The sequence below is a fragment of the Chionomys nivalis genome, chromosome 20 (genome assembly GCF_950005125.1).
Source record: "Chionomys nivalis chromosome 20, mChiNiv1.1, whole genome shotgun sequence".
In the NCBI taxonomy this organism is placed as follows: Eukaryota; Metazoa; Chordata; class Mammalia; order Rodentia; family Cricetidae; genus Chionomys; species Chionomys nivalis.
In genome coordinates this window covers 4,927,875-4,978,377 of record NC_080105.1, presented here as the reverse complement: position 1 = coordinate 4,978,377, position 50,503 = coordinate 4,927,875, and the positions used below count along the sequence as shown (strand labels likewise).

Genomic DNA, 50,503 nt, shown 5'->3' with positions numbered 1-50,503 from the left:
TCACAGGTCCATTATCCAGTCTGAGAGACAAGGTTTACATAAATGATTGACAAGACTGGGAAGAAGGGGGAGTAGGGAGCGCGAGCCCTTTAAGCTGGGAAGCAAGAGATGGAAGTGTATTTTCGCAGTTTGGATTTGCCTCAGTTTTTTTACCCCCCTTTTATGCTTTTTATATTTTGCACTGGATTCGTTTATTAATAAATGGCAAAAGAAATCATTTTCATCTTACACTCAGTGTCGGGCATCCGTTTCTGCCATACCAACCCGCTGTGGTAGGCGAGCACCCGGGCGAACACTTCACTTTTTCCCCATCCCCCTCCTGAGATGCTTTCCTTCATTTGGGGAGTTTTCTGAACCCCTCTCTGGCCTGCCAATTCAGGCAGCTGAGCTCACCTTGAGACCTGCTCGGGGCTTGGAAGTTTGCAGCGATAGTTATGAAACCACAGACGGCAAGCAGTAAAAGCCATATCCCACGGCTTATAGGCATCTCCAGCAAGACCCCGGTAACACTGCTCTCCTCTCAGGCCAGTTCTACCTGGCGCTCTTGAGCACCAAGGTAGAGACCAGGCTGGTTGATTGCCCGAACCTCCAGAAAGTGGTCGCCCATGTTCCTAAAGTGCTGAGTCAGCTCAGCTTCTGTACCTGGATCTGCCCGGCTGCCTTGGTGCTGTGCTTGCTGCTCCACCTGCTGGTCAAACATCATCACTACATCCGCGCGACTCATCGGAGGCATCAGAACTGGTAAGACACTTGGGAACTTCTAAATGGTAAACTAGGCTATTTAATTAATTAAAATAAATAAATATCAAAATAAATAAATCTCAAATAAAATTTTAGAAAAGTAAAAATGGGAAAGGATAATTTTAAAACCTTTCTATATAAAGACCCTGTTCACTGCCTCTACGGATGGAATGTAGGTAGAAAAAAAATCAACGAGGAAATAACAACTTAGCTGGGATCAATGTAATGTCGGCAGTAATTATTATCAGTCTGATAATTCACATTTTATCCTTAAAATGGTTTGATAACTGTGCTGATTATGAGAAATTGACTGAGACGATACGAATCCTAGAAAAACTAAAACTTACTATTCATAAGATACAAGCCTTAGAGAAGGTTACTGCTGATGATATGCAAGTCCTACAAAAAACACTAAAGAAGGTAATTCAATTTGACTAATAAGTCAAATGAGGAGAGTGGAGTTTACCAGGCATCCCTCAGGAGAGAACCGATGTTGCCAGATCCCTACCACCTCCGCACAGCAATGACCTAACCCCGAATGTCCTACCCGGGCATACTGTAGGCGCTTAATGAGTGTTGGCTTAATTGACCTGGCGAGGATCCAGCAGGGTGACTGCACTTTCCTGAAGCTCACGGAGGGAGGAGCCACGTGATAAAGCTGGAGTCTCCAGAGATGGTGTCCTGAGGCAGTCACTGCACTGTCGTGGGAGCTGGAGCCGCAGCAGCCAGAGCTGGTTCGGGTGACGAGAACTGAGCGGACAAGTCACTCTGTCTGAGGCACTGAGGAACTTGGACCGGGTCTACAGAGAACAAAACAGGTGGGGGTCTGGTGAGCAGAACCCCGCCTGGCCACGCCCTCAGGCCAGCGGGATGAGGCTGGAGCCCCATCCCCATGCCCCTCTATGCTCACCTAACCGAAAAGGGACTGGGGCCACCCACCCAACACAAAACCTCTAACTCAGGACTGGCTCGGGGGATAAAGGTGCTAACTGCCAAGCCTATCTGCATGACTTCAGTCCACAGGCTGCAAGATGGCCTCCGTCCCCCACGTGCTCAGGACGCAGGACTTTATTTTTATTTTTTGTTTTCTTTTTTGTTTTTTGAGACAGGGTTTCTCTGTTGTAGCCCTGGCTGTCCTGGAACTCACTCTGTAGACCAGGCTGGCCCCGAACTCAGAGATCTGCCTGCCTATGCCCCCTGAGTGCTGGGATTAAAGGCGTGCACCACCACCCCTGGCTAGAAATGACTTTTCAAAAGGACCCCCATCAGAGGGGTTCACAAGGCCCACCCCCAGCTGAGGGGTTATTCACGGATACTCGCTTGTCTGTGTGAGGTGGACATCAGTGGGTGGCTGTGGGGAACTGAATAGGAACGGCCACCATTAGGAGGTGTGGCTTTGTTGGAGGAAGGGGAATGTGTCACTGTGGAGGCAGGATCGGGGGTCTCATATGCTCACGCTATACCCAGTTTAGCACACCATTTCCTTCAAGATGAAGGACTCTCAGCTCTTTCTCTAACACCATGTCTGTCTGCATGCTGCCGTTATGATAATGGACCTCTCAGCTATTAAATGTTTTCCTTTATAAGAGTTGCTATGGTCATGGTGTCTCTTCCCAGCAAAGAGACCCTGCCCAAAACAGTTGCCTGTGCCCCAGTGGGCAGCACCATACTCACGTGCATGTGAGGAACAGTAGACTCAGTGAGCTGCTGAAAAGGGGGGAGGAGGCTGGAGGCTCAGCAGTTAAGAGCACTGGCTGCTCTTCCAGAGGGTTCGGTAACCAGCACCCACATGGTAGCTCACAACCATCTGTAACTCTAGTTCTAGGAGATCTGATGACCTTTTCTGTCTTTCACAGACACAGACGGATATGCAGGCAAAACACACACACACACACATAAAAATAAAATTTTTGAAGGGTCAAACACTCACACACACACACAAACCCTTTATATAAATCCTAGTCCAGTAAACTTTTTTTCAGCCCTGAACCTTGGGACTGTCCTGCAGTGGCATTCTGGTAGCTGGCTGGGAACGTTCCATCAACCCTTGGCTCCTCCGCCCTCTTATACTTGTGGTGACCCAGTGACCCTTAGAGCTCAGTGAGTCCTTGAAATTTAGCAAGTTAACAAAATCCCTCCCTCTCCAAGGTCACAGCAGCAATAAGGATCGCTGAGGGGGACACTCTGGCCTGTAGGCTGTGGAGCTCTGGGGTTCCAACTCTTGTGGGCTGTCAACCGAGCGAGGAGGGTATGCTCTGCCGGTTAGGCTGTCTCTGAGTTACTTCTGCTCCTGTGAGAAACCCCGGTGAACACACCGGTTCACCACGCTGAACTTGGTGGTGTCTGTTCTTTGCTCCTTTACTTTGTCTGTCCTCTGTCCCACAGGGGTGAGGAGATGTTTGTCCACATCATTCCCAGAATAGTGCCACGCAGCAAACACTGAGTGCTCTCCCTTAGCCCACAGCACGTGGAGAGGAACTGGCCTACAACTCCAACTAAACCTGTCCCTGAGACTTCAAGCCTCCTGAAAACCATCTGTCTTCCAACCCAGGTGCCCAGAGAGGGGCACTCTTGCACTTCTCTGGGTGGACCCTGAGGTGATAAAAAAACCTAACAGGCTCTCAAACTGCTGTGCCTCCCAGGCCCATGACATTTGAGTGCAGAGCCAGGAAAACGTGCCCCCTGGACTCTCCTAAGGGAGACCCCTAGCCACGACCTCGGGCTATATAGCTCACAGAAGGCTCAGGACATCTTCAGAACATGGAACCTGTGTCCTGAAAAGATCCCCAGGCCCCCTCACTCCATGTAAGGAACTGAAGGGCACACGTGTTCTAGCAGATGCCAGGTGGATGTCATGTTCCTCATCAAAACAAGCCTCCAGAGCTAAGCAATCAGAGGACATGTCACCAGCTCTAGACGCCCCTCTCCCTAACATGTGATGGCGGCCTACTTTCCATTCCCAGTGTTGCCCTGAAAGGGGGGGGGGCTTGCAGAGTGTGTGATACCCATCACAGCTGATCTGAAAGTGGGGAGCCTTGCAGAGTGTGTGGTATCCACAGCTGCTCTGAAAGTGAGGAACCTTACAGAATGTGTGGTACTCACCACAGCTGCTCTGAAAGTGGGGAACCTTCCAGAGTGTGCAGCATCTGTAAAGCCAAGGCACAAACCTAATTCTTTTCCCTTTTTCCTGTTTTAGTGTGTGTTTAGGGGCTGCATGCACACCTATGTGTGTCTTTGTGTGTGTACTTGGGCAACTGCAGGTGCACCTGTGTGTGTTTGTATCCATGTGTGTGCACACACATGTGAAGAGGCCTGAGATCATACCTTAGGGTTTTCATTTCTGTGAGGAGACATCATGGCCACGGCAACTCTTATAAAGAAAACATTTCGTTGTGGTGGCTTACAGTTCAGAGGTCCAGTCCATTATCATCAATTTGGGGAGCGTGGGGGCATGCAGGCAGACATGGTGCTAACTACATCTTCATCTGAAGGCAACAGGAAGTGGACTGAAACACTGGGTGGGACCTTGAACTTAGGGAACCTCAAAGCCAACCCTGACAGTGACGCAATTTCTTCCTCCAACAAGGCCACACGCATTCCAAGAAAGTCACCCCACTCCTCCCAATAGTGCTTATGGGGGCAAATTACATTCAAACTACCACAGGCTGGTTCTGGGAATTGCTCTCCGATCCCCCTCGGTCAACCCAGCGCTCACTGCCTTGAGTCTTCTTCCCGGCCACATGGATCCGGGTCACCTGTCTCTAAACTCTGGCCCTCATGCTTGTGCAGCAACCACTCCAACCACTGCCCTGATGCATGTGGTCCCTCCAGAGGCCGGAAACGGGCGTCAGGTCTCCCAGAGCTTGAGCTAAATTAAAGGCAGCTCGGAGCTGGGAGCTGGGAGCTGGGGACAGAACTCAGAAGCCCTGGAAGAGCAGTCACCTTTAGTTTCTGAGCCATCTCTCCAGCCATGATCTGGCTTTTTTGGTGCTGGTTTTTTTTTTCCCAATGTCTCTGGGTAGCCCTTGCTGTCCTGGAACTCACTATGTAGACTCCAACTCACAGAGATCCCCCTGCCTCTGCCTCCTGAGTGCTGATATTCTAGAGGTAAGCCACCATGCCCAGCCTCTGATCTGCTCCCTCCCGTGTCAGTCTGAAGCCTCAACAGTGAAGACTGCTGACAGACCACTCCTCAGTATACCCAGACTCACAAAGTCTGCCTCCGTGTTGTGTCTCGAGAACAGGTGGTCAAAGCCAGTGCCAGAGTGAGCACAGCCCTGGCCTGACTCCACAAAAGCCTGTGGTCTATCCCTCAGAAAGGGCTTCCAAAGCTCTCCCAGCAGCCCCTACCAAGTCCTCCTCCTGTCCCAATGGCAGCTGCAGTTCTTGCCAGAGATGCACCTACCCAGAGTGGAATTATCTCCTCCCCAGAAGAGCAGCCAAGCATCTCCCGAGTGTCCTGGACATCCCCGTGTCCCCATTTCTGTCCAGGGAGACCCAGGTAAGACCTACCCTGACACCTGAAGACTCACTCCCGTGAGAACCGGAGTCTCTTTCCTCTCTGAGTGTAATTTATTCACTAGCTTTCTCCTCTTCACCCTGAATTTCCTATTCCACACCACCAACCAAGGACGGAGAGCTCATCCTAGGCCTAGCTCTTCAGACAGCGGAGACTATACATGGAGCCATAACCCCTGTTCCTACTTCTTTATAAAAAGGAAACTGTCGCTCTCTTTGCCCCATCTACTGCGAGAATGAAGACCATTCTCAGCAATCAGACGGTCGACATTCCAGAAAATGTGGACATCACTCTGAAGGGGCGCACAGTCATTGTGAAGGGCCCCAGAGGAACCCTCCGGAGGGACTTCAATCACATCAACGTAGAGCTGAGCCTTCTTGGGAAGAAGAAGAAGAGGCTCCGGGTTGACAAATGGTGGGGCAACAGGAAGGAACTGGCCACCGTCAGAACCATCTGCAGCCACGTTCAAAACATGATCAAGGGTGTTACACTGGGCTTCCGCTACAAGATGAGGTCTGTGTATGCTCACTTCCCCATCAACGTCGTTATTCAGGAGAATGGGTCTTTGGTTGAAATCTGAAATTTCTTGGGTGAAAAATACATCCGCAGGGTTCGGATGAGGACAGGCGTTGCTTGTTCTGTCTCTCAAGCCCAGAAGGATGAATTAATCCTTGAAGAAAATGATATTGAACTTGTTTCAAACTCGGCGGCTCTGATACAGCAGGCCACAACAGTTAAGAACAAGGATATCAGGAAGTTCTTGGATGGTATCTATGTGTCTGAAAAGGGAACAGTGCAGCAGGCTGATGAGTAGACCTAAGGTACCAGTCCCAGAAACAAGCTCAGAATTTTAATACGATTTGGGGTGTCTTTTGGGACAATAAAAGACTTGTATTGAAATAAAAAAAAAAAAAAGGAAACTGTCAGTCTGATGAAGGCTCAGGGGCAATGGCATTTGTTGCCAGGCCTGACCACCTGAGTTCCATTCCTAGGACCCACGTGGTGGAAGAGAACCAACTCCCACTTGTCATCCCCTGATCTCCATCTTTTGGCCTTGGCATGTGAACCCCCACACACAAACAAGCAATAAAAAAATGAAAGCTGTAAAAGATCTTTGTCTAGGAACAGTCTCAAGACCCTCAGCCCTCAGGTAGAGTTGGGAGACTGACCATTGTATGTTCGAAGCGGCGTCAGTTCAGACACTGCCTTCAAAGGCAGCCTGGTGCAGATCGGTCCTCTCCACAGGCAGAGCCGACTCCCAGCGGCTCATCAGCCCCCTTTCCCCAAAGAATGCTGGACTCTGAGAACGCCCGCCCGCCCGCCGGGGGTGAGGGGATGGCTCGGGCATCACCCCAGCGTCTTCCTGCACTCTCCGGCACCCACCAGTGTCCTCTCAAGGAAGGGTGCCCAATCCCAGCTGGATGGGCTCTGCCCGGTAGAGGCCCAACTCCCGGCGGGCGTGGCTTAGCGGTGGGCGTGGCTCTGTGAAATCACTACATGTGTCTCTCTAGGCAGCAGGCCTGAAATTTAGGAGAGGTGTGTAACAAAAGAGATTTTTCTGAGGGGTTAAGATTCTGTTTGGGGCGCGGTTTGGGCGTGGCCTTAGTTGGTGGGCTTTGTGTGGGCGTGGTCATCTATCTGAATTTGGGCTTAGCCCAGGCTGGGTGGTCAGCTTGGTGCTCCAGACAGGGACTGTTCTTCCTCAGTGGCGCTTCCAGGTGGTGTGACCCAAGACAGGTGGGCAACCTTCTGGTGGAAGAGGGCAGAGTTTCCCTTGTATCCTGAGAGGGGGGACGCCCAGCACCCTACAACACACACAAGATGTCCCACAGCAGAGACGCAACCCCAAGAGGTCCACAGAGCCAAGGTTGAGAAGTCCTACCTCAGGCATACTGTAGGCGCTTAATGGGTGTTAACCGAGTGAATGAATACCTGGTGAGGTTCCAGCAGGGTGGCGGGCCATCCTGGAGATCCATCTGGGTGGGGCTGAAGGGTAGACAGCAGGAGGGACTTCCCCGTATGCCTGCAGATCCTGCTGCGGGCTGCCGGCGTTCCTGAAGCCCACGGAGGAAGGCAGCCACTTGGTGATGCTGAAGTGTCCCGAGAAGGTCACCATGCTGCCGCTGCGGTGGGAGCCAGAGCCCAAAGTGCTGCCTCAAACCTGAGTTGAGGCTCCTTAGAAGGGCGAGGGCGGAGTGGGCGGGGCCTCGCGCCAGTGGGCGTGGCCAGACCACACCCTCCTGTTGGTGGCATGCGCCTGCCTGTGTCAAGAGCCTGTACTGATACTTAATATTTTTCAAATTTTAAAAAGATTTGTTTTTATTTTATGTGTATGAGTTTTGCCTGCATGTATATTGTGCACCATGTATGTACCTGGTGCCTGCAGAGATCCCCTGGAACTGGAGTTAGAGACTTGTGAACCGCAATGTGGGTGCTGAGAACCAAACCTGGGGCCTCTGTGAGCAGCGGGTTCTCTCAGCTGCTGAGCCATCTCCGCAACCTCGTTGACGTTATTCATTCTAAGTGATGAGAGGGTACAGACCAAGAGGAAAGTAACCTGTTGCCCGCCACGTGGGTGTGACAAGCACAGCCAGCACACAAATGCACACACACGCTCACGCACACAAACACACACAGTGAATGAAATTTTAATAAAATTTTAATTCCATTTGATTAGTTCTAAGTGATGAGTTGGTCAAACAACATTTGGTTAACAAATGGACTTACTGGGGTGCTTGGACCAGGTGGCTCTCAGCGGGGCCACAGAGAACTCCACACTCACGCTTGGGGTGGAGAATCTGATTACAAGCTCGGTGCTGGTGTCCCTGACAGCCTTGTGAGGGAGGGCCAACAGCCCAGAAAGGGCGAAGGCAGTTCAGCCCCACGGAATGTTCCCCACAGCGCTCCTGCCATGTCCCTGACAGTGACAGAGTTCTTATTTTTTCACTGTGTGTGCGTGCATGGGAGTGTGTACACCGACCAGAGGACAACCTGTGGGAGTCGGTTCTCTCCTGCCACCGTGTGGGTCTGGGGTTTGAACTCAGCGGTGAGGCTTGGTGGCAAGCGCTTTACCTACCGAGCCCTTTTGCTGGCCCCTCTGAGCCCTGCCTTGCAAATCTGTTGGTTGAATATCCAGCTGTCCATCACTGACATAAATCCGGACAGAATCCTCTCCAAAGGTGAAAAAGTTTGTCTTCGCTCCCGGTTGCCATGGTGAAGGGTGTCATGGCTCTTTACCTCACTGTAAGCAGGGAGCAGACAGTCTGACAGCTCAAGGGACTGTTTTTTATTTTTTAAATTTTTCTCAAACTCACAGAGATTCACCTGCCTTTGCCTCTCAAGTGCTGGGATTAAAGACTTACACCACCACACAGCACAAAATTTATTTTTATTAATTTCACTTATGTGTGTCAGGAGGTATGTGGATGTGGTACTTACAGAGACCAGAAGAGGGCGTCATATTCCCCATGAGCTGGAGTTACTGGTGGCTGTAACTCCATATATGTGTTCTTCTATATATGTGTTGCTTTTATTGGTTAATGAATAAAGCTTTTTTGGCCAATGGCTTAGCAGAGCAGAACCTGATGGAAATCCAAACAGAGACTGAGAGAGAATAGGCAGAGTCAGTGGGACTAGCTGCCGAAGGAGTAACACGCCTCACAGGCAATACACAGATTAATAAAAATGGGTTAATTTAAGATGTAAGAACTAGGTAGGAATACTCCTGAGCCATTGGCCAAACAGTGTTGTAATTAGTACAGTTTCTGTGTGATTTTGGGGACAGAAAGCAGAGTCACTGTCTACAGCTGTGGGCCTCCTGCAAGGGCAGCAAGTGCTCTGAGGCTGAGCTATCCCTCCAACCCTCCCAAGGGGTTCTCAGGGTAGTGACTTCCTACTGCTGTTGTCCTGCTTAGCTTTCTATTGTTACGGTAAAATACCATGACCAAAACTTCACCTCACAGACTCCTACTCAAGGTAGAAACCTGGAGGCCCGAGCTGACGCAGAGGCCATGAAGGGTGCTATTTACTGGCTTGCTCCCCATAACTTGGCTCAGCCAGGACCATGTGCCTAGGGATGGGACCACCCACAGTGGGCTGGGCCCTCTCCATCAATCTGTAATGAAGAAAATGCCCCAAGGGTTGCCCACAAGTCGATCTCATGGAGGTACTTTCTCCATCTGTCCCTCTTCCTGAATGGTTCTAGCTTGTGAAAAAGGTAACCAGACAATAACACCTGTCTACTGCCTGCCACAGACTGTTGACTCTGCCCCAGCTGTGCAGGCAGCAAGGCTATGAGTGTGCAGTTTATCTGTGATGTCCCTCTTCTCCCCTTGTGGCTCCAGTAGGGCTCAACACTGACTGCTCTCTCTAATCCACTGGACCCCCCCCCAAGCTCCTTGAATCCTTCTATCTGTGTTCAAAGCCACTACAATCTGGTGCCTAGACTACCTCCTGCCTGTCTGAGGACATCAGGTCCCGCATCATTTCCCAGGCTCCTGGAACCCTGTCTGTGTCTTCAGAAAGTTACCTCCCAATGCTGATACTGAGGTGATGAGGCTTGGGGACAGCCAAGGTGTCACAGGTGGAAGTGTTGATAGTTATAGTTTTACTTAGTTATGATAAAAGATAAACTAGATATAAATATTGTAACTGTAATTCTTGCTTGATAACTGTTTTGTTATATGTAATTTTACTATGTTAAAGTGAAAGCCTTTCTTTTTTGTTTAAACAGAAAAAGGGGAAATGATGTAGGTGGGCCTTCTGTCTATGTCTTACTTTCATTGGTTAATAAAGAGACTGCCTTGGCCCTTTGATAGGACAGAAAATTAGGTAGGCGGAGTAGACAGAACAGAATGCTGAGAAGAAGGCAATGAGGCAGACGCTATATAGCTCTCCTCTCCAAGATGAATGCAGGTTAAGATCCTCCCCGGTAAGCCACCACCTCGTGGTGCTACACAGATTATTAGAAATTGGTTAATCAAGATGTGAGTATTAGCCAGTAAGAGGCTAGAGCTAATGGGCCAAGCAGTGTTTAAAAGAATACAGTTTCCGTGTAATTATTTTGGGTAAAGCTAGCTGGCAGCAGGGAGCCGGGTGGCAAGAACACAGCCTGCCGTTCCTACAACAGTTGGATCCCAAAGGCAGGCAAATAATGGGGTACAGACCCCCGAAGTCTAGGAACCAGAAGCAAGCTTTATTCCAGTCACCACAGGGCAAAAACCTTCCAGTTCACAGGGGCCACAGGGCAGAGTTCGAGCTTCTGACACTGACCATGGGAGTTGGTTTTGAGTCTCAGGAGCAGGTTTTGAGTCTCTTCTTATAGTAAAATCAAGACCAGGTGTGGGTCAAAGACATTTTACAACCTTGAGGTCAGGCTTAAAGTCACATTACTGTTATGCCCAAATCCTCAAAGTACCCCCAAAAACCAACAAGGAGACCGAGTCCCATATGTAAAAACAAAGAGCCTTTATTTTAATCCAGTTTGCAAACTCAGTCTCTCCGCACATCCAATGTACTGGAATAACCAGAGAGCCCCGAACTCAATTAGAATTGGGTTTTTATAGTAGTAAAGGTGGGGTGAGGGGTTTCTGAAGTTTAGGACCCATGATTTGCTGGCATTTGTCTAGGGGTATCCTGGTGAGTGTGTGCTGGCAGGTGACCCTGTCTACAGCGGTTGGAATGTTAGGCATTTCCTTTGGACTGTCTGTTCTTGGGTGGTGCTCAGGTAATCTCAGCTTGTAGTTCCTCCTGTAAACAGGTATTGCTTCAGGGTAAACTACTGAGACTCAGGCCTCTATTAAACTTATCGATGGCTGAGTCCTACTCTGGCAGGTGATAATGGTTGGAAGTAAAGAACTTCCTTTGGGTGACCTGCCCACACTTAGCTTATCATGGATGGCTCCCACAGCTACATTTTAAGATTTACAACTTTTGATTGTAGGATGCTAATTTGTTTGTGGAAACCTGTGGCTGACCCTGCTTCTTTTCGCCGTCCCTGGCAGAATGCAAGGCAGAGAGTAGTGTACCATAGGAGGACCGTTAAAAGTTAAGGGAGAGACACGTGAGTGGCCACGGCCGATGGTCCTGGGGGCCAGGGTGGGGCTTCCTGGGAGGCCTAGGGGTGGGGCGGGGCTTCCTGAAGAGCCAGGAAGGCAGCTCAGCTAGTGCAGGCACTTGCTGCAAAAGTCTGACTGAGTTTGACCAGAGGGACCCACATGACAGAGAATGGGAACTGACTCCCAGAAGCTGTCCCGTGACCTTCGAGTGCACTTGTGGTGCACATGACTACATGTATACTCCGGCACGAATAAAATCAAAAGTGAGCACTGTGTGACAAAACTTCTCCTGGGGAATGCAGCACACTCACTCCAGTCACCCACCGTGGACGGAACCAAACGCCAAACACCCCGAACTACAGAAACCACCAGAGTCCGACATGGTGAACCAAAGAGTTTTACTGGGGCACTTACAGGAGCAGAAATGACTCACAGACAGCTACATCACCAAAGCCCACACAGCAGGGCTGACAGCTCACGGGCTGGGAACCTGGAGCACACTGCACAGCCTGCAGGCTAGAGAGTGTCCCCCGCTGGTCTCAGAGGAGCTCCTTACCCCAGCAGGGAGGGGCCTAGTGAATCTGCTCAGTTTCAGGGACTTCCTGAAGCTGTTTGGAGGGAGTTGTTTGCCTTCCTGCCTAAGGAGCTTCTTTGCAAGGTGGAATGTTACTATCTTGGAAGACACTGTGAACAGAAACAAATTCTCAGAGAGAATCATACCTGAAGAGAGAGGGCATCCTTTCATAGTGGCAGAGAGAGGGTCCTGCCCTGAGTTCCAGGCCACTGTCTGGAGCTTATTGGAATAGAGATGAAGAACTCCACTCAGTGTGTTGAAGAAATAAATCTAGCTGCACCAGTTGTCGGGGACTTATTAGTGGATTGGATAGACAGCATGCAGCTCAGAGGGTGCAGTGCTTGCAGCTCAGAGGGTGCAGTGCTTGCAGCTCAGAGGGTGCAGTGCTTGCAGCTCAGAGGGTGCAGTGCTTGCAGCTCAGAGGGTGCAGTGCTTGCAGCTCAGTGGGTGCAGTGCTTGCAGCTCAGATGGTGCAGTGCTTGCAGCTCAGAGGATACAGTGCTGGTATCCTAGCATACACAAAGCCCTGGTGCGACCTTTAGCATTCCATAAATGGACCTGGGCTTGGTGGTGCCTGTCATTCTAATGTGGAGGCAGGAGGATCACAGTCATCTGTAGCTGCATGGTGAGTTTTAAGTCCAGCCTGTGGTGTTTGAGATCTTGTCTCAAAATGCAGGCATGGTGTTTGCTGGCAGGGCCTACACAGGAAGTGTCAGAGGTCGGATCACCTCAGTGACCTCTCTGGGGGCATCAGATAAGTTTCTGTGTGGCACTGTGGGATGTCTCTTACACAAACCACAGAAATACATGTCTGTAGTGGCATTGCAATTGTATTTAATAAATAAAGACCGCCTGAAGATCTGAGAGTAAAGCAGTCCCTCTAGTCAGCCTTACAGACCAGGTTATGGTGACACACACCTTTAATCCCAGCCCTACAGAGGAATAAGATGGGGGAGATAGTTCTCAGACACAGTCTCATTCTGAGAAATCTGGAGGCAGGATCGCCATTTCAGACTGAGGGAGAGGCAAGAGCCAGTGGTTGGCTGTTTTGCTTTTTTGATCTTCAGGTTGAAACTCAATTTCTGACCCTGAGTTTTTATTAATTGTGTTTCACATGCATTTTAAGACACTTGAAGGCCACACCCTGGGAGCCATACCAAAGATACTGGGTAGCCATTCACTTTTCCTACTAAAATCTCAAATAGAGCCCAAGTTGGGTTTTAAAATGCTGGGCCTGGAGAGGTGGCTCAGCGGTTAAGAGCACTGGCTGCTCTTGCAGAGGACTTGGGTTCGACTCCTGGCACCCGCATAGTGGCTGACAACCACCTATTACTGCCACTCCAGAGAATCTGACGCCCTCTTCTGGCCTCCATGGACACTGCATGCACGTGATGTACATACATGCAGGCAAAGCACCCATACACATACACTTAAAAACAAACAAACAAACAAACAAAACATAACTTGCTGTGGTGGTGCACACCTTTTTTTTTCTTTTTTTCTTTAAAAGTTTTTCAATTTTACATACTATTCCTAGTTTCCCCTCCCTCCCCTTCTCCCGCCCCCACCTCCCCTACTAATCCCCCAACCACTTCTCAGAAGTTGTAAGGCCTCCCATGGGGAGTCAACAAAGTCTGGTATACCAAGTTGAGGCAGGACCAAGCCCCTCCCCTCTGTGTCAAGGCTAAGCAAGGTATCCTGCCGTAGGGAATGGGCTCCAAAAAGCCAGTTCAGGCACCCAGGATAAGGCCTGGTCCCACTGCTGGATCCCCCAGCAGATCAAGCCACACAACTGTCTCCCACATTCAGAGGACTTATTTCGGTCCTATGCGGGATCCCCAGCTGTCAGTGCAGAGTCCATGAACTCCCGCTAGCTGGGGTCGGCTGTGTCTGCGGTTTTCCCAGTCAAGATCTTGAAGCTCCTTGCTCATATGATTCCTCCTCCCTCTCTTAAGTTCCAGGAGCTCAGCCCAGTGCTGAATCCAGTGGGTCACTGCATCTGTTTCCATCAGTTACAGGATGGATATAGGTTCTATGATAACAATTAGGGTACTCACTAATCTGATTATAGGGGCGCCAGATCAGGCACCCTCTCCGCTATTGCTAGATGTCTTAGCTGGGGTCATCTTTGTCGACTCCTGAGAATTTCCCTAGCACCTGGGCTTAGAAATATTTTCTAACACGAGTTCTCTGTCGACACAATCCCAATCAAGCCAAATCAAAACAAGCCGAATTAAAAGATATCCAGGTTTAATAGAACTCCTGCGTTCTTGGGAGGCCCCGAGGGGAACCGAGAAGACCACGGCAGGAAAAGAGGGAAGACCACACGTTGCCTTTGCGAGGAGCAGTTTAAATAGACTGGGGGAGTGGTCCTGACCTCCTCAGATGAGGGGTCAAGGTTTGGCGGGCTCCCTTGACATGGTGTCAAGGTGCAAGGGGCGCAGGGGCGGGGCCCCCAAAGATGGAGCCAGAGTTCGGGATTTACACTTGTTTTCTCCCTAACCCTTAATGGCTCCCTCTATCAAGGTATCTCTTTCATTGCTCTCCCATTCCATCACTCCCGAACTTGCCCTCATGTTCCACCGCACGTCTCCTCCCTTTGATTCCCCTTCCCAGTTGACTCATGAGATCTTAACTGTTTTCCTTTCCTGGGGCCCTCCGTGTGTGTCTCTCTTAGGGTCTTTTGTTTTTCCTTAGACAAGGTTTGGAGCTTTGGAGCCTGTGCTGGAACTCCCTCTATAGACCAGGCTGGCCTCAAACTCACAGAGATTTGCCTGTCTCTGCCTCCCGAGTGCTCAGATTAAAAGGAATGGCCACCATCAACCAGAAGGGTCCCGCTTTTTACCTAGCTTCTCTGGGGTTGTGAATTGTAACCTGGTTATCCTTTGCTGTATGACTAACATCCATTTCTGAGTGAGTACATGCCATGCTTGTTTTTCTGGGTCTGGGTTGCCTCACTCAGGATAGTTTTTTTCTAGTTCCATCCATTTGCCTGCAAATTTCAAGATGTCATTGTTTTTTACAGCTAAGTAGTACTCTACTGTGTAAATGGACCACATTTTCTTTATCCATTCTTCAGTTGAGGGGCATCTAGGTTGTTTCCAGGTTCTGGCTATTACAAATAAGACTGCTATGAACATAGTTGAGAAAATGTCTTTGTGGTATGATTGAGCATTCTTTGGATATGTGCCCAAGAATGGGATACTTGTGTCTTCAGGTAGATTGATTCCCAATTATCTGAGAAACCACCACACTGATTTCCAAAGTGGCTGTACAAGCTTGCACTCCCACCAGCAATGGATGAGTATTCCCCTTGCTCCACATCCTCTCCAGCATAAGCTGTCATCCACGTTTTTTATCTTAGCCATTCTGAAAGCGTAAGGTGTACCTGAGAGTCATTTTGATTTGCATTTCCTTGATGACTAAGGATGTTGAGCATTGTCTTAAATGTCTTTTGGCCATTTGAGATTCTTATGTCGAGAATTTTCTGTTCAGATTTGTGTCCCATTTTTTAATTGGACTATTTGGGTTTTTTGTTTGTTTGTTTGTTTGGGTTGTATTTTTCTGTTTTTTTTTTTTTTTTTTTTTTTTTTTTTTTTTTTTTTTTGGTTTTGAAGACAGGATTTCTTTGTGTAACAGTTCTGGCTGTCCTGGAACTCACTCTGTAGACCAGGCTAGCCTCGGACTCACTGACATCCACCCGCCTCTGCCTCCCGAGTGCTGGAATTATAGGCGTGCACCACCTCCCCTGGTTTGAGTTTGTTATATATTTTGTAGCTCAACACTGTCAGATGTAGCTGGTGAAGATCTTCTCGTTCTGTTGGCTGCTGCTTTGTCTTATTGGCCGTGTCCTTTGCCTTACAGAAGTTTCTCAGTTTCAGGAGGTCCCATTCAATTGCTGCTCTCAGTGTCTGTCCTACTGGTGTTGTATTTAGAAAGTGGTCTCCTGTGTGTTCAAGGCCTCTTCCGACTTTCTCATCTATCAGGTTCAGTGTAACTGAACTTATGTTGTGATCTTTGACCCATTTGGATTTGCATTTTGTGCACGGGGATAGATATGGGTCTATTTTCATTCTTCTACATGTTGATATCCAGTTATGCCAGGTGGTGCACACCTTTAATCCCACCACTTAGGAGGCAGATCTCCAAGTACAAGGCTAGCCTGTTCTACAGAATGAGTTCCAGGACAACCAGAGCACAGAAACCCTATCTTGGAACATATATAGGTGCCAACTGGACTCAGTAAGTAGCCTAGGTTGGCCTCCAATCTGGTCCTTGTACCTCACCCTCCCAGTGGCCACCATGAAGAAAAGGACAGAGAGGGAAAGCAAGGAAAGAGATATCTTGGTTGAGGGAGCCACTATGGGGCTAGCAAGAAACCTGGCACTAGAGAAATTCCCAGGAATCCACGAGAATAAACCCAGTTAAGACCCTAAGCAACTGTGGAGATACCTGAAATTGCCTTGCCCTATAGTCAGATGGACTTTCATCCAGCAACTGATGGACACAGATTCAGAGATCTACAGCGGAGCACTGGGCTGAGCTCATAGAGTCCAGTCAAAGAGAGGAAGGAGAAATAATAGGAGCAAATGGGTCAAGACCATGATGGGGATGCCCAATTAAACAGCTACTTGAGCTAATGGGAGCTCACTGCCTCTGGTCTGACAGCAGGGGAACCAGCATAGATCCAAACTAGGCCTCTGCATGTGGGTGAGGTGTACGGCTGGGGCAGACTGCAGGGCCACCAACAGCGAGACCAGGATTTATCCCTAGTGCTTGAACTGTCTTTTGGGATCCCATTCTCTTTGATGGATACCTTGCTCAACCTAGATATAGTGGGGACGGTCTTGGTCCTGCCTCAAAGCAATGTGCTAGACTTTGGTGACTTCCTATGAGAAGCCTTACCCTTTCTGAGGAGTGGATGGGGTGGGGTACAGGGGAAGGTGGAGGGAGCAGGAGGAGGGGAGGGAGTGGGAACTGGAATTGGTATGTAAGATGAGAAAACAAACTTTTAAAAAAAAATTAAAGAAAAAAGTCTCTGTGGTCATTGTGTCTCTTCACAGCAATAAAACCCCTGAGAAGCTATCGAGCTCAGCAACTTTTATTTTTAATTGTATTATGTGTACATGATTGCAGTTGCTTGTGAAGGTCAGAAGAGAGTGTCAGGTCCCCTGGAGCTGGAGTTACAGATGTCTGTGAGCCACCATGAGGGTGCTGAGGACCAAAGCCAGGTCCTCTGCAAGAGCAGCCAGTGGTCTTAACCTCAGAGCCACCCCTAAGCCCTCAGAACAGAATTTTTTCCTGTTTGGTTTTTCAAGACAGGGTTTCACTCTGTAGCCCTGGTTGGTTCTCGAACTCAGAGATCTCTCTACCTCTGCTCCCCAAGGGCTGGGACTGAAGGTGTGCACTACTACCTCTTAGCTCAACAGAGCAGACTTAAGCTAAGCACCTCCCTGTGCTGTCCTTGGGAGAAGGCGCAGCACTCGCTGTCTATCACCTGAGTTGCACTAGCAGCAAGCAATTTCTTTTTTCTATAAAATAAAATCCAGGGGACTGGAGAGATGGCTCAGAGGTTAAGAGCATTGCCTCCTCTTCCAAAGGTCCTGAGTTCAATTCCCAGCAACCACATGGTGGCTCACAACCATCTGTAATGGGGTCTGGTGCCCTCTTCTGGCCTGCAGGCATACACACAGACAGAATATTGTATACATAATAAATAAAAAAGTAAATATTTAAAATAAAATAAAATCCAAAAATAAGAACTTCCACAATAGGCAGGAGCCTGAACTGTGTAAAAGTGAAGAGAACTAGCCCAGGATCAGCTAGCCTGCAGCATGGACCGTGCATCTTCTCTGTCCACGGTGGCAGCAAGGTGCAGCCAGGGTGGAACCTCCAACAGCAGCATCACAGCCTTCCCCTCAGCGTGCTTCTTCCCAGCAGCAGGTAAGCCAAGATACTTCCTCTCTGCTTGTCCCCAAGTATGACAGGCCTGGAGATGCAGTGGAACGTTCTAGAGTAACTTCTGTTCCACACACACACTCATTTCCACCCACCTGGGGTGCTCACCACCTGTCCAGCAGAAAGGATCAAAGTTTACCCACCCCTGGAGAGGGAGATGTAGAATGCGAACACATGCGTGTGCATACACACACTCTAAGGTGAGAGCTGAGGCTGTCAGACAATATACACAAACACAAGCACACACACACACTCTGAAATGAGAGTTGGGGCTGTCAGACAACACACACACAAGCACACACACACACTCTGAAGTGAAAGTTGGGCTGTCAGATAACACAAGCACACACACACACATACACTGAAGTGAGAGCTGGGGCTGTCAGATAGAACACAAGCACACACACACACATACACTGAAGTGAGAGCTGGAGCTGTCAGAACACACACACACAAGCATACAGACACACATGCACACACACTCTCTGAAATGAGAGTTGGTTGTCAGATAGAACACATACACACACACAAGCACACACACACACATGCTGAAGTGAGAGTTGGGGCTGTCAGATAGAACCCATACACACACTCACACACACATACACTGAAGTGAGAGCTGGGGCTGTCAGAACACACACACACACTCACACACACACTAAAATGAGAGCTGGGGCTGTCAGACACTGCTGCAGGGCACATCCTCAGTCCTGAGGTTGCAGCTGCCACTGCCCCCATCCAGGAAGACAAACAGGGCACTGCAGCAGCTGCACCCCAGATCCTGGCACCCCAGGCCAATCAGCCACCACTCAAAGTGTGCTCCTTCTGCCGGGCATCTAAACTCCTGGCCAGGGTAGCCCTGACCTCACAGGAAGCTCCAGACACAAAAGGACAAGGTCCGCTGGGGACTGTCCCCAAATGCAGGTGAAACAATGAGGCAGGAGAGGGAGACAGCACCGCAGGCTGCATGAGACAGCAACATGACAGGCTGGGCCCGCACTCCCAGCATGGAGACAGTGCAGCAGCTGTGCTCTGTGAGCAACCTGAAGGTGACTGTAAACACACTGCATATTGAACTGGCTTTGAACTCCTGACCTCATGGCAGGATTCTACAATCCTGCTCTGCTAGCTCATGGTACCCAAAACATTTTCTAAGGAAGGCAATGAGCAGAAATGGCCAGCCCCTTGTCTAAGGACACTAAACCATAAAGTCAGTGTTATATTATACTAAGACCGAGTTCCACGTGCAACTCAGGCTGGCCAGGCACACATCTATCACAATATCCCTCTTTCCTTCCCTCTTCCCCCGCCCCATCCCCTACACCTCCAAAGCCTCCTGCAGGCTAGGCCAGCACCCAGACATCTCAGGCCCTTGTGGCTCTAAACCCTTGCTACCGACTGATTCTCCTTTTGCCAGCTCCACAGTGACATTAAGAATTTGTGCTGGGGCTGGGCGGTGGTGGCGCACGCCTTTAATCCCAGCACTCAGGAAGCAGAGGCAGGCAGATCTCTGTGAGTTCGAGGCCAGCCTGGTCTAGAAGAGCTAGTTCCAGGACAGGAACCAGAAAGCTACAGAGAAACCCTGTCTCGAAAATCAAAAAAAAAGAAAAAAAAAAAAAAGAATTTGTGCTGGGGCTGGGGAGATGACTCAGCGGTTAAGAGTATTGAGCTGCTCTTCCAGAGGACCAGGGTTCAATTCCCAGCACCCACATGGCAGTTCATAACAATAACTCCAGTTCCAGGGACTCTGACACCCTCATATGACATATATGAAGACAAAAACACAGTGCACATGAAATAAAAATAATCGAAAAGAATTTGTGCTGGAGCCAGGCAGTGGCGCACGCCTTTAATAACAGCACTCCAGAGGCAGAGGCAGGCGGATCTCTGTGAGTTTGAGGCCAGTCTGGTCTACAGAGCGGGTTCCAGAACAGCCAGGACAACACAGGGAAATCCTGTCTCAAAAAAAGCAAAAGAAAAACAAACAAAAAAAAGTATTTGAGCTGGGAACCTGGTTTCTTGGCCACAACCAGCCATCAGGTAGCATCTGAGTGAAACAGAAGGCCGCCATTTCGAAGCAGCAGCCAGCTGCATGGAGAATCTGGGGGCATGGCACCGGGAGGCATGGCCCTCAGATGCCTCAATCTATGTCCAAGTGAAAGGGGCGGCCGCAGTTCCACAGCTTCCAGGTGAGTATGGTTCCTAGGCTACAAGCCTTGCTGTGGCTTGCTTTAAGTGGGTGTGACTTATGGTGGGCGTGGTCTCTGCCTGGGCAGGGCTGTCAGCTGGGCGATCTGGAGGACTGATCTTCCTCAGTGGCGGTTCCAGGTGGTGTGACCCAAGACAGGTGGGCAACCTTCTGGTGGAAGAGGGCAGAGTTTCCCTTGTATCCTGAGAGGGGGGACGCCCAGCACCCTACAACACACACGCGATGTCCCACAGCAGAGACGCAACCCCAAGCGGTCCACAGAGCCAAGGTTGAGAAGTCCTACCTCAGGCATACTGTAGGCGCTTAATGGGTGTTAACCGAGTGAATGAATACCTGGTGAGGTTCCAGCAGGGTGGCGGGCCATCCTGGAGATCCATCTGGGTGGGGCTGAAGGGTAGACAGCAGGAGGGACTTCCCCATATGCCTGCAGATCCTGCTGTGGGCTTTCCTGAAGCTCTTGGAGGAAGGCAGCCACTTGCTGATGGAGAAGGGTGAGGACCGGAGAGGCAGGCCACAACCTCAGGCTGCCTGGATGCTTAGAGGGCACGGGGCTAGACACAGCACAGGACTGCGGAGGGGTAAGGCATTCCTAGGAACACTATAGGCGTACTCGCACGTGCACACACACACACACTCACACACGAGCACACACACACACGCACATGCACACACACTCCGCTCCCAGTCAGTCTGAGCTTTGCAGCCTTGCTTGACCCTGGATGCTCTCCCAAGAGCATATTTGGGCCCTGGAGTGTGGACACCCACAGGGGAAGGATTGTCGCCACTAAACACACTCAGAGGCCTCTAACCGAATACAAATGTATGCCAGTTTCCAGTCTCCAGGCTGATCTCCAACTAGCAATCCTCCTGCCCCATCCTCCCGAGGTTGTGGTGGTAGGCCACCACTAACACGTCTGGCCTGAAAGTAGAACGTTCTAGAGGCCCTTCTGCCCCTCGGCTGGTTTGCCCCGCACACACAATGGGAGCTCACCACCTATCCAGGAGCACCTAGGCGCAGCATCACTCACACACTTCAGCACACACACACACACCAAGCCTCTAAAGCCAGAGCTGGGGACCCAGCTGGGGACCCCATGGCTCATGCTTCACGATCATGTCCTCAGCACTCAGCCTCGGGCCTGGATGTCCTGCGGCCTCAGCTCTCGTTCCCCCTCAGCCAGGAAAACTAGCAGAGCGCGGTGCAGCAGATACACCCCCAAGCGCCGCCGCTTCGTGGGTGGCCAGTAGGCAGCCTCTCCATAGTAGTGGCCCTGTTTCTGGTTGGTCAGTGTCTGGATACCTGGACAGATCAGAGGCAAAGTCATGGCGTGGCCTCCACCCACCCCTCCTCCACAACAAGCGGCACAGACTATATTTCGACAGGCGTGTTCTAGGTATGCAGGTGGCGCTCAGTAACTACCCACCATGGGAATGAACATGAACAGTGAGGGAATTCAGAGCTCACTTTCCCTGAGACCTCAGCCCTAAAAGCCCGACCCTTACCTAGGGCGTCCAACAGGCAGGCCTCCCGCGTGTACGCCTCCATGGCCACCGTGTGCTGGAAGCAGTGTAGGGAAAGGACACCGCGGCCGCTAGCCCAGATGTCTAAGATCCGGCGTACCTTGGGACAGGCCTGGGGGGTGGAATCAGGAGTCGGGTCCTAAGCCTTCTGCCCTCCGACTGTCTGAAGGCTGGCAGGCCTGACCACTCCTGCCCCTTGTCCTCACATTTTTCCCTGGGCGTTCACGGTAGCCGAGGGCTTCCCAGAGGTGGGCATCCGGCCGGGCACGGGTCCCCTTGCCCACGTAGAAGATGGCTCCCACGAAACATTGCAGACACTCGGCCAGTGTGAGGGAGGAGGCTCGGGCAGGCAGTCCCTGCGTCTGCCTGGGAACAGAGTGGTGCAGACGGTGAAGGAGCCAGCTGCCAACCCTGACGCTGCCAACCCTGATGACCCACACGATGGAGGAGAAAAATCAGTTCCCAGAAGTTACCTTTAGACCTCCACATGTGCACATACAGACACACGCACAGAAAATAAAACGTGTAAAAAAAGGGTGGTGGGGGAGGAAGGACGTCTCAGAGAGAGAAGATGACCGCTGTCCCCAGAGCCCTGGGCCCATTTGAACCCACATCCAGGGGCCCCTATTTTATAAGCCATGAAATGGGTACTCACAGCCGGAACTGACTCGATTAACAGAGAAGGCTAGTCCCTTCCCTAGGGACACACAGCAAATCATAAATAAATAAATCCCCGCCAACTTGTGTGGGGGGGGAGGGGGGGTGGGTGTGGGTGTGTGTGTGTGTGTGTGTACAGAATCTCCCTGGAACAACCCAGGCCTCGTGCTCACAGTTGTGTGCCCCACCCCCCCCACACCCCTCACGGAGGCAGAAGCCACCAGCAAGGAACAATCTAACCCTTCCCCACCTCTGTCAGGGCGGACCCTGTGGAGCCAAGATCCCTCTAATCCCAAGCCCCAGCTTTACTGTCCCCATCATACCTGGGGTCAAGAAGAAGATATGTAAAGCTGGACTTGGTGACGCCTCCCCGCCACCTCTTCCTGGGATCCGGCCCTTGAAAGTGCTGAGCCAGGGCGGCCTCATCCGCCTGGCAGTCGGGAACGTGGCCTGTTCTCAGCACCTCCGCCAGTTCTGGGCTGTGCCCTGGAACAGCTGGGAAGGGGAAACCGAGCCAGAGCTGAGAAGGACCGCCGGTGAGGACGGTGGGGCTAACAGGCAGGTCTCGGGATTCCACACCGCCACGGGACTACCAGCTCACCCGGGCTAGCCTGGGCTTCCTGCAGCCGCCGCAAGTAGTGTCCACGGGTGAAAGGGGTAACCGGGCCAGGACTGTGGCCCAGTGCCCGCAAGGCCTGGAGCAGCTGCAGGTCGGACATGGGGGGCACTGAGCCGTGTGGATGCAAGGCCCCCGAGTCCCCGTCACCGGGCAGGGATGGGACATTGGTGGCCCCTGTGGTCAACGTCAGGGCCTGCAGCTGGCAGCTCAGTACCCCATTCCCAGCTGCCTCAGCCCCACCAGACTGCCACAGGCTGGCTGCGGGCCCCAGTGTCCCCGCAGGGCGCTGGGGCTGCAGAGAGTCCTCCGATGCAGTGACAAAGGAGGCATCGCTGCTGCAGTCCTCACTCCCAGTGGCCTCGGGACTCCCGGGCTCCACCGCCACCTCACGAGCAGCTGCCAGCTCAGCTCTGCGCATGAGCTGCTCTGAGACCGGTGACAAACACGGAGGTATAAAGATGCCAGGAGACCTCACAAAGACACGTCCTCGACCCATGGTGGATTCAAGGCCAGCCAGGGCTACAGGTAACTTCTCTAAATACAGATAAACATATATAAATATATAGATAGATGACAACTGAGCAGACAGATAAACATATAAACAGATGATATAGACAAGATAGATGACAGATAAAAGTTAGGTGATAAGATGATTGAGAGATGATGGATAGTGATTGACAGATGGCAAATGGGCAGATGGAACTGACCCCCAGAAGTGAGGCAGCGCGGTGACAGGTTCCTTGCACCCCCTGAGCTCTGCTCACCAGCTGGCTCCAGGGTCTCCTTCCGTGTCCGGGTGGGCGTGTCCAGCTCCCTCAGCAGGCATGCGCAGTCATGGTGTCCCTGCTGCAGAGCCCAGTCCAGTGGCCTCAGCCCGTCCTGCATAGGCACGGTCAGCTCAGCAGGGGGCGCCCACGGCCCGCCCTCCTCGACCCCCCACCCCGCCCCGCGCGCGCTGCGTGGGATCCTGACCTGGTCTCGCAGCGTCGGGTCGCCCCCTCGGCTCAGCAGCAGCTCCAGGGCGCCACGACAGCCCCACACGGCGGCCACGTGCACGGGTGTCAGGGCCTCAGTGGACCTGGGACCCCGGGAGAGGAGGAGTTTCCTTTTCCCGGCCTTGAACTCTGCTCCCTCTGCCTCAGCCCCCTGTGCCCACTACCAATGGGGGTGAGGGGAAAGTTGATACTCTAACTCACGGTCATCCTCCTGCCTCACCCTCCAGAGTGCCAGAATGACCTCGTCCCGACCTCGGGAGCAGACACCTCCTAGACCACAAGCCTGGGACCCGGGAGCCTGATGCCCAGCGCCGCCGGGTCCCCAAGTCACACCCACCGCACCACGGTGACCCGGACGGCGTCTCACCGAGCATTGGGGTCGGCGCCCCGGCGCAGCAGGATCCGGAGGCAATGCAGGGCGCGCGGACGGCGAGCTCGGGCCGCCAGGTGCACCGCCGCCACGCCATCCTCCAGCACCAGGCTGGGGTCCGCCCCGAGGTGCAGCAGCTCCTCCACAGCCCTGGGGGGACGGTGACAGCGGACATCAGCCCTTTGGCCGCCCGGGGAGCAGAAGGCAAGGGAGGACCAGCGTCCCGCGCTCACCGCGGATCTTCCTCGCGCAGTGCGACCAACAGTTGCTGGGCAGCATCGGCCATGTCCCAGAGGTGTCATGGCCCTCGGATTCAAATTCGCGCGGCGACCTCTGCGCATGCGCAGCCCCGCCCCCGGCTCCCCAGCCCTTCCTCTGGGAACGCCCTGGTTGGACCAGCGTCGCCCCGAGCCGCTGACGGAGACAGGGTGTGTCCTGGACCATCAAACCGCAGGGACTGGAGAGCGGGGCGGGGCGCTCAGCTGGGGTCCCATTCCGGGATTTGGAAAGCTGAGCCAGGAACATTACCGCGAATTCCAGGGGAGCTTGGGATAAAGAGCAGAACCTCTCTTTGCCTTTAACAAAACAAACTGCTGGGTATCCTAGACTTAGCCCAAGCTGTCCAGGAACTCAGGGCCATCCTTCTGCCTCAGTCTGCGAGTGCTGGGATCTGCCTCCTGAGGAACAGCGTCGTGCACTTTTAATCCAGCAGAGCTGGCTGTCACCGTCGCTTTGTGAGGAAGGTCTTCGCCAGGGCCTGGAGATAGCTCAGCGGATAAGGGTGCTTGCTGCCAAGCTTCAGGACCTGAGTTTGATCCCAACCACAGGACGCAGACATTGGAAAGAGAACAGACTAACATACACATGTGTGCCTTGGCTGTGAGCCTGCACAAGCGTACATGCACGCGCACACAAATTAATTAAATAAAATTTTCTAAAGAGCTGCATTTTCCTTATTTGCAAATGGAAGACAGGACTCAACACTAAGTGGCTAATAAATGAAGAGGCCAGAAAACATTTAATCAAGCTGACCTACTTTTGAAATTAAGTGTGTGGGTGTTTTGCCTGCATGCCTGTCTGTGTACCATGTGTGCCTGGTGTCCATGGAGACCAGAAGTGGCATCGGATCGCCCGGAACGTAAGCTGTGAGCCCAAACGTGGAAATCGAACCCAGGTTCTCTGCACGCACAACCAGTGCTCTGAACGGCTGAATCATCACCAGGTCCGGTCTATTTCTATTCATAATCCTTTTGAATCAAGGCTTCTCGATGTGGCCCCTGCTGACCTAAAACTGGCCATCCTCCCGCCTCTGTCTCCCACATCAAAGTGAGCCCGACTCCCACCCACTGCCATTTTGGTTTCTATCAACTGAGAAGGTGGAGTGGATGAACCTCTGTGGCCTGACCTGGGAAGGCGGGAGGGACTCCAGGTTTGCCTTCCTCTTCTGGGGCGCCCACCAAATGTCCCCATCCTAGACCCCTGGGTGGTGATCGCTCATGGTGAGGCCACACAGGTCCAAACAGTACTGCAGAACAGTTGGGGTGGTGGGGTAATAGATGTCACCCCAACCCGCTTCCCACTTGGAGCTGGGACCCTTGGGTGTCCAGGAGGACCTTCCTGTGGGGGCCACGCCGGTCTTGCGTGCAAAAGATCACCCCTGTCTGTGGAGGAAAGGACGTCTGGGGTGGGTTCTGTAAGGTGAAGAGGAGGTTGCAAAGTACAGTTAACACCAGTCAGAGGGAGAGAACAGCCCAAGTCACAATGGCATCAGGACACCGAGATGGATCCGGCCGAGCCAGAAGCCATGCCAGACTGTTCAGTTCAGCTCCTGTTTTCTGTTTCGGTGAACCTAAAATGACCAGAAGACAGGCTCAGAAGCCTCAGATTTTTATTCTGGTGACAAACTGGTCCCAGGAAGAATTTACAGCAGACACAGTAGGAGTGGGTGTGGGTGCACCGGGCTCCTGAACGGTGGAGAAATGCCACGGGTCACACGGTGGCTTCGCCCTCACCAGCCTCCTCATCCTCCAGCAGGCTATAGCTCGCATGGGTCTGGCAAGGCCTCTGAAGTGGATGGGCCAGCAGCTTGGCCATGCAATTGTGTAGCTCGAGGGCCGGCCCAGCCAGTGCCACCTCATACTTGTAGCTGGTGCCCTTGGTGTCCAGGCTGCCCATGAAGGAGAATACATCCTGCAGGGGCCAAGGAGAGGCTGTTCAGGGTTGGCATTAGCCCTCAGAGGCCCTCCCTGCCCCTGGAGGCCGTCCTAGAAGAAGGGGCATCTAGAGTGGGTCCTGAGGGGTGAAGAGGAGTTGGTCAGGCCAGAAACTACTAATGCAGTCAGCAAACATTGGCTGGCACCCACCAAGCAGCCACGACCTGGGCACCCTAGAAGCCCAAAGTGCTGGCGAGAGGGGTCTTGGTGAGTAAAATATCTGCCAGGTAAGTGCTCCCACACACACACACACACAGTTACGTGGACAGCTGAACGCAGCAGGACATGACCTTCATCCCAGTGCTCTCCCTTGCAAGGCGGCTGCCTTGGCAACCAGAGACTCTGATCCAAACCAGAGGGGAAGGCGTGGGAGGGCCCACAGCAGCACCTGCCACCCGCATTTCCTAGTCCCTCAAACAAGGCCTCACTCTGTAGTCCAGAGTTTTCTCTGAGATAAACATTCTACCCTGCAGGGAAGCTCCTTAGGCAGGAAGGCAAACAACTCCAAACAGCTTCAGGAAGTCCCTGAAACTGAGCAGATTCACTAGGGCCCTCCCTGCTGGGGTAAGGAGCTCCTCAGCTGCCTGGAGAGGTTTAGACCAGAGTTATGTGGACAGGATACTCTCCAGCCTGCAGGCTGTGCAGTGTGCTCCAGGCTCCCAGTCTGTGAGTTGTCAGTCCTGCTGTGTGGGCTTTGGTGATGTAGCTGTCATTTCTGCTCCTGTAGGTGACCCCTCACCCTATTCCTGTAAGCAACCCCAGTAAGTTCACTGGTTCATCAAGCTGGACGTCGTGGTGTCCATTGTACTTTGGTGTGCTGTGGGCTCCTCTCAGGGGTGAGTGCTGTGTCTGTCCAGGAAATGTCTTGTCACACAACATCCCTATCATGTCACAACCCCTGCCTCAGCCTTTCAGGTGCCTCACGCACAGGTGTGCATGGGTGTGTGGGTACATGTGTGAGAATGTGCAGGCATATAGAGGTCGGGATATAACCCCTGGGAGTCAGTGCTCCCACCATGCTGGTCCCAGGACTGAGTGCGAGTCCTCGTGCTTGCCTGCAGGCGCCTTACCTACCCCACCTTGCAGTCTGTAAACTGAAACTCACAGGTATTAGAAACCGCTCACAGGGCAAGTCCGAGCATAAGAACGGTAAGGCCTGGAGAAGTTGGGAGGGGAGGGCGCTGCGGGCAGACAGTGCAGCAGGGTAGAGTCAGGAGGAGGTGCGAGGAATGGTGTGGCTGGCTGCTAAGGCCACAGCCTCCCAAGTCAGTCACCACCAACTCAAAGTGGAATGTAGGGAGCAGCTGTTAAATGACTGCCGGGGCAGGTCCAGGTCAGACTCCACTGTGATGTCTCTCTCACCTTCCACCTCCTCTCGTCTTCCTTCTCCTCGGTGCCATTGTGGATGCAGACGATGTCGAAGAAGAAGTAGGGACACTGGAGCATCTTCTGCAGTGAATGAGACCAGGATGGGGTGCACTCCAGCCTGTGGTCCCAGGAGGTCCCCTTTGGTGTCTAACCACTGCCCTCCCTTCCCTCCAGGCTTACCTTCATGGGCTCAGTCAGGGAGAACTGGGGCTGGCAGGGAGGGCGGCTGTAGACCAGGATGGTGCGCACGACGTAGGGGGGCGGGATGGTTTGCACATTCTCTGTGACTGGCAGCTCAGTCTTCTGCTGGCTACAGAGGGAGAGGGGGGAGAGCTGGGTCCTCAGCCGCCTACAAGCCGTGGCCGGAACCCCACCTATCACAGCTGAATCCCACAGCCACGATCCTAGCAGTCCTGCATGTTAAAGCCAGGGCCAGAGAGACAGCGCCGGGGCTAGAGGCACCTGCAGTCAGGGCCACACGTGGAAGCAGAGAAGGATTCTCACAAGTTCCCCCGACCCACACAGCTACCGTGGAACATGTGCTTGCACACAAAATAAATACATAATGAAACCCGTATGACTTCTTTAAAAGCCTTAATAAATTCAAGCCCCACCGCTGGACACAGGATCTTGTCCCAGGCTGCCCCTCACCCCCCACATACACACACACACACACACATACACACACACACACACACTGGGCAACCTCAACTCTGCGCCTGGCTGGGGAAGGAACCAAGGCATCCCCACTCTGGGTGACCACTCACATGAGACTGAAGAGACCGTCTAGATCTGAAGAAACGCTAAGGACGAGGTGCCAGCTCGGAGGCAGGGGCCTTTTCTGACCTGGATCCTGGGAGATGACGGGAACCTCTGGTGCCAGGCAGTGTGACCCCTGGAGTAGCTGTGTGACCCCTGGGGTAGGCAGTGTGACCCCTGGGGTAGCTGTGTGACCCCTGGGGTAGCTGTGTGACCCCTGGGGTAGCTGTGTGACCCCTGGGGTAGCTGTGTGACCCCTGGAGTAGGCAGTGTGACCCCTGGGGTAGGCAGTGTGACCCCTGGGGTAGCTGTGTGACCCCTGGGGTAGCTGTGTGACCCCTGGGGTAGCTGTGTGACCCCTGGAGTAGGCAGTGTGACCCCTGGGGTAGCTGTGTGACCCCTGGGGTAGCTGTGTGACCCCTGGGGTAGCTGTGTGACCCCTACGTAGGCTGTGTGACCCCTGGGGTAGCTGTGTGACCCCTGGAGTAGGCAGTGTGACCCCTGGGGTAGCTGTGTGACCCCTGGGGTAGCTGTGTGACCCCTGGAGTAGGCAGTGTGACCCCTGGAGTAGCTGTGTGACCCCTACGGAGGCTGTGTGACCCCTGGGGTAGGCAGTGTGACCCCTGGGGTAGGCGTATATTCCCACCAGCACAGCACCTCTCTAAGCCCGCTGCCTCTCACTCATCATAAAGTGGGTGGTAGCCTTAACCCCCTGCACACCCTCCAGGGCTCCCCTCTCCTGCCACATCTACTGCATCCTCAATTCTGGGGGAGCCACCAGGTGAATGACAGGGTTGTGACTTTCTAGGTAACTGAATGCCAGCCCTGCTGCAGTGGATGTCCCCTGGAGTCAGGCTCGCTGACACCCACCCCTCCACCACTCTGGGCGGCCTGGGTTTTCAGTGGCTGTGGGTCTGGATCACTGTGGATTAACAGCCAGCTTTCTGTCAATGCTTTTTTTTGAGGGAAGGGGTTCATTTTGTGGTTTTGAAACAGAGTCTAGATATTTGTTGGTAAGGCTGGCCTCTAACTAGGAATCCTCCTGCCTCAGCTTCTGAGTGCTAGGTTGACTCTCCTGCACCCCAACACCTGGCTGCATGTTGGGTCTTGTATGTAACTTCTATAATATCATACATGGAATATTCATTCTATTTGTGATTTCACTGAGCAAAACCCCTGAGCTTTGCTGGGGCTGGGATTCAGGTGCAGTGCCTGCAGCTCAGTGGGTGAAGTGCCTGTAGCAGCTCAGCAGTCATGTGGCTGAGGGTTCCTCTCCAGCACACTGTCATCCCAGCGCTCGGGAGGTGGAAGCAGGCGAATCAGGAGCTGAAGGCCATCCTTAGCTACACGGTGAATTCAATGCTAAGCTGGGCTACATGAGAAAGTCTCAAAAATATATTGATAAATTTGATGTGAAGTAGTGGCACACACCTTTAAGCCCAGCATTCAAGAGGCAGATACAGGTGGATCTCTTGAGTTTGAGGTCAACCTGATCTACAGAGTGAGTTCCAGGACAGCCGGGACTACATAATGAGACCCTGTCTTAATAAACAAATATGTAAAAATAAAGAATTAGGGGCATGGTTCTGAATCATTGTCGTTCTACTCTCAGGATGCTGAGGCAGGAGATCACGGATTCAGCCTGGGCTACACAGCAAGGCCCTGTGTCCAAGCCCAGCAACTATAGAAAAGTACTGACTTCAGAGTCTGGAATGCTTTGGGTTCTGGTGCTCAACCTAGGCTGTGTGTTGGGGGAGCCCACAACACCACTGAGCTCCCACGGCGGCGGCAGCGCTATCTGGGGGCCGGGACTATGACAAGGATACTGAACGTGGAGCAGGATGCCGTCTCCAGGTCGTACAGGCAGCTGCAGAGCTCGCGGGGGTCAGAGGTCAGTCCAGACAGCTGCGGGGAAGGCAGAGCCTCAGCACTGGGGCTCCCGGACCCGAGGTCTCCCAGAGTCCTGGTCAGCCCCGAGCCTCACCCAAGTGGGGTCGTCATTCACCACGACCAGTGCAAACTCGTGGCTCTTGTCAATCTTGTGCTTCGTACGCACGAACATCTCCACCATCTTCTGAGACACGTTCAGGGCGTTTGTCCGGGAGCTGGGAGAGGCGGGGTGACAGCGGCAGGGTTAGTCTTGGTTGTCAACTCAACTGCATCTGGAATTAACTAAAACCCAAGGGGCTGGGCATGGCTGAGAGGAATTCTGTCCTTTTTTCTCTTTTTTCTTTTCTTGGTTTTTCAGGACAGGGTTCCTCTGTGTAACAGCCCTGGCTGTCCTGGAGCTTACTATGTAGACCAGGCTGGCCTCGATATCTCAGAAATTCACCTGCTTCTGCCTCCCAGGTGCTGGGATTGTAGGTGTGCACCACCGCTGCCTGGCTGAGGCACTCTTTTCTTAATTAAATCATTTGAAGTGGGAAAACCCGCTTCTAACAGATCTCCCACTTCTCATACACAGCTTCCGAAGTGGAAAGGGCCACCTTCAACCTGCGCCATGCCCTCTGCTGCTGGCAGCCTATGTAAATGACAGGGACGAAGGGACACTTGGCTTTGCCTGCTTGCTCTGGCTCTCACTAGCAAGTCCATTCCTTCACTGTCATTAGGGCCTGCTTCTTCAGGACTGCAGCATATACCGGAGACCAGCTGAGACACCCAGCCTCATGCACTGAACAACTTTTCCCTTAGCAGACTGCCATTGTTGGAGTAGCTGGGCCACAGCCTGAGTCACTCTAATAATCGCCTTTATAAATGTATTTATCTATATATATAATTGCGTATGTATACACATTCATTCATCAGCTTTGTTCTTCTAGAGCACCCAGACCAATATACCAAGTTAGCCTCTAACTCACCATAGAGTGCAGGCTAGCCTCAAACTCACCATAGAGTGCAGGCTAGCCTCAAGTCTGCTGTGGAACCCAAACTGGCACCCAAATTACTGACTGCCCAAACCTCCTGATTCCTCCATCTCCACCTCCCAGTGCTGAGGTGGCAGGGCTGTGCCACCAGCTCCTGTGGTCTTGTTCTTATCCCATACAGAGCCCTGAGGCCTCTCCAGATGTGACACCTACTACACCTGCCAGGGGCACACAGAACTCACCTGACAGTGGCCTGCCCCATCAACCTGAGCCCCCACCACACACACACGCCAGGATCACTAGGCTCCTAAGAGTGTCACACATATGGACAGAAGCCTAGAAGGCCACAAGCCCTGAAACTGTGTCATGGACACCTAGATCCTACTGGGTAACAAGGTCCCTATGCATTCTGAGCTGCCCATATTCAAGCCCAGTGCCACGTACCCATGAAAGGACTCCAGCTTTGGCACAGACATCTCCTCTGAAAGATCCAAACAGATGATCTGAAACACAAACAGAAGACAGAGTATAGGATGAAACCAGACAGAGCTAAGACAGCTAGGGTGGGACCCAGACATAGTGCTCAAGAGAGGCTGGGGGCGTGGCTCAGGGTGGAGCCCCTGCCTAGAATCCCCAGTGAGGGGTGGGGGCGTGGGTCAGGGATGGAGCTCCCGCCTAGAGTCCCCTAGTGAAGGGCTGTGGGCGTGGCTCAGGGGTGGAGCCCCCGCCTACAATCTCCCAGTGAGGGGCTGGGGGCGTGGCTCAGGGGTGGAGCCCCTGCCTGGAGTCCCCTAGTGAAGGGCTGTGGGCGTGGCTCAGGGGTGGAGCCCCCGCCTACAATCTCCCAGTGAGGGCCTGGGGGTGTGGCTCAGGGATGGAGCTCCTGCTTAGGACCCCCCAGTGAGGGGGCTGGGGACATATGTGGAGGTCCAGGTGCCACACATAAAAATATGTTTAGATCACCAAGTGTGTGGTGCTCCTGGAACCCACAGGAAAATGAGGCAGCAATTTAGAGACTCTCACAAGGCAGGAGTGGCCTGTCTGAGGACCCCATCCCTTCATCTCCGACCAAGACATACCACCTTCTCTGGACAGTTGACCCGTGGTGTTCGAATCTGGACCTCAGGTGCTGGTGCTGGTACCTGCCAGGGCTTGGGCCCGGCTCCTGGGACACTGGCTGCTCCATCATCTGCACTGGCCGCCTCACCCTCGCCCTCGCTGCGGCTGCCCACGTTGGTCTGGGCTCCCAGAGCCCGGTCCTCGGCCCCCTCAGGGTTGGAGCGAGTATGAGGCCTGGGCTCGGGTGTCGGCTCCTCCCCTTCCTCCTCCTCCTCTTCTTCCTCCTCCTCAGTGGGGCTGTTGGCCTCAGCCACCTCCATGGCTCCCGGGTGCTTGGATGGAGAGGGGATAGCGGAAGCCAGGGTCCTGCTTTAAGAGTTTTTGAAAGCAACTGGTTACTAAAGCCAGAAGCTGAGCTATGAGCCCCTTGCTGCGTGGGAATCTCATTGCAGAACGGCTCCCTCATGAGTGAGGCCAAGACAGATTCAATGCAATGCCCATTAAAATCCCAGCAAAATTCTTCACAGACCTCGAAAGAACAGTACTCAACTTCATATGGAAAAGCAAAAATCCCAGGATAGCCAAAACAATCTTGTACAATAAAAGAACTTCTGGAGGCATCACAATACCTGGCTTCAAACTCTACTACAGAGCTACAGTACTGAAAACTGCCTGGTATTGGCATAAAAACAGACAGGAGGATCAATGGAACCAAATAGAAGACCCGGATATCAATCCACACATCTTCGAACACCTGATTTTTGACAAGGAAGCAAAAACATATCAAATGGAAAAAAAGAAAGCATATTTAACAAGTGGTACTGGCATAACTGAATATCAACATGTAGAAGAATGAAAATAGATCCATATCTATCACCATGCACAAAACTAGAGTCTAAATGGATCAAAGACCTCAACATAAAGCCAGCCGCACTGAACCTTGTAGAAGAGAAAGTGGGAAGTACACTCGAATGCACTGGCACAGGAGACCACTTCCTAAATAGGACCCCAGCAGCACAGACACGGAGAGAAACAATTAATAGATGGGACCTCCTGAAACTGAAAAGCTTCTGTAAAGCAAAGGACACGGCCAATAAGACAAAACGACAGCCTACAGAATAGGAAAAGATCTTCATTAACCCCACATCAGACACAGGTCTGTTCTCCAAAATATACAAAGAACTCAAGAAATTGGACACCAAAAGAACACATAATCCATTAAAAAAAAATGGAGTACAGACCTAAACAGAGAACTCTCAACAGAGGAATCTAAAATGGCTGAAAGACACTTAAGGAAATGTTCAACATCCTTAGTCATCAGAGAAATGCAAATCAAAACAACTCTGAAATTCCATCTCACACCTGTAAGAATGGTCAAGATCCAAAACACAGATGACAGCTCATGCTGGAGAGGTTGTGGGGAAAAGGGAACACTTCTGCATTGCTGGTGGGAATGCAAGCTGGTACAGGCTCTTTGGATGTCAGTGTGGTGATTTCTTTTTTTTTTTTTTTTTTTTTTTTTTTTTGGTTTTTCGAGACAGGGTTTCTCTGTGGCTTCGGAGCCTGTCCTGGAACTAGCTCTGTAGACCAGGATGGTCTCGAACTCACAGAGATCCGCCTGCCTCTGCCTCCCAAGTGCTGGTATTAAAGGTGTGCGCCACCATCGCCCGGCTAGTGTGGTGATTTCTCAGAGAATTAGGAAACAACCTTCCCCAAGACCCAGTAATACCACTTTTGTGTATATATCCAAAGGATGCTCAATTATGCCACAAGGACATGTGCTCAACTATGTTCATAGCAGCTTTGTTTGTCACACCCAGAACCTGGAAAGAACCTAAATGTCCCTTGATCGAAGAATGGATAAGGAAAATGTGGTACATTTACACAATGGAGTACTACACAGCAGAAAAAAATAACAACAGCTTGAATTTTGCAGGAAAATGGATGGAGCTAGAAAACATTATTTTGAGTGAGGTAACCCAGACACAGAAAGACAACTATCACATGTAGTCATTCATAGGTGGTTTTTAAATATAAAGCAAAGAAAGCCATCCTACAAACCACAATCCCAGAGAACTTAGACAACAATGAGGACGCTAAGAGAGACTTACATAGATCTAATCTACATGGGAAGTAGAAAGTATAAAAAGACAAGATCTCCTGAGTAAATTGGGAGCATGGGGACCTTGGGGGAGGGTCAAAAGAGGGAGGGGAGAGACAGGGAGGAAAGCAGAGAAAAATGTAGAGCTCAATAAATAAAAGAGTGAGGCCAGGAACCACCCACAGGAGAAGTAAATAACAGCTTTTTCATTTGCCTTCTTTTTTGTTTGTGACACAGTTTCGTGTAGCCCAGGCTGGCCGCTAACTCACATACATAACATACATGGCTTAGAGTGACCTGGTAACCCTGGCCCTCGGCATCCACCTTCTGCATGTTGAGATTGCAGCACCCGGTTTATGTGGTGCCCAGGGCCTCATGCGTGCTGGGTAAGCACTCCACCCAGAGCCACAGCACTCCATCAAATGAACTGTGCCCCAATCTTAGCTTTACACCTCTTGTAACAGGGCAAACACTGTCTCTGCCCTTCACTGGGCCAATAAACACAGCTGCCTGGTCACCGGCAATACTCAGAGATGGGTATTTGACTCAGTAAGGCCTTCAGTGGCTCCCACACTTGAGAGTTCCAAGAGACAGAAAAGGAAAAGAGACCTAATGGGTTTGCCAAGCTGAGAACATACAGTTGAAGGCTTTTCATGCCCCCTTTTCCCCCTGGGGCGGCGCCTACGCGAAGAGACGCCTGGCTGACCGCCTAAGCCACGTCTGGGCGCCTGGATCCAGCTGTGCCTGAAGCCTTTCCTGGGCGCCCCACTTGCCTTGCTGGCTTTGGCGAGCTTGTGTCTGGGTTTCTGTCGCCCGAGGCTACAGCGCGTGAGTGACTGGATCGTGCACGAGAGCTTGGCGCGGACTCGGGTGGTCAGGTCTGTGGGAGGCAGACGCCCATCCAAGTCGCCTACCGCGCAATAGATGCACGTTTCTTGCGATGTCTCCGACTCGGGACTCCACAGACCCCAGCTCCTCAAGCAGAACGAACCTAGAGCTGCAGCAAGCCGGATCGAAGTTTGATCACAGCGACACAAAGCTCGCGCGCGGTCACACAGCCAGGTTTCACTCTGCAGCCTAGGTACCGCAGCCAGTCAGTCACAGGGTTCTAGATAGCCGCCATCTTCCTGACCGGAAGTTTGTGCGGAGTTGCGGTGACGCCTTCTGGGAAATGTAGTTCCAGGAACCTCAGGACCTGGACGCTGATAGGCTGAGGCGATCCCGGAGATATAAATTAGAATATAACCGGCAGGAGTGGGACTGAGATAGGGTACTATTGGGAATGGGTGTGGTCCAGAGTTGACTTAAGCAAGATTGGGGGGAGCTTGTAGTTCTGGATTCAGCAGACAACAGTTGTCAAAGATGCTGCTGTGATAGGGCAGGAAACTGACCTGGGTGGGGCTGATTGATGATTGACAGGATAGGGTTTGGCTTGGGTTTGCCAAAGGCTCTCTCAACTATTTATTTCTGCTTGTTTGTTTGTTTATTTATCTATATCTATCCACCTATTTATTGATCGATTTTTTTTTTTGAGGCAGGGCTTCTCTGTCTTAGCTGTTCTGGAACTCTCTTTGTAGACCAGGCTGATCTTGAACTCCCAAGTGCTTTCTGGCCCCTAAGTGCTGGTATTAAAGGCGAGTGCCACCACCGCCCGGCTTATTTTTGTTCTTATTTTACATATGTTGACACTCATCCAATACTATCGCGATGGGGGCTGATAGTGCACACCTGTCATTCCAGCACCCCAGAGGTCAGAAGATGAAGATCGGGTGCTCAAGTTATCGCGCACTATACGAGACTCTTCTAAAAACCAAAATGGAAAGAAAAAGTAAAAAGAAAAGCCAGCAGACACACTGTGGACAGGCTCAATGTCCCACCGGAGCCTTCTGACGCAGACAAGTAGGGCTCTGTGGGAAGAGCAGACCTTCTTGTTGAAGAGAAACATTGTAGCGTGGTGAACAGAGGCAGGCACCCCAATCCCGAAGACCTGACTATCCCGGGGACCTGCATGGTGGAAGGAGAAGAGCATGCAGCTTACCCACCACAAACACAAATGAAAAAAGCAAAGGAATGAAAGACATAATTTTATTTCAATGCTGGAGCCCACTCCTACAGGGTTTTTGTTTTAGAAACACATAAAAATAATAATAAGCCGGGCGGTGGTGGCGCACGCCTTTAATCCCAGCACTCGGGAGGCAGAGGCAGGCGGATCTCTGTGAGTTCAAGACCAGCCTGGTCTACAAGAGCTAGTTCCAGGACAGGCTCCAAAACCACAGAGAAACCCTATCTCAAAAAACCAAAAATAAAATAAAATAAATAAAAATAATAATAATAAAAAGATATTACAGTGGAGTAAGCCCTGCTGAACATGGGAACACAGAAAACCTGAGGAAATGGAGGGACCAAAGGTTTGGAATACGGGGGTAGCTGTTATCTTGGAGTGGGACAAGAGTCCCCTACCCCACCCTGTCCCCGTTCTGTAGGAAGCTGACATCCTGGAGAAGGAAACAAGACAATAACTGTCCACGTGACCAGGGCAGGGGCCTTCCTGTTTCTCAGCCCGTACCAGACCAGCCTTGGCCAGTGCAGCCTCATAGCCAGGGTGACCTGAGATGCGCCCAGGGGCTCAGGCCTTTCCCAGGGTGCCCTGGAGCAGAGCGGAGGGTGGACACACACACACACACACACACACACACACGAGAGGGAGTTTGGTGCTAGGAGAGTCCTGGGAAGAAAACAGATTCTTGGGATCCCTATCCCACGCCTCCATAGGGGAGAGGGGGCACAGATAAGAGCGATGCCTTCAGGCAGCTGAGAGAAAAGGATTGTCAGGTAGAGAAGAGGGCGAGAGGTTGGGGCAAATGGACAAGAGTGGGTGCCATCAGGTGAGGCAGTCAAATATTCAAATGTGTTCAATCGATGCAGTTGACCCAAAACTCCTACAGGGGGGAAACCCAGGATCCAGGCCGACAAAGGGAATCTGAGAGCAGGCCGTGATCAGGGGTGGAAGAAGCCATGAGTGCCCGGGCCACACGGCCCCGAAGTCGCCGAGGGAGGCATCCTCCACCCGTAAGTGTGCTCCTCTTCCTGCTGTGCCCAATTCCATGGATCCCGGAGCCCAGGAGTGAGCCTGCTTCACTCAGAACCTACAGTGGTGGCGAGCAGTCATTCTTAGGGGGAGTTGGACCTGACAGCAGAGAGCCTGCAGAATGGGGTGTCATTTATAGGGAGAGCTGGACCCAGTGGCTGAGAGCCTGCGGGATGGGGTGTCATTCTCAGGGGGAGCTGGACCTGATGGCTGAGAGCCTTCGGGATGGGGTGTCATTTGCAGGGGGAGCTGGACCTGACGGCTGAGAGCCTTCGGGATGGGGTGTCATTTGCAGGGGGAGCTGGACCCAGTGGCTGAGAACATGCAGGATGGGGTGTCATTTGCAGGGGGAGCTGGACCCAGTGGCTGAGAGTTCAGAGGAGGCAGAGACCACCAGTGGGAGATTCGAGGCCAAACTCGAGCTGCTTCCGGAACTCCTTAGTCCTGACCTGCAGAGACCCGGGAGCCGGTAGGATGAATTTAGTGCTTCTATTCCAGCAGGTGGCCCTCACAGAGCTGCCGCCCCCCACACATCTGCCTTAGCTTCCTCTTGCCTCCTCTCCTCCATGCTCTCCCTTCCCTTCCCTTTCCTCCTCAGCCGCGCAGCTCACTGCCTGCTCACCCTTCCCAGGGACTCTGAGATCTAGCCCCAAAGCCCCTGCTGAGCCTCAGGTGGTTGGGGTCCCGGTTGTCTTCACAGGCCTGAGGATGATTATTGTGTGGGATCCCATGGGGCCCTAGCCTTGAAGCCAGAAGAAGGGTGCAAGGCTGAGGTGGAAAGCCCCCTGAGCCCGCAGGCAGCCACCCCGGATACTGGCCCTGCTGAGACATCAGTAGCCAGCGTGTTCCAGACCCTGCAGAGCAGGCTGAGCTCCCTTGAGGCCACCGTGGCCGCCTGGCGCCACTACTCCCTAAGCTTTGCAAGGCCAGCGGAAGGAGAAGACAGTGGCCAGGGGACACCTGGGTCCTTTGGTGGTCAGGAAGAAGCCGGGTCTGGACAGCAGGAGGCAGCTCGCCTCATAGAGAGGAACGCCTGGCTGCGGCTGGCCCTGGGCAGCCGGGAGGAGGAGTTGGTTTGCGCTCAAGCTTCCCTGAAGGATGCCCAGGCAGAGAAGGAGACCCTGCAGAGACAGGTGAGCATCTGACTGGGGACAGGCAGATCCTGCCTCCCGAACACATTTGTTCAGTCAACAAACCGATGTGGAGCGATGAAAACCATGCCAGAGAAGGGACCAAGGAAGACAGCAAAGTAAAAGAGGGGTCTCGAGGCCCAGACTGAAGGTCAGAAGGAAGCCAGGCAGGGTGCACCCCATGATCTCAGCGCTCTAGAAGCTGAGGAGAGACAATCTCAAGTGAAAGACTGCTCAGCCACAACCAAGGTCAAATTCTCCGGTGTAGATTGAGTTGAAGGCCAGCCTGCTTATTTGTTTGTTTTTTTTTTAAGGTTCTGAGTACCTTGGCGATAGAGGCCTTGCCTGAAGAGTAAGAGGACCTGGGTACTGCACATACACACACACACACACACACACACACACACACACCACCGAATAATCCTGTTTTAGGGTTTCTATTTGTGATAAAACACCACAACTAAAAGCAACTGGGGAGGAAGAGGTTTGTTGTTGTTGTTGTTCTCATCTTAAAACTCTGAGGGAAGCCGGAGTGGGAGCTCAAGGCAGGGAGCTGGAGGCAGGAGCTGATGCAGAGGCCATGGAGGGTGCTGCTTCCTGGCTTGCTCAGCCTGCTTTCTTATAGAATCCAGGACCACCAGCCCAGGTATGGCCCCACCCACAGTGAGCTAGGCTCTCCCACCTTAGTCATCAAGGAAATGTCCGCAGGTCTATCTGAGGGAAACATTTTCTCAACTTTTAGTTTCCTCTTCCCAAATGACTGTAGCTGATGTCACAGTGACAGAACCAGCAGATCCTGAGGTCACTGTGGCTGGGATAGAGTCGGGGAGATGGCAGCAAGTGGGGGATCACCACAGTATTCAGGATGTGGCAGTGGAGCAGGATTTACCGCTGTGCTTTGTGTGTGGTGGGACCGCAGAGGGTTCTGTGTCCCGAGGGGAACTGGACCTGCTGCAGGTGCTCCCTTGCGCCATCTGCTGACTGTGGGAGGAACAGTCTGGTGGTAGACCACGCCCCTGATGGTGGGGGTGGGGTGACAGCAGAGAAGTGGTGGAGGGGACCGGAAACGGGCAGATGGTGGGAAATGTCAAACCCATCTATAGTGGAACAAGCCTGCAATGCTAAGAACTTCAGAGGCTGAGACAGGAGAATCACAATTTAACAGTAGCTTGGACAAGATAAGCAAACATTGTCTCAAAAGAGAAGGAAAACAGACTGGACGGGCGCAAAGCCCTGCCTAGACTCCTCCGCTCTTAGTTTGCTGAGACTCCTCTCACCAACACAGAAATGAAATTCTCCTTCCACAGTGTGGTGGTGCACACTTGAAATTCCAGCTGCACGCGGGGTGCACGCCTTTAATCCCAGCAATGGGGAGGCAGAGGCAGGTGGATCTCTGTGAGTTCAAGGCCAGCCTGGCCTTCAAGAACTAGTTCCAGGACAGGCTCCAAAGCTACAGAGAAACCCTGTCTCGAAAAAACAAAGAAGCAGAAAAAAGAAAAAGAAAAAAAAAAAAAAGAAAGAAGAGAGAGAGAGAGAGAGAGAGAGAGAGAGAGAGAGAGAGAGAGAGAGAAATTTAAGCTACATGGGACACTGAGGCAGAAGGGTGGCTTGAGTTGGGGAGATCCAGACATCACAGAGAAACACTGAGTCTCTTAAAAATTTAGAAAGGAAAAAAGAGCAGTGGCTGCTTTTCCAGAGGATCCAGGTTCAGGTCCCAGAACCCACTTGACAGCTCACAACTGCCTGTATCTCCAGTTCCCAGCAACCCAACACCCTCACACAGACATGCATGCAGGCAAACACTGATGTACATAAAATAATAAAAATAAATAAATCCTAAAAAAAGTGGAGCTGTCCCTCCCTCCCCCACCCCCTGCTAGTAGCTGCAGTCCCCAGGTTGGGGGGGTAAGTGTTGAGTGGCAGTTGGGGACCTGTCTCAGGTCATATGGACAGGGCTTGGCTGGGTTCCTGCTGCTGACAGAACTGTCTGTAGGTGAAGCCACAGTCTGATCCTCCATCACTGGCAGGTGCAGGAACTGGAGGATTCCCTGATGCAGCTGGAGGCTTCCCTGCCCACCCCCCTCCTCAGAGCAGGGTGTACAAACAGCAGCAACTCCAGCAGTTCTGGGGCAGAAGGGCAGCCCTGGGCACCTCAGGTGAGTCTGAAGTCTGTGAAGTCTTCAGAGTCTAGGTGGTAATGTCCTCTGCTTTTCCAGTGTCGGGTAAGCTTCAATGTGCGCTTTATGGCTTCCCTGGTGGTGTGTGACAAAACTTTTCCTGGGGAGATACTGTACACATCAACTCATCCCAGGTAGGGACCCATGACACACGAGAGTACAGACACCACCAAACTCCAACTTAGTCCATCAATGAGTTTACATATAGGATCATGAGTGAGGGGTTACATACATGAGCAGAAATGACTCAAAGACAGCTGCATCACCAAAGCCCACACCAGCATGGCTGACAGCTCACAAAGCTGAGAGCCTGGAGCGCAATTCACAGCCTGAAGGCAGCTCAGCACATTGGAGAGTGTCCCATCCAAGTGACTCTGGTCTAAACCTTTTCTGGCATCTGGTCTGATCTCTAGTCATCATTGCAACTATAATCAGCTGGTCTCAGAAGAACTTTTCTTACCCCAACAGGGAGGATCCTACTGAATCTGCTCAGTTTCAGGGACTTCCTGAAGCTGTTTCGAGTTGTTTACTTCCCTGCTTAAGGAGTTTAGAATGTTTCTATCTCAGAGAAAATTGTTAATACAACACATAGTATCTGAAAAATCCTAAACAGGGCCTGGAGATATGATTCATTGGTTAGGGGTGCTAGTTGTTTTCACAGAGAACCAAGTCCAGTGCCCAGCACCCACATCTCACAAAGATCTGTAACTCTAGTTCCAGGGATCTGATACCCTCTTCAGAGCTCCACAGGCACATGGTAGACAGACAGACTTGCAGACAAACATCCATACACTTAAAATTAAAGTAAAAAAGAAGAAGCTTAAATCACTAATTTTCTGCTTAGGGGCCTGAGACAAAAGGATCATGACCAATAACTGTAGAGAGACCCTGTCTCCAGATAAAACAATAAGCATTGGTGAGATAGCTCAGCTGGAAAGAGTACCTGCTGCCAAGTCTGATGAGCTGGATTCAATTCCTGGAACTCCCTGAGTAGAAACAGAGAACTGGCTTCCACAGTTGTCCTTGGACATTGATTCATGTATCATGGCACACACATGCATACATCCCACATATGTGCACTCACATACACGTAAGACACAAACCAAAGCTGAAGTTGTGTCTCAGTGATGCAGCAGGTATATAGCATGTTCCAAGGCCCTGGTTCTACCCCCCAGCCCTGCCAAAACAGAGGATGATGAGTAAATCAAGTCATGTCCTCCTGGCAGGACTCCCCCTTGGCTCACCCTCTTCTCCAACGCCTCCGGAGTGACTCCAGCACCCACATCTTTGGGTGCCTTTCCACACAGCCTTCAGCCCCTGAGATGCACCTCATGGAGGACCAGATAAGGCAGCTCCAAGGGTGAGTGACTTGAGTCACAGCTGCTGAGCTTTTAAGGGCACCATGCCTCCTGCCCCTGGGTTGTGAGAGATGGAGGGGAGGAAACTGGGCTCTGGCTGATTGGGGCCTCATTCATCTTCACTGTTGCTCTTCTTTGGAGGCAGAAGCATTGAGAAGTTGAAGTGCTTCAACCGCCTCCTGCTGGCTGTGCTCCAGGGTCACAAGGGCCGCTGTGAGAGCCTTAGTATGCAGCTGGGCCAGCGGGAGGCTGAGACCACAGCCCTGTGCCTGGCCCTGCAATACAGGTCTGTGCCTACTGCCAATGACGGTGGTGGCTGGGAGTGGGGCGGGGCTGCATCCCAAGATGAACCTATGTAAAGAGGGACATAGGGCCTTCAGAAGGCACAGGGCCGTACCATGAGGTCTTGTTCTGACCCATAAAGTATGTAGGGTGGGGGCTGTCTTTTAGTGGTTTGTGGTATTTATATTTGAGACGGGGTCTCACTGTATAGCCCAGGTTGGCCTGGAACTTGCTATGTAGCCCAGGCTGGCTCTGAATCCATAGAGCTCTGCCTACCTCTTACTGGGCTGGGACTGAGTGCTGAAACACTCAGATCCTGTCCCACAGCGAGGATTGTGAGGAGGCATATGGAGTGCTGCTCACTCTGAGGACTGCTGGAGCTACCAAGAGTGACCTGCAGGCTGCAGAGATAGAGGCATCTAGGCTGCTGGTGGAGAAGGAAGCTGCTATGGATGGAGAGATACCTTGGCCCAGGTACCCTCAGGAAGCACGAGAGCTGTGCTGACCCATGGGGTGCATGTCCCAGAGCCTGCTGCATACGGGGCTGTAATGTCCCTGTCATGGGGCCTGACTGGAATAGGCCACTCAATGACACCAGGTGTGGCGACACAAACCTTTGATCCCAGCACTCAGGAGGCAGAGTTTGAGGAGCTCAATGTCAGCCTGGTCTACATAGCAAGTTCTAGGCCATACTGGTCTACACAGTGAGATTCTGTCTCAAATAAATAAATACAACACCAAACATACAAGCAAATCACCACATAGTCTCACATAGATGCATAGACCCTGGTTTCAACCTCTAAAGCTGGAGGGAAAAATCAGTGAAAAGAAAAATTATTAAATTTTGGATCTTGACTTCAGAAGTGTCAATCCATCATGGCAACAGGAAGCAGAGAGCAGGAAGTGCCCAGGCATGGTGTAGCCCTAAAGCAAGGAGGCACTGTAAAGCCCTGTGGGGGCCTGGCAGGGTGAGCAATGCCCTTTATTCTGCCGTCTGTCGCGGTACCTGTGAACTCACTGCTGAGAGCGTCTCAGCTGTCCGTGCAGCCTCAGTGTCCAGTACGGACTGTGCATACCACATAATTACATACAAACTCCCCTGGTGGTCTACCTACCATCTAGGTTCCACCACCTTGCTATGTATCTGACCCTCCTGCCTCCACCTCCTGAGAGCTGGGATGGAGCCGCATGCATGCTGGGCAAGCTCTCTGTGGACTGAGCCCGAGTAGCTGCCATATTATCTGCTGGAAGACTGCCCCATGGGGACAGTTATGTAGCAAGATCTCCCTCCTGTCTCCTGTAGCCCTGAGGGCAGCAGTGTGGACAAGCCTACACCACAGGAACTGGCTGCTCAGCTCCATGGCTATATCCAGCATCTCCGGGAACACTGGGCTCTGGTGAAGATCCCCCCGGCACTCAGCCCTGACACCACACCCTGGCCCACTATGCCCCACGCAGAAGCAACAGTGCAGGCCATTCTGGAAATACAACCTGGCCCAGCCCTACCTCGGATAGAGAAGTCTCAGATCCAGCAGGACCTGGTGGCTGCTCGGGTAGGAATGTGTTGACAATGTCACAACACACTCTTGATGGTGTCAGTGGAGAACAGAGGCAAGCAGGGTTTCCCTTGGATGGCTGTCCCACCCGGTCCTGTAGTCATTCAGTCCCAAAGAAACACGGAGGCTTATATTAATTATAAACTGTTTGGCCTTTTAGCTCAAGTTAATTATTAACTAGCTCTTACAATTTAAATTAACCCATAATTCCTGTCTATGTTTAGACACGTGGTTTGGTACCTTTTATCAGTGAGGCATTCTCATCTTGCTTCCTCTGAGTCTGGCTGATGACTGACTCTCTGCCTTCCCTCTTCCCAGAATTCTCCTAGTCTGGTTGCCCTGCCTCTACTTCCTGCCTGGCTACTGGTCAATCAGCATTCTATTAAACCAATATGAGTGACAGATCTTTACAGTGTACAAAAGCATTATCCCACAGCAATAGGCAGTTGGCTTCTTATATGAAGAATTAGAGTTGAGGAGGTTTTTGTTTGTTTGTTTGTTTGTTTGTTTGTTTTTTCCAAGACAGGTTTTTCTGTAGCTTTTGAGCCTGTCCTGGAACTCACTCTATAGACCAGGCTGGACTCAAACTCACAGAGATCCTTCTCCCTCTGCCTCCCAAGCGCTGGAGTTGAGGTTTGAGAGATGCATAGGAGTTTCTCCTCCTGATTAGGTTTTCCTTAAGATTCTGTAAGTTGCTGGGCGGTGGTGGCGCACGCCTTTAATCGCAGCACTCGGGAGGCAGAGGCAGGCGGATCTCTGGGAGTTCGAGGCCAGCCTGGTCTACAAGAGCTAGTTCCAGGACAGGCTCCAAAGCTACAGAGAAACCCTGTCTCAAAAAACAACAAACAAACAAACAAAAAAAAAAACAACAAAAAAGATTCTGTAAGTTACCTTTGTGTTGCTATGATGAAATCCCTGGCAGGAACAATTCCAGCAGAAGGTCTGTTCAGTGTGACTGGCAGTGACAGGGTGCAGTCCATCAACAAGCTGTGACTGCGAGAGCCTGAGGCAGCTGGTCACATTGCTTCAGTCTGCTCTGCACTTAGGAGGCGAGAGAAATGCATGCAACCCAGGACCCCACCCCCACCCACTACTCTAACTTAGCTACTTCTTCCCAGGTGTGTCCGCAGGGTTGGGGTGATTTTAGATCCCATCAAGTTGACAACCAAGATCAGCCACTGCAAGAGGAGTTCCCAACATCCTCTTCCCAGGGCAATGAGTTCCTGGGCCTGGGGGCAGGGTGGCTCCGTAGTACAGCACTTGCCTAGCACAAATGAAAACCTCTTTGCTCTCCGACTCCTGACTCTTGGCGCCTGCAGGACAGTCTGGTGGACTTGGTGCTGCGGCTGCAGCTGTCCCGGCGAGAGAAGCGCGGGCTGGAGCTGCGGGAGTCGGCGCTGAGGGCCCAGGGCCCCGCCCACCTGCTGCTACTGCAGCAGCTTCGCTGGGAGCGGACTCACCTGGCTGGAGAAGGCAGCAGAGGCAGCAGCGAGGACCCGAGCAGCGAAGAGGAGGACGACCAGGAGGTTGGACAGCAACACTACCAGGTACTGTGCCCACCGTCGGGGCGCCTCTGAGCATCCTTCTGCCCAAAGAACAAGCGGTAAAGGCACTTACTGCCGACCCCAGGTCAGTTCCCAGGGGTGCAGGTCTAAGTATTAAAAATGGGGGCGGGGGAGCGGATGGAGCGGTGGCTCAGTAGTTAAGAGCTCGGGCTGCTTTTGCGGAGGACCCAGGCTGGAGTTCAGCACTCACACGGTGTTCACAACCGTCTGTAACTCTAGATCCAGAGGGTCCAACCTGTTCTGGACTTTGGGTACATGCTACACAGACATAGGCTTGTAAACACCCATACACAGAAAATGAAAATCAATGAAACTTTTTAAATAACAACAAATAATTAGAAATCAGGAGAGAGGGACTACTGAAAATCTTGGGGTGCCTCAGCAGAGCTGGGAATCAGGGTCCCTTTGTGCGTTCTTAGCTCCATTAAAAAAGTAATTTAAGAATGTAGCTAAAAGAAACTCAATTTATTAGAATTTGAAAGGAAAACCCCAGGGCAGGCAAGCTCCCTGAAGGGAGGAGGGGGTGGTCCGAGGAGCTTTAGTCCTTGGTGAGGAATCTGAGTCACTTAGGGTCTTAAAGTGCAGTGAGGTTCTGACAGTATCCAAAGGAAAGGAAAACATCCTGAGTCATCCTCGCAAGGGGGAGCCCCAGACCTCATGGAGATGCTGGCACATGTGTCCCATCCTCTTCACTTGGGCCCACACAGTGGGAAGAGGACGCTACCCATGAGTTGTCTTCTGACCTCCACATGCACACTGTGGCACATGTATGCATGCACATACAACATTAGTAAATAAATGCAGTAAATAGTGTAATAATAAAAATCAATCTGGCCAGGTGTGGTGGCGCACGCCTTTAATCCTAGCCTTTGGGAGGCAGAGGCAGGCAGGTCTCCATGAGTTCAAGGCCAGCCTGGTCTGCAAATCCAGTTCTAGGACAGCCAGGGCAACACAGAGAAACACTGGCTTAAAGAGAACAAAACAAAGCCCTGACTGGGAGCAGGGCGCCTTCGATGTCCAGCCTGGGCTAAACACAGCATACACATTGTCTCTTCTCTCCTCTCCACTTCCCTTAGGGCCCTTCTGCCCTCCCCGGTGGCCAGATGGGCAGAGCATGGGATTCTGAGACCTTATCCCAGGAACTGTCGGCATCCCTCGCCCGGTGTGTGTCAGGGGTAAGCGGGCGTGTCGGGAGGAGAGCAAGAGGGTTGGGAGTGACTGGGGTGGTCTCTATCACCCTTGCAGGACAGCGGGCCTTCGGGCACAGCTGCGATCCCTGCGGCAGCAGCTGGAACAGGTGGCTCAGAAGGGCCGGACCAGACGTGCTCAAAGTGCAGAGCTGAACCGAGAGCTGTGCAAGGCTCACAGGTGGGTCTCAGAAGCAACCCCTCTTCTCAGAAAGGCAGCAGCAAGCCCACAGCCTCTGCCTTTAGTTTAGACAGGCCTGTGAATCATAGCCAGGAATCTCCCCTCCCCCGGCAGCTCCCTGGTCTTGGCCTTCAGAGGAGCCCACCAGAAGCAGGAAGAACAGCGCCGGAAGTTGGAGCAGCAGATTGCTCAGATGCAGGCCCAGCAGGCAGAGGAGCTGAAGATGCTGGCAGCCACCGCCAGAGTCCTGGAGAAGCCCGGGACTCCACAGCCAGGCCAGACTTTCCTGTAGGACCCAGACCAAAGTTGCATGTAACATGCAGCTGTGGCAGCCATGTCATAGAATGTCTTGTCATGGGCTGCAGAGATGGCTCAGCGGTTCTTGCAGAGGACCTGGGTTTAGTTCCCACTCTCCACAGCCAGTACCTGTAATGTCAAGGAGGAGGATCTGTCGCCCTCTTCTGAACGCTACAGGCTCTACAGTAATGCGCACATACACACTGTTAATGAGTAAAGCGACCTGTTGTGACATCATACCATCTGTCCTTTGTCCCTGTGGCCAGACCACCTTCCGAGTAGGTGCTGAGTTTCCCAAAGGAGGACAGAGATGGGAAGCGTTCAGGTTAGAGGTGTTCCCAGGTGTGCTGGGGAAGAGGACTCCCAGACTGCTTTGGGACTGCATTTAGAGGATGAAAAGGGTGGAATGGTTGCTCATAAGTAGCTCATGTGCTTGAAGCCCTCAGAGTTGCCTCTGCCTGCCCATCCCACCAGCACTGGGTTCTGTCCGCAGCACCGCACAAAGGGAAGTCTGCCCCTGCCTGTAATGCCGGCACTCGGGTTCACGGCTTTCCTCGACTACAGCCCAGACTACGTGAGACAGCATCTAATGATGATGGTGATGAAGAATGAACAAGGAGCTAGAGAGGTAGCTCACTGTTGCACTTGCTGTTCTTACAGAGGACCTTGGTTCCATTCCCAAGTATAGTGGCCCACAACTGTTCATAACTTCAGTTCCTGGGGATCCAACGCCCTTATCTGGTCTCTGTGAGCATCAGGCACACACATGGTACACACACACAAATGCAAGAAATCACACATTCATCTAAATATTAAAAAAATGATGAATGAGGGACTGGAGCGATGGCTCAGAGGTTAAGAGCACCGACTGTTCTTTCAGAGTCCTGAGTTCAATTTCCAGCAAACACACGGTGGCTCACAACTGTCTATAGTGAGATCTGGCGCCCTCTTCTGGTCTGCGGGGACACATGCAGGCAGAACGCTGTATATATAATAAATGAATAAATGTTTTAAGGGGTCCTAATGAATGAATAAGTAAATAAAACTAAAAATGGGACGAGAGGTGGCTTACTGGGTAACGGTGATTGCTGCTGAGATGACAGTTTGAGCTCAGTTCCCAGAGCCCACACAGGTGAACTGGAGAGCGGACCCACAAAGTTGTCCTCTGATCGCACAAGAAGAACCCGGAGAGTTGGCTCAGCAGTTAAGAGCACTTACTGCTCGCTCTCTCTCTCTCTCTCTCTCTCTCTCTCTCTCTCTCTCTCTCTCTCTCTCTCTCTCTCTCTCTCTCTCTCTCGACAGGGTTTCTCTGTGTAGCTTTGGTGCCTGTCCTGGAACTAACTCACAGATCCCCCTGCCTCTGCCTCCTGAGTGCTAGCATTAAAGGCGTGCGCCACCACTGCACGGCTCACTCACTACTCTTTCAGGGAACTAGAGTGTGGTTCCCAGAACCCACGTCTGGTGGCACCTCTGACCTCCTAGGGCGTCTACACACAGACTGAGTGCGGACACTTGTGGCTCGGCGACATTGCCACCCTGGACTTGTGCGGAGAGGAGGTCAGGGCTTCTGGAAGGGAGACTGTCTTATGTGTGTGATAGCAGCTGACTGAGTGGCAGCAGACCGGCCACCGCCCTCGCTGTGGGGGCTGGGATGGGGTCCAGCTGTCCCCTCCAGCCTGAAATCCTAGAGCAGGATTAGTCTGGGGGTGGGCCCTGCAAGCCACACCTGTGCAGGTGTGCTGACCAGCTGTCTGCCCTCAGGGGACAGCTCCAGTGCCCCAGGGCCGCGAGCCGAGACTGAAGCAGTCACTGGGGCTGGGACCTGTGTTTGTGCCACTCTCCCACTCCTGGTGTGAGTGGGTGTGGGGAGGTGTGGGGGTGTGGGGGTGTCCTTCTTTCACTCCCCTCCCCTCCCTACAAGTCCTTGGTCTTCTCGTGCCTCCATGTAGGTCCCTGGAGTTGAATTCAGGTCTACAGGCTTGGCAGCAAGCAAGCACCTTTGCCCACTGTGTAGACAACGACTTTTTAGCCACCAGGTCATTAGTGGTCAGCCAAGGTCACCTGCTGGGGTGAGGGGCAAGTTCTCAGCAAACAGTGTCTGGCTGTTCCCACGGACATCCCAGCGGCAGATGGGCCCTGTGTCTTTGTCCCCAGGTCCTCAGCAGCCACAAGGTCAAATGTCACCTCGGGGCCACAGGCAGGGGTTATGGGGGCGTAGCTAGGCCCTGCCCACCCTCAGTCGGGCCTCAAGAGAGAGGGGGTGGTGGGGACACTGGGACAGGGGCTGTACTCTCCCACCCCAAACTGTCCCTTCCCTTAGACTGGCCCCACAAAATTCTTTTGTTCGGGCTTGTGACCCAATCCCCCTTCCCGTGGCTTTTCTCCTAAGCCCCCGCCCCATTTTTAATCATTTCTCTGAGATACTGAGATTCTAGAACAGTCCAGTCTAGGACCCCTGTCCTACCCCAAACAACCATGACTCCAAAACTATTGTACCTCCCGGGCCCACCCAGGCTTTGTTCCCACTAAAGCAGAGCTGTTTTAATCAGATTCGTGGGAAATCCTTGAGTTTAACCCTAGCCCTTCCTGCTTTCTGTATTTGGCTGGTCACACAGTGCCCAGGCAGAGTCTTGGGGGCGGCAGAGGCATGGGCATCAATCACGCTTCCTTTAACCCCCCACACCGCATGTGCAGTCTCATCTTGTGGGGTGACTTTCACAAGGCCCCTCAGGGGCAGAGGACTAGTTAAAAGGGCACAGGGAGTCCCAGCCGCTCGCCCTAGTGTCCACACTGGACCCAGGCCTGCGCAGGAAGCAAAACAGGCCTGGCGGGCAGAACCATGACTCAGAGGTGAAAGGTCACCCCGGGAGGGGCTTTTCCAGACAGTTAACGGGTTAAACGTTAACAGACCTGGAGTTAGGCCTCAGCTTCCCACCTAGGCCTCCAGCATGAAGGGAGATTAATAAATGCTTGCCCTGAAGGTGCCCTGCATACAAAGGGTGCTTAATAAATGCTTGCTCCCTAGAACTTGGGTCTAGAGAGGGAGGTGGGAGGCTCAGGGGAGTGGTGGCAGCTGGGAAGCTCCGGGGAGCGAGGAGA

General features: G+C 52.3%; 3 protein-coding genes and 1 pseudogene across 6 annotated transcripts; 2 read left to right on the top strand and 2 right to left on the bottom strand.

Annotated features, from left to right (window-relative positions):
- Positions 1 to 5,477: 5,477 nt before the first annotated feature.
- Positions 5,478 to 6,152, top strand: LOC130862955 (60S ribosomal protein L9-like; annotated as a pseudogene).
- A 15,001-nt stretch (positions 6,153 to 21,153) lies between these two features.
- LOC130863124 (ankyrin repeat and LEM domain-containing protein 1-like) lies at positions 21,154 to 24,511 on the bottom strand (the record flags this gene model as incomplete). The annotated part of the gene is made up of 9 exons (XM_057753044.1): positions 21,154 to 21,357; positions 21,561 to 21,690; positions 21,785 to 21,944; positions 22,559 to 22,730; positions 22,837 to 23,280; positions 23,601 to 23,733; positions 23,827 to 23,932; positions 24,217 to 24,369; positions 24,453 to 24,511. Coding segments are annotated over 9 exons (1,530 nt in total), but the record flags the coding sequence as incomplete, so codon positions are not given.
- A 1,590-nt stretch (positions 24,512 to 26,101) lies between these two features.
- Positions 26,102 to 35,719, bottom strand: LOC130863080 (BRISC and BRCA1-A complex member 1). Of its 4 annotated transcripts, none has more exons than XM_057752998.1 (9): positions 35,357 to 35,719; positions 32,503 to 32,851; positions 31,868 to 31,926; positions 30,544 to 30,664; positions 30,386 to 30,464; positions 28,568 to 28,592; positions 27,981 to 28,110; positions 27,795 to 27,881; positions 26,102 to 26,409 (listed from the first exon to the last, which is right to left on the bottom strand). In XM_057752998.1, exons 2-9 carry the CDS (start codon positions 32,800 to 32,802, stop codon positions 26,209 to 26,211), a joined length of 1,002 nt encoding a protein of 333 aa, XP_057608981.1. In that variant the 5' UTR covers positions 32,803 to 32,851; positions 35,357 to 35,719; the 3' UTR covers positions 26,102 to 26,208. The 4 variants fall into 4 exon arrangements, with proteins under 4 accessions (XP_057608981.1, XP_057608980.1, XP_057608983.1 ...); XM_057752997.1 differs by having other exon boundaries at positions 32,503 to 32,848; XM_057753000.1 differs by having other exon boundaries at positions 35,575 to 35,719.
- A 1,476-nt stretch (positions 35,720 to 37,195) lies between these two features.
- LOC130863079 (harmonin-binding protein USHBP1-like) lies at positions 37,196 to 48,454 on the top strand. The gene is made up of 13 exons (XM_057752995.1): positions 37,196 to 37,415; positions 37,529 to 37,652; positions 38,019 to 38,140; positions 38,372 to 38,804; positions 40,829 to 40,957; positions 42,205 to 42,338; positions 42,482 to 42,622; positions 42,946 to 43,092; positions 43,922 to 44,171; positions 45,494 to 45,721; positions 46,816 to 46,901; positions 46,985 to 47,107; positions 47,222 to 48,454. The coding sequence occupies exons 2-13, from the start codon at positions 37,599 to 37,601 to the stop codon at positions 47,397 to 47,399; spliced, it is 2,025 nt and encodes a 674-aa protein (XP_057608978.1). The 5' UTR covers positions 37,196 to 37,415; positions 37,529 to 37,598; the 3' UTR covers positions 47,400 to 48,454.
- Positions 48,455 to 50,503: the final 2,049 nt, after the last annotated feature.

Coding starts and splice junctions, on each gene's coding strand:
- LOC130863080 (XM_057752998.1), bottom strand. CDS start 32,802: ATGGAGGTGGCTGAGGCCAACAGCCCCACTGAGGAGGAGGAAGAAGAG. Junction 31,927..32,502: donor TCAACTGTCCAGAGAAGGTG/GTATGTCTTGGT, acceptor TTTGTGTTTCAG/ATCATCTGTTTGGATCTTTC. Junction 30,465..30,543: donor TGAATGACGACCCCACTTGG/GTGAGGCTCGGG, acceptor CCTTCCCCGCAG/CTGTCTGGACTGACCTCTGA.
- LOC130863079 (XM_057752995.1), top strand. CDS start 37,599: ATGAGTGCCCGGGCCACACGGCCCCGAAGTCGCCGAGGGAGGCATCCT. Junction 38,805..40,828: donor AGGAGACCCTGCAGAGACAG/GTGAGCATCTGA, acceptor CATCACTGGCAG/GTGCAGGAACTGGAGGATTC. Junction 44,172..45,493: donor AGGACCTGGTGGCTGCTCGG/GTAGGAATGTGT, acceptor TGGCGCCTGCAG/GACAGTCTGGTGGACTTGGT.